This window comes from Erigeron canadensis, chromosome 5 (genome assembly GCF_010389155.1).
Source record: "Erigeron canadensis isolate Cc75 chromosome 5, C_canadensis_v1, whole genome shotgun sequence".
Classification (NCBI taxonomy): Eukaryota; Viridiplantae; Streptophyta; class Magnoliopsida; order Asterales; family Asteraceae; genus Erigeron; species Erigeron canadensis.
The window spans coordinates 37260679-37331569 of record NC_057765.1 but is presented as its reverse complement, the minus strand read 5'-3'; the positions used below and the strand labels follow the sequence as shown (position 1 = coordinate 37331569).

Here is a 70891-nt window from a genome sequence, read left to right as displayed (position 1 = left end):
TTTTTTTTTTTAACGACAAAATATATTAAATCAAATTAAGGAAAACCTTAGTATTTGGTTCTTACTATTATCTACAGGCTTTAACTTATGTATTAAAGTTGGATTTTACATCTTTATTTTTTCTTTATTTTTTAAGTTATTTCACTCCTATAGTTAAGTGTTTTATTAAAAACAAGATAGATTAGACAAACTGGATGGAGTCATCTTTGGTTTTACCCTTGGTCACATATTCGACTCTTTATAGTAACGCGCTCTGAGGTTTTTTTTTTTTAAATCATCTGTAACGGCTCATAGTATACATCTCGTAGTTTGAAGTATGTGTAAGATTTCATCATTGTATGGTGAGTTGTCCCCTAATGCCAAATACCAATTGACTGTTTATAAAAATTATATATGATGTAATTTATGCATAGCAACTTGTAAAATACAAGTTGCTTTTTAATATACATAGATAATGAGCTAGAGGTTTTTCTCAAAATATATTCTTTATATATTTGATCATTATCATAAAAATTGGTGTATCATAATAAAATTAATCTATGAAAATTCAAAAATATTAACTAGAATGGTACCCACGCGTTATGACATATAAAACTGACATCACAAATCTTTTTCCCGAATGGAGCATGTTTAAATCACAATGCTATACATATACTAACAAGAGATGGCTTGTCTGTTCAAGGGGTGAGTTATTGTGTGTTAAGGGGGTAAGAAATATGAAGGGTATACGTTTAATTTTGCCATGTATAACTTTCAATATTTAGAAAAGAAAGATGTTACTCTTTTTGTAAAGGAGTATAGATATCAATTTATATATATATATATATATATTTATATATATATATATATATATATATATAGTGTAACACTCCGGTGAGAACAGTCTTAAAATAAGAACGGTGAGAACATTTAAAAAACATGATTTTGATGCATTAAAAGTCCATAAAACTAACATAGTGCATAACTGATTATCATTATTTAAGTATTTAACAACACATTGATACGTCAAAATCGGAGAAATCACGTTTTTTGGTGGATGCATCATTTTGAAGAATATGCATCCAAGATGGATGCACAAAACAAAAAACATGATTTTCTTAATTTTGACAGGCCAATGTGTTGTTATACACTTAAATAATGATAATGCATTATGTTAGTTTTATGAACTTTTAATGCATCAAAATGATGCACGAAAAATTTCATGATTCATAAAAGGCTTCATATCTTTACGAGAACAAGCGCGTTGCGGCGGTGAGATGATGAGGGTGATAGGTCATAAAGTGTGATAAGTCATAAGAGGTGATATGTCATAGAGTGTTATAGTCAAATGCCTTAGCCGTACGGGCCCCGCCCTCATATTAAAAAACTCATCGAAAGTATATCGAATGACATTTCTAATGAAAGAACATGAAATTTTAAGAACGCCAATATAATTTTCATAATTTATCGATGTACGGTTTTTGAAATAAAAGATTTTGAAAGAGTTAGAGAAATAAAATGATTTATGGAGAAGAGAAAAAAAAATGATTGGTTGAGATTTAAAGAGAGAGAAAGAGTATTATATTTATTTTAAGTAAACGAGCATGGTACCCGCGCAATGCGGCGGCAATGGCGACGGCGGTATAATGGGGTTGGTGACGCATGGTGATGACATCGACAATTGGTGTCGAGTGATGTAAGTTGATATTAAGATAATAGAACTATTTTATAAGATAAGAACTTATAATGTAAATTAGCAAGATAAGGGTTTAGGATGTAAATTAATTCATTAAGGGCAAATTTGGTAATTTATAAAAATCCTTCCATAGTGGGGTGTTTATTAAGGATATTTTGGTAATTTCGCATGTGACATTTTGGTAACATTTTCCATTTTGACAGGGGTGTATAATCTTTAATAAGGAGTATAGATATAGAATAGATGAGAGAGACATTTTGACGAAGTACTTAAAATCAATATTGAAAATTTAAGTTAAATGTTGAAAACTTAGAGGCTTTATGCTTTATAATATAATACGAGAGTAAGTACCCGCGCGTTGCGGCAGTGAGATGATGTGGGTGTTAGGTCATATAGTGTGATAAGTCATAAAAGGTGATAGGTTATAAAGTGTTTGCCTTAGCTGTACGGGCTCTGCCCTTAGATTTAAAAATTCGTCGAAAGTATATCGAATGACATCTCTTATGAAAGAGCATGAAATTTTAAGAACACCCGTATAATTTTTATGATTTATCAACGTGCGATTTTTGAGATAAAAGATTTTGAATGAATTGGAGAAATAAATGATTTATGAAGGAGAAAGAAAAAAAATGATTGATTGAAATTTGAGGAGAGAGAAAGGATAATTTAGTTATTTTAGGTTAATATATAATATATAGAGGGGACATTTTAGAAAAATAAATGTTGAAACTTAAATTTAGAGAGAAACTTTTTGCTTTATAATATAGTATAGATATAAATAAATATAAATAATGATATATCTAAAGTTGAAAACTGTTCGATTGATAATTGTAGATTCATCCAGTCACTACTTCTTTATACCGACTCTAAGAATGACTTAATTCAAGTGGCTATCTTTCTCTAATCTTTGTCTTAAAAGAAGTTAACCGCAGGGGTTCATTTCGGGAGTTGTGGAATGGTTGCAACAAAATGACAAGTATCAAAGATGTTACCTATAGCTACAGATGACCATATTTTTCAGGTGGTTTTGCAAACACTATCGATCTACTAATTATTTGCATTTCGCGATTATCAAAATATCCTCGGTAAACACCCTCTCAAATCTCAATAACCGAAAGTGGCAGAATGGAAGCCACAACAATAAACCCAAACCTATGTTATCAATTTCGGTAAAATTTCGGTTTTCGGTGGTGGGACATAATTTCGGTATTGAACTTCGGTTTATATATCGTTTCCGAAATTTTCAGTGGTTTTGACCGAAAGTTGACCGAAATACCATCGAAATTACCGAAATTTGACCGAAATTTCTGAAATTTCAGTGAATTTTGTTTCAACACTTCCAGGTTTTATCTTTTACTCTTATTTATGTATATATATATATATATATATATAAATACATATATAATATTAGAATTACCGAAATACCACCGAAAAAAACGATATTTCGTATACCAATCCGTGACCGAAACACCGAAATTTATGTCCTTAACTACTTAGACCCAAACTACCAAGGTAGGCAAAAAAATTGGTCTATTGTTATAGAACCATCATTTAAGCAAGTTTGTTTTAAACATTTTATCAAGCATGTTATGGGCACTTTGCAAATAGCCAACCAAAAATTTATTAGCAAGTATCAACATTTATATTAAATTTAATTTCTAAAAGTTTTGAAAGATGCTCAATATTGAAAGCCGATTCCGACTAGAATTTCTTTTTTAAAGACCCCCTAAGTTATTAAAATGAATTAATTATCTTTTGTTTTCCGAACTGAAAATACATTAGAAACCGTCAAACTATAGCAAAGACGCTTATAGCTAGTTAGCTACAAAAAATTAACAAAAAATATATATTATAGAATTTACAAATTACAAAGGTCTAAACTCAATGCCTTGAATAACAATTCCGAAAAAGTTCATGCTTTTATATTTTTCTTCCTCTACCGAAAATCTAAAATTTCCGTACATTAAAGCTTCGTTAAATTGAATTTCCATCCAACCATCTTTCCTCTGCTTTGAATGGCCTTTACTTTTGCAGGCATCCAATGTCTTGCAAGGTTCTATTTTACCATCATCCATGGTTCCCCCAATAATCGGGGGATGACAACGAGTATTTAAACAGAGCGACCATGGAACCACATGAGTTCTAAAGTCATCAGTAATTCCTATTACCATCGGACCCTCAAGCGTAGAGTAGCTATCAGATAGTTTGTAAATGAGGTGACATGAATATGCCGTTTGAGGTAAAGACATTTGTGCAGGGGATTTAAGATGAATGCTAAATGAATAACTGATAAGAGACTTGGTCACCACTTTGAATCTGCAAATTAGTAGGAGATGCTTATAGTGTGAAATGCCAAAACAAATTATCGACATAGTGTCATATATATACCAACTAACATATAATGTTTTGCTCGATCATGTGATGTTTTTACAATTTCAACTTCAATTGCATCTCTGTAGCTAGGTCATGGATTCAAATACAGGTATTGACGTTTAATTACTAACTTGAGGGAAATCAACTACTGGCCGGCAACTAACAATTGAAGTTGAAGCTTATTTGCTTACTTGAGTTTGGCATATGTTTGATAAGCCTTGTTACTAGACTTATGAGCCTATTTTGCAATTACAAGTCGAAGTAAAGCCCATAAGTTTCAAAGTAACTCCCAAAAAACAAACTAATCAAAAATATAATCCAAATACAAATAAGCCAGAATAAGCTAATAAAACACTGAAAGACTTTTCAATAAATTTTTGCTAGTCGATCAACCATGATAGTATACACTTTTGCACTTTGTTATTAACTTGACCATTTGAACATAATATGGTACCAATTAAGCAAACAGCAATTAGACATGAAAATTAAAAAACATATACTGTAATAGATAAAGGAGAGGGATAACCTTGATTCTGATTCTGGTATAGAATTGCATGTCCATTCTTCTCGGTCCAAAAAAGAACTTGCAGGTATCATAAAACGTTGTTTCATATTTTTGCTGATAGAAAACCACTGTTCATTGATACACATTTGAGCTGTTAGAACTACTAAATAGCTACCATTTTAACACTTAAGTCATAACACGTACCACACGGACCAAGACACAAAGATGGCCTTTGAAGCTTTGACTACAATAATAAATGGTCTAAATAGCATAATTGGAGAAATATTAATAGGAATATGAATACCTTTTCATCGTCGACGAGGAAACCTTTGCGAAAAAGAAAGTAAAGTTCCTCTTTGGTTGTCCATTGTGCCTCATTATTATCCTTTAACAACTTGATTAAATCTGTAAAATCAGTCTCCCAGTTTGATTCCAAATCGATGTCAACCTTTTCTTTGTCAGTGTGTTTTTGATATGTTTCCTATAATAGTGATATCACATATAAAATATGTATCATTAGTACAGTTTCTTACACTAAAACGCGTGTATCAAGTGATTTTTCGAAAAATCTAAATACGAGTATTATTTAACTTACATATTCCAAAGGCCGAAATTCAATGCCTTCAAAAACAAACTCGTCGCTAAAGGTAATATGGTCTCGCGGGGAGAACTCGATGCTAAAGTTTTGTTGCCCCACATAGCTAGTAAATTGGTATAGCTTAGTCATCACCCATCTATGTCCAGTGACTAAGGCAATGCATGATGTCGAATAATTTGTATCCACATCCAGTTTGTATTCGAACGGTACATAACACGGGGAAGCATAATCACCATTATGCTCGAAGACTATGTAAATGATGTATGTGACGTTTGGGGATAGAAATTGAGTGTCAACTTCTACTCTGAAAGGATTGCTATATACGTTCGATAAGTAATATGAAAATCCACACCTGTAAAAAGTGTAAAACACACTAATAGTTTTTATTATGAAAACAAACATCTATTACATTCTTATATTAATAGTCAGTTGACAATCATTTGCAGGGAACACTGGACTCAGAAAGTCGAAGAACCCATCATTTGCAGGGAACACTAGACTCAGAAAGTCGAAGAACCCAGTTGAGCTCGTTTCATTTGCCCATCTTTTACATATTAATTAGGAGGTCTTTACATTTAATAGTGATACTAGATTCAAGTCTACTCATTTAAGAAATTTAACAAAACTATTAATTAGGAATTACCAACCTTCGGGAGCCAGCTATCTTTTTTATATCCTTACTGCTTACAAGTTTGTCCCCGAAGAAGCATTTTTGTGCAGCTACCACTTTGATGAACTGCCCATTCATATTTATAGATATCCACTGTTGAATTAAATAGTACTCGTGTCAGGTTATCAACATATATATGTGTCATGTTCATTTTTGGAAGGAATGAAATCTATCAAATAAATTGAAATCATAAGAGATGATATTTGACATAATGTTTTTAATGGAATGAAGATTCCATCAAATGAACGGAATAAGATTCTTTTATCTTTAAACAACCAGACATATCAAGAAATGAAATTCAATTCCAATTTCATCAGATTTGATCAACTTCTGTGAACCAAACGCGACCTTATCGTCTCATCCATGAAAAACCACATAAGGGATGATGATAAAAATTCATGACTAACTTTTTGTCATATACAACAATTGTATATAATTAACATGATTGTCCATATTGTATATGGCAAAAATCGCAAAATATATATGTACTCTTTACTCAACCTGTATAACCCGTTCATCTAGTTGAGATCATGTGGATATAACTTTTGGCTTCTTGATTCTGGCCGGGTGGCCTACAGAAGTCATAACAAAACTAGCTTGAAAAAAAGAAGCAACTTAATTGGTATATATATTAATAATTACCGTGTTACCATCGTCGATTAAGAATCCTTCCAAGAGAAGCTTCAGAATTTGGCTTTGGGATACATACGATAAAAGAGGCAACGCAAGGTTTACAACTCGCCTTAACTCTGTAAAATCTACTTTTTCTCCTAGGATTTCAAGAATTTCCTGTAAAACGGATTTTGTGTATGTCAATATCATTGTGTTCGTATGCAATAAGATAAACAGACTTGCAGCAGCATATTATAGTAAATAAGAAGAAATATGACTTGTTGTTCAAGTGCAAATTCGAGTTCTTTCACGATCTCAGTCATCATTGGTCGCTCTTCACGAGATTTTTTCACACATCGATAGGCAATGGCTGAAAACGAATTCAAAGAACCCGGATCCATTTGTTCTTTAAGTCCAAGAAAAATAATCTCGTCTAAACAATTCTCAACATAACGGCTTCTCCATTTATGCACTAAAATCTCCTTAAGTGCACCATTACTATACTCGAAGCATAATCTTCCACACAAAACTTCAAACAGCACGACTCCAAAAGAGTACACATCAGATTCTTTTGATAGGAAACCCAACTCCCAATATAGTGGATCACAGTACCCAGGCGTACCGACCGCGTTGGTGATAAGATATGTTTGTGGCTGGTTAGCAGGGCCAGCTTTTGATAGGCCAAAATCAGCAATTTTCGCCGTCCATTTCTCATCTAGAAGGATATTTGCGCTTTTGATGTCTCGATGAATTACTCTTTGATGTGTCTTCGTTGGATTATGCAGATACTGTAGTCCGCGTGCAGCCCCAACACATATTTTTAAACGTTGAGCCCATGTGAGACTAGCATTACTTAGATGGTGATCCAAGCTACCACGAGTAGCGTACTCGTACACAAGGATCATCTCATGACCCTCGATGCAAAAGTGCATGAGAGATATTAGATTTTCATGTTTGTAGTTTGATAGCATCATTATCTCTTTCCAAAACTCGATGTTACCTTGCCCCATTCTCCGATCTAACTTCTTAAAGGCAACCGCAATTCGGCCATCCGAATGCGATAGTTCCCCTTTGTACACTTTTCCAAATCCACCAACCCCAATTACATTGGTAGGATCAAAATTGTTGGTTGCCAGTGCTATATCTTTTATATCAATTTTTAAGTGATCGTAATCTTTCATGAAGGCCATTTTTTTATACTATAATCTAAGGATTACTATAATTTAGGAGATTGAAAATAATGAAAGAATTGAATAGCTTGAATCGTGTTTAAATTTAAATCAAAGTCGTCGCTTTGATTTTTGTCTTTTCAGCTGACCAATGGATAAGATATTTGCATGTGGCTCAAATTAGTTTTTAAAAAGTTTCATTAGATTAGTTGGTACCCACTTGTAGTACAGGCTAAGTTGGGCGACTTCTAATAGTCAATTCCAGTTTTAAGTTATTTTTAATCCGTCAATTTTCAGTGATCTTTAATTCCATATCTTCTAATTTGTTTTCTGTAACACCTCAACAAGGCGGAATCATGAGGGTTACGTACTAAGCATAGCACGACATGGAAATTAAGTAGAGACAAGTCTAGATGCATTTAATAGGATTGGAAATCCATGCAATCATTCAATTACAATCTCGAGATCATACAAAAATGCATAAGGAGCATGACCATCAAACGTTTACAAAAAATAGCACAAAAGATGGCATATGATCCTAAGCATAACCCATAATCGGGAACTATAAATCACGGATCCATGATATAGTCCAAGTCCAATCCTAGCATGCAAACAATCAATCATCACCCATCACGTCTTTGATTCACCTGTTCACCTGAAAAGTGTACTAAAACGGGTCAACATAAAGTTGGTGAGTTCGTAGGTTTAAATAATGAGAATTTAGTGTGTCGGGATATCCACCGTTAACGATATACAAGGATTAGGATACCTAATCACGTCCAAGGAACCCTAAAAGGTTTCACGTTATCACAAGTCAACACAAATTAAAATCAACGTCCAATAATCGTCCATATACATGTAATATGGTCCACATTTAGGTTAAACAACCCATATCCATGGTAATGTTCATACCGGGTGTGGATTCGTCAATCCACCGTCCACGTCCACGTCCACGTCCACGAATATATGAATAACATAACGTCTTATATAATATAAACCAATGACTATTATCACACATATACGTCCATTAACACATATACGCCCCGTTCCATATTATAACAAGGTATATCATCCGACAACATTTAAACGACCAAGTACACTTTCCACCCCAAATAATGTAAACATAGGGGCTACGAAACTCACCTTTGCTTTATATCGTCAAGTTATAATTAAGTGTAAGTACTCGTCGAGTTACTATGTCACGAACGTTCAAAGTCCACGACCTATCATTACATTTATATCACATGTGTTATTAATATGTAAGTATATAAATTTGTATGTAATTAGATGTAATTTAAACTAATTAAAAAGAAATCAATCTTTTAATTTTGGACTTCCAGCCGTCCCCACCTAGCCCCTTGTATTTGGCATTACAAATATTAATATATATATATATATATATATATAAGAGTGTTTCAGTTTGATATCTTATATACAATATATATACATATATCAGTTTAGTCACCACTTCCACAAGTCAGCCTCAAAGATCGATTACCACTCCTTAACACAAAACGGGTTAATATGAAGTTCAGGTGGAAGCCCACTTGATTCAAGAACTGAAGGAGAAAGACTAGGACGATTCTGGAAAAAAAAAAAAAATTCATAAACCGAGCCACCGTAAGGTACGGTGGCTGTTGGCGTCCAGTACGGTAGGCAGACACATAGGGGACGTAAGCTACGGTAGAAATGGGCGTAAGGTACGGCCAGTTAGTCCTAACCGGCGTAAGGTACGGTGCACCCAGGCGTAGCTTACGGTCATCTGGAAAACAAGCTTTCGGGGTCTGCAAGGGCGTAAACAGAGAAGGACAGGCGTAAGGTGAAAATTGGGTTTCCAGAGAGGCGTAACCTACGCTGCAAAGGGCGTAGGCTACGCTGGTGCAGGGGAGAAACACCATTTCTGGGCAGAATTTTGAAGAACAAGATGGGTAAAGAGGTTTGACCAGAAAGTCAAAGTTGACTCCAATGTGTAGAACCCAAATTCCAGTCCTTGGATCCGATTTGAGGACAAATTAAGCACGTTCTAAGCTCTGTAAATCTGAGTTAATGTTTACAATTCAAATCCCATAACCAAAATGATTCAGAATCATCATAGTTCAAAATTTTTGGATTTTGACCTAATTTTTATTAATAAAACCCTAATCTGGTTTAAATGGACTTTAAGTCCGAATTTTTAATCAAGGGATGTTTATGATAAACTAGATACAAGTTTCCAAACATAACCCATGCCAATAATTTGACTCGAAACATCAATCAACTGAAATGACCCGTTTTTGACCCATTTAGTATAATAAAACCTAGTTCGACTTTTACTCCGAATTAACTTGATTCTGGACCTAACTAAGTTTATATTTAGTATAAAACGTTGTTATAATTCTGAAACAATGAGTTTAAGACAAGTTAAACTTACCAATTCTCCAAACGAAGCTTGAACCCGAAATTGAGCTGAAAATCAATTATTTCTTGCACTTGAAGATTTGGTCTTTTGGTATGATGATTACTTGATGATAATGATGAAGTATTCAATGCAAACTTAGTTTGAACTACATTTAATGATCATAGAATTTAGTGAGGTAGAGGGTGTAAGAATTTGTCTTGCATTTAATGAGAGAAAGAGAGATGAAAGCAAAAATGGATGGATAAGAGTGGAGGGAGGGGGATTGGGTGATGGATAGGGTTGGGTCATGGATGATGATCCATGAGTCACGGGTCGACCCCTGGATCACCCGATTACATTTCCAATCAAAATAAACGTCAACTAACGTCCTAAACTGTATTGATACATCCACGTAGTTTGAACTAGCAATCACACACGTTTTTAATACATAAATAAATAAATGAACTATTTAAATCAGTTAGCGTAGTCATTCATTTAGTACGTTTGGGTCAACGAGTCGAGAATCAATTAAGCCACAAAGTCATGGAACTAAATCAAGATTATCAACGTTTAATATACGTTAATACGAGTCAAAAATCACAAATGTTACATCATTCTCCCGTTAAAGGAATTTCGTCCCGAAATTCTAATTCTAACTAGACTCGGTAAATAAATGAGGATACTTGGCTTTCATAGAATCTTCACGTTCCCAAGTAAATTCGGGTCCACGTCTAGCTCGCCATCTCACTTTAACGAGTGTATATCGAGTGTTCTTAAGCTTTCTAGTTTCCCGGTCTAAGATTTCTATCGGCTCCTCTACAAATTTCAACGTTTTATCGACCCGGATTTCTTCTAGAGGCACGTGAAGTGTTGGGTCGGCCAAACACTTCCTAAGATTACAAATATGGAAAACATTATGAACTCCACTCAAGTTTTGAGGAAGTTCCAATCGATAAGCTACCGGGCCAATTCGTTCGATAATTTTAAATGGGCCGATATATCTCGGGCCCAACTTGCCACGTTTCACAAAATGAACTACGCCTTTCCACGGGGACACTTTCAACAAAACATTATCACCGACTTCAAACTCGAGTGGTCGTCGCCTAACGTTAGCATACTTCATTTGTCTTTCACGGGCCACTCTCAATTTCTCTTTAATTTGCGAGATCGCTTTTGTCGTTTCAACAACAATCTCGGGCCCAATGAGTTGGCTTTCACCAACCTCCGCCCAAGCTACCGGTGATCTACAATCTCTCCCATACAACGCTTTAAAGGGCGCCATACCAATGCTAGCATGATAGCTATTATTGTAGGAGAATTCAACTAACGGTAAGTGTGCATCCCAATTGCCACCAAAATCGATGACACAAGCTCGTAACATATCTTCAAGTGTTTGAATCGTTCTTTCAGTTTGACCATCGGTTTGAGGGTGGAACGCCGTACTCATGTTGAGTTGAGTACCCAATGATTCTTGGAACGCCTTCCAAAACTTTGAAGTATATCGGGCATCCCGATCGGATATGATGGAAATCGGCACTCCATGTTTGGACACTACCTCTTTGATGTACAAGCGTGCCATGGTGTCAAATTTATTGCCTTCCCGGATGGCTAAGAAGTGAGCCGACTTAGTCAACCGGTCGACTATCACCCAAATAGTGTCCCGACCACGACTCGTTCTAGGTAACTTCGTAATGAAGTCCATGGCAATTTCTTCCCATTTCCACTTCGGTGTCGCCGGTTGGACTAGCAAACCGGGCGGTTTCTTGTGGTCGGCTTTCACTTGTAAGCAAGTGAGGCATTCACTAACATATCTGGCAATGTCTTTCTTCATTCCCGGCCACCAATACAAGTCTCTCAAACCAAAGTACATCTTGTCGGAGCCCGGATGGACCGAGTAGGCCGACTTATGAGCTTCATTCATCAATTTTAACCGCCACCCACCAAGAACGGGTATCCATAACCGTTCAACAAAGTATAACCCGTCATCATCTTTCCTGTCAAATTGTTCTTCTAAACCGTGTAATGCTTCATTGATGAAGTTTTCCGGCCTAGTTGCCAATCTTTGTGCTTCAATGATGGAGTCGCGAACACTCCTTATCACGGTGAGGCTTATGGCTCTAAATCGTCTTGGCTTTATACGCTCTTTTCGGCTCAAGGCATCGGCTACAACATTCGCCTTACCCGGGTGATACCGGACAACGCAATCATAGTCGCTGAAAAGTTCAAGCCATCTTCTTTGCCTCATATTTAATTCACTTTGATCAAAAATATGTTGGAGGCTTTTGTGATCGGTATAGATCACACTTTTGGTGCCATACAAGTAGTGCCTCCAACATTTCAAAGCAAACACTACTGCTCCTAACTCCAAATCATGGGTCGGGTAATTCTTCTCATGCACTTTCAATTGCCTAGATGCATAAGCAATCACCTTACCCCGTTGCATTAACCCAATCCTTGCCCGGATGCATCACAATAAACAACAAAATCATCGGCTCCGTCGGGCAAGCTTAGAATAGGTGCATCACACAACTTGTCCTTCAACAATTGGAATGCTTGTTCTTGTTTGTCACCCCAATCAAATCTTCTTTCACGTTGAGTCAATAAGGTTAAAGGTTGAGCAATCTTGGAAAAATTTTCAATGAATCGTCTATAATAACCTGCCAAACCAAGAAATTGGCGAATTTCGGTTGGTGTCTCGGGTCGTCTCCAATTTTTCACCCCTTCAATCTTAGTTGGGTCCACATGGATTCCTTCTTTGCTTACCACGTGACCAAGGAAGCGGACCTCTTCAAGCCAAAATTCACATTTGGAGAACTTGGCACTTTCGGAGTAGCTCCAATACTAGCTTCAAATGCTCGGCGTGATCTTCCTTAGATTTGGAATAAATGAGGATGTCATCAATAAAGACAATGACAAATTGGTCCAAGTAGGGCGAACACACCCGGTTCATTAAGTCCATGAACACCGCCGGTGCATTTGTCAACCCAAAAGGCATAACCGTGAATTCAAAGTGTCCATAACGTGTACGAAAGGCCGTCTTGGGAATATCATCTTCATGGACACGTAATTGGTGGTAACCCGACCGCAAATCAATCTTTGAAAAGAATCGAGCACCTTGGAGTCGGTCAAATAAATCATCAATCCTTGGGAGAGGATAACGATTCTTCACCGTGAGTTTGTTTAGTTCACGATAATCGATGCACATACGGAAAGAACCGTCTTTCTTTCTGACAAATAGGACCGGTGCACCCCACGGTGAATGACTAGGGCGGATGAAACCCTTTTCTTGAAGTTCTTTGAGTTGGGCGGCCAACTCTTGCATTTCGGTGAGGGCTAAGCGGTAAGGTGCTTTGGCTACGAGAGAAGCATTTGGAATGAGATCAATACGGAAATCAAGTTCACGAGATGGAGGCAAACCCGGTAAGTCATCCGGGAATACATCCATGAATCTATTAACCACGGGCACGGCTTTCAATTCGATTTTTGTGACATTAACATTATAAATTTTTCCTTCCCATGGTTCGGTTGTCTCACCTTGAACTACTAACTCAACCCCATCATCTAATGGAATTCTCACCACTCGACTACCACAATCTATGACCGCGTTTATTGCCGACATCCAATCCATTCCCACGATCACATCAAAGCTACCGATATCGAAAGGAATCAAGTCTATCAAGAATGGGTGGTCACATAACTCTAAGGTACAATCACGAACAACTTGGTCAATTTTTGTTAACCCACCATTTACCATTTCAAGTTCAAAATAATATGATAAAGGACTAGGGCTAGCATCAATCAATGGAATGAAGCCATTGGAGATAAGACTAAAATCGGCACCCGAGTCAAATAATACGGTGGCATATTGATTGTTGAGAAGAAAAGTACCTGCCACGACGTTTGGATCAACACGAGCCTCGGCCGCATTCACGGCAAAATCTCTTCCACGGGGGGCAAGTTGTCGTTGTTGAGCTTGTTGTTGTTGTTGTTGGCCTTGGTTTCCACGGTTTTGATTAGGACCGGCAATTTGGAGTGGATTAGGATGCACGGTCACTTGAACTTGTTGGCCAATAAGATTTGGGCACCGGTTTCGGTAGTGGTCTTGGCTACCACATTCATAGCAAGTACCCGGGGACATCGGGGGACGTCTCATGTTAAGAGGAGCAACATTCAATGGAGCAACATGACGGTCATTAGGACAAAATTTGAAAGTGTGACCCGGTTGGTTGCAATAGAAGCAAACATCACATCTCATGGCGGGTTGATGGTGACGATTACACCTAGGGCATAAAGGATTAGCCCCGGCATAACCACCTTTCGGAGGCCCCACCGCCGGTACAACCGCCGCAAAGACCTTCCCACCACGACTATGGCGTTTATGATCACGCCTCTCATCTCTCTTGGGGCTGCTTGACTCGGCCACATCTTTCCTTTTGTTGTCATTCTTGCTTAATTTACCACCCCTAATAAGCTCCAAAGTCACACTAGCGGCACGGGTGGTTGCCTCCTTGTATGTGGAGGGCATGGTAGGGTGAGAAACAAGCATTCTCACTTCGTGAGGCAATCCCGCCACATACTTCTCAACCTTCACTTCTTGCGGTCTCACATAATGGGGAATGAGCCTAGAGAGTTGGCCAAAACGGCGAGTGTAACCCTCATAGTCTCCTCCTTTCATGGCAAGTTTAGAGAATTCTACTTGCAAGTTCCGCATTTCATGAGCCGGGCAATATTTAGCGATTATCATATTTTTAAACTCTCCCCATTGAAGATTGGTAGCCACATCAATCCCCACTTCTTCAACCTCCTCGTTCCACCATTCAAGAGCACCACTCTTCAACATACCGGTGGCATAAGTAATTCGTTGGTGGTAAGCACAACCACTTCGGACGATGATTGCTTCAATCGCCTCCAACCACTCTAGACACCCCGTAGCACCACCATCCCCATGAAATTCCGGAGCCCCACATTGCTTGAAGTCTTTAAACAAACATCCTTGTTGATAAGCGTCATGGCCCCCTTGTTGAACAAAGCCTTCTCCATTTGCATTCACATCCTCTTCTTCATTTTCATTCTCAACATTCTCCTCTTCAACTTCTGGCTCTTCTTGAGGACCTCTAGCATCCATGGCCGTTTGAATTCGGGTCACTAGATCCGGCATGACGTCATTTAAGGCTTGAGTGATAACCTCGGTTGATATTCGAGGGTTTGCACCACCCCGACCACCTCGGCCACCACGACCTCCTCGACCTCCTCTACCACCACGTCCTCCTACATTTGCTTCTTGTTCATCTTGATGTCGGGGATTTCTCACGACTCTCTTTGGTCTAACCATTATTTCCTGAACACACGTGTTAGATTCAACAAGTTAGTTCTCACAATTCACACACGAGTTAACCAAAGTTTATCATCACGAAACAAGCATTTCATATCTAGGGTTTTCCCTAGACCGTCTAACATGCATATCTCTACGGGGATTTTATCATGGCAACAATCTAAGGCTTCATCGATCATACAATCCACAATCAACCATGCAATCACGAATCATTCAAGATAATATAAAATGGGTCAAGTCACGACAAGGCGGGTAAAGCATAGTCCGAATCTTGACATCAACATTCAATACATTAAAGGTGTATGTATACAGGGTGTACCAGCGGCTAACCCTCCACACCGTTAACATATCGAATGGTCGTCAGGGTTTGGTTCCGTTATGCTCTCTAAGTATCGGTCGGGTATGTATACAGGGTGTACCAGCGGCTAACCATCCACCTAACCAATACTCATTAAGCATATCGGGTTTCCTACTATACTTCATCCACGATGTGCAATCCACGAGACCATTACTTTACATGACATAGGATAACCATAAATTTGTTGATCAAGCGCCTCTAGGGTTACCGAATGTCATACTCCGTTAATACCCTCATTTCACTTTGTTAGGGTTAAACAATAAACTATAAAAATATACGTTAACGTTCGTTCGGCAAGTCACGGTGTATCCCGACACTAACACATACGTCAATCAAGTCATCACATAACAATCAAGTCATAAGAAACCTACGAACTCCGTTTAAACAAGTTTTATGCATCATACAATTCACATTGCGTACAAAATTTCCTATCATGCATGCTAATTATGAAATAAGGGTGCAATGGCTATAGGCTAGGTCAATCCACCTAACTCTCTACAACCATGCCTCTGATACCATTCTGTAACACCCCAACAAGGCGGAATCATGAGGGTTACGTACTAAGCACAGCACGACATGGAAATTAAGTAGAGACAAGTCTAGATGCATTTAATAGGATTGGAAATCCATGCAATCATTCAATTACAATCTCGAGATCATACAAAAATGCATAAGGAGCATGACCATCAAACGTTTACAAAAGATAGCACAAAAGATGGCATATGATCCTAAGCATAACCCATAATCGGGAACTATAAATCACGGATCCATGATATAGTCCAAGTCCAATCCTAGCATGCAAACAATCAATCATCATCCATCACGTCTTTGATTCACCTGTTCACCTGAAAAGTGTACTAAAACGGGTCAACATAAAGTTGGTGAGTTCGTAGGTTTAAATAATGAGAATTTAGTGTGTCGGGATATCCACCGTTAACGATATACGAGGATTAGGATACCTAATCACGTCCAAGGAACCCTAAAAGGTTTCACGTTATCACAAGTCAACACAAATTAAAATCAACGTCCAATAATCGTCCATATACATGTAATATGGTCCACATTTAGGTTAAACAACCCATATCCACGGTAATGTTCATACCGGGTGTGGATTCGTCAATCCACCGTCCACGTCCACGTCCACGTCCACGTCCACGAATATATGAATAACATAACGTCTTATATAATATAAACCAATGACTATTATCACACATATACGTCCATTAACACATATACGCCCCGTTCCATATTATAACAAGGTATATCATCCGACAACATTTAAACGACCAAGTACACTTTCCACCCCAAATAATGTAAACATAGGGGCTACGAAACTCACCTTTGCTTTATATCGTCAAGTTATAATTAAGTGTAAGTACTCGTCGAGTTACTATGTCACGAACGTTCAAAGTCCACGACCTATCATTACATTTATATCACATGTGTTATTAATATGTAAGTATATAAATTTGTATGTAATTAGATGTAATTTAAACTAATTAAAAAGAAATCAATCTTTTAATTTTGGACTTCCAGCCGTCCCCACCTAGCCCCTTGTATTTGGCATTACAAATATTAATATATATATATATATATATATATATAAGAGTGTTTCAGTTTGATATCTTATATACAATATATATACATATATCAGTTTAGTCACCACTTCCACAAGTCAGCCTCAAAGATCGATTACCACTCCTTAACACAAAACGGGTTAATATGAAGTTCAGGTGGAAGCCCACTTGATTCAAGAACCGAAGGAGAAAGACTAGGACGATTCTGGAAAAAAAAAAAAAATTCATAAACCGAGCCACCGTAAGGTACGGTGGCTGTTGGCGTCCAGTACGGTAGGCAGACACATAGGGGACGTAAGCTACGGTAGAAATGGGCGTAAGGTACGGCCAGTTAGTCCTAACCGGCGTAAGGTACGGTGCACCCAGGCGTAGCTTACGGTCATCTGGAAAACAAGCTTTCGGGGTCTGCAAGGGCGTAAACAGAGAAGGACAGGCGTAAGGTGAAAATTGGGTTTCCAGAGAGGCGTAACCTACGCTGCAAAGGGCGTAGGCTACGCTGGTGCAGGGGAGAAACACCATTTCTGGGCAGAATTTTGAAGAACAAGATGGGTAAAGAGGTTTGACCAGAAAGTCAAAGTTGACTCCAATGTGTAGAACCCAAATTCCAGTCCTTGGATCCGATTTGAGGACAAATTAAGCACGTTCTAAGCTCTGTAAATCTGAGTTAATGTTTACAATTCAAATCCCATAACCAAAATGATTCAGAATCATCATAGTTCAAAATTTTGGATTTTGACCTAATTTTTATTAATAAAACCCTAATCTGGTTTAAATGGACTTTAAGTCCGAATTTTTAATCAAGGGATGTTTATGATAAACTAGATACAAGTTTCCAAACATAACCCATGCCAATAATTTGACTCGAAACATCAATCAACTGAAATGACCCGTTTTTGACCCATTTAGTATAATAAAACCTAGTTCGACTTTTACTCCGAATTAACTTGATTCTGGACCTAACTAAGTTTATATTTAGTATAAAACGTTGTTATAATTCTGAAACAATGAGTTTAATACAAGTTAAACTTACCAATTCTCCAAACGAAGCTTGAACCCGAAATTGAGCTGAAAATCAATTATTTCTTGCACTTGAAGATTTGGTCTTTTGGTATGATGATTACTTGATGATAATGATGAAGTATTCAATGCAAACTTAGTTTGAACTACATTTAATGATCATAGAATTTAGTGAGGTAGAGGGTGTAAGAATTTGTCTTGCATTTAATGAGAGAAAGAGAGATGAAAGCAAAAATAGATGGATAAGAGTGGAGGGAAGGGGATTGGGTGATGGATAGGGTTGGGTCATGGATGATGATCCATGAGTCACGGGTCGACCCCTGGATCACCCGATTACATTTCCAATCAAAATAAACGTCAACTAACGTCCTAAACTGTATTGATACATCCACGTAGTTTGAACTAGCAATCACACACGTTTTTAATACATAAATAAATAAATGAACTATTTAAATCAGTTAGCGTAGTCATTCATTTAGTACGTTTGGGTCAACGAGTCGAGAATCAATTAAGCCACAAAGTCATGGAACTAAATCAAGATTATCAACGTTTAATATACGTTAATACGAGTCAAAAATCACAAATGTTACATTTTCTGATTTCAATTTCTTCTTTGAATACTTAAATTCTATGTATTTTGTGACCGGAAGGCCATTTGTACACAGATTAGTATATTTTTGTACATAATACAATTGGGCAAATGCACACGCGTTGCCCAGTTGTATTATAACTTTATAGGTATCGTATTTTATATACATGAAGTAAAAAAGTTAGACCATATAAAAGAGCTTGCAGTGTTGAAGTTGTTTAATTTATAGGTTTAACCCAAATGGTTAAACACTAACATGAGATAAGCAGGGCCGACCCAATTATGATGGTGGGCTAGGCAGTTTCTTGAGGCCTCCACTTATATTGAGCCTCCAATTTTGGTTTTTTAATTGTTGCGGACTTGGTTGTGGCTATTACTAACGTTTTAGGCTTTACAAGTTTTATTTTGGATTGCGTGATTTAAGGTTTAGTGTTTATTATAAGTTTATAATGAGTGTAAATGGCCATTTTTTAAATCATTTTTAGTATTTCTTATATCATTAGTTATGATTTTCTAACAAGTGCCATGGACCGTGGTGTTTGAAAATATTACGGTAACTTTTTAAAATTATAAAATGTGTACGACTTATTCATTTAGTATTGTAATTTGTTGAGGTTTTATTAGTAAGTTCTTTGATGTTGATTATAATCTGTTGAGTTAAGTATTGTAAAGTTTTTTTTTCTAAATACATGATGTTTAAGGTTGGTTGTCTTTCTAGAGTAAAATGAACCATGCATAAATTGTATATAGTACAGATTGATAGATAATTAGATTTTCACAATCTTGCTTTAAGCATTTGGATATTTTGAGTTTTTTTATTCTAAAATGAATCATCAGAATGCTAAATTATTACATCTTTAAAACTTAATGTGTTTTCTGATTTGCCCATGAAATATAGCTAGAACTATATACTTTATATAAATATTTTAAATGTTTTTCAAACATACAAAATTAGATTAAGAAAAATACTTTTAATTAGTTTTTTACTTTATTCTTGCTGGTCCAAGTCCGATAAAGAGGGTTTTGTTACATTCTTTAAAAAAAGGCCCCAAAATTTATCTCGCTTAGAGCCCAAAAACGTTAAGCCGGCTTTGGAGATAAGTAGTCCTAAGATGGTGTGCATGTGTTACAAGGAGTTTATAAAGTTTGAATAAGTTTTGGGTATGAATATAGTCAAAAGTCTGTAGATAATTTTTTACTACAATACTTAATATTTTTGAAATGGGTCAGGTAAAGTGGCAATTTGGGTACTTATAGTCATGTTGCTGTCTTTGAACATATAGATAGAAAGAGTGCCTAATTTGTGAGATGAGTAATAATATTTGTATAAAACTAAAGGGAGAAGCTAAAGTTAACACTCAAGAATAATTAACAGAAATGAACTAACATATGATTCGAAAGTCAAAATCAAGGAGTAACACTCGTATGAGTTAATTGTTGGGGGATACATTAAAAGGGACATTTTTTGGAACAGAAGTTGAAAAAGACATTTACAAGGCTCTAAATTCAATTCCTTCAATAACAATGCCAAAAAAATTTGTGTTTTCATATCTTTCTTCCTGTAGAGATAATCTATACAAAGTATTTGAGGTAGGGATCGTAACTTCTGCAAATTGAATTTCCATCCAACCATCCTTCCTTTGCTTTGAATGGCCATCCATATTGCAGGTCTCTAAGGGGTCGAAAGATTTGCAATCATCCTTGGTTCCAATCATTGGGGGATGACAATGACTATTTAAACAGATTGACGACCGAAACAAACAATCATCACTGCCACCGGTAATTCCTATTACCATGGGACCCTCAAATGAAGTGTAGTGATTAGGTAGTTTGTATATGAGGTGACATGAATATGTTGTCTGAGGTGACAAAAAATCAAATGTTTCCTGGAGGTGGATATCGAACCAGCAACCAATTAGAGACTTGGTCACCACTTTGAACCTGCAAAAAGCAATTTATATCAGGTAATACATTATTATACTAATGCTCCACGGTGTAGTGAAGAATGATAGTTATAAAAAAAAACAGAGTATCGCAACATATGCTACAACAACGAGATAGCGTTTGGTGTATATTTTGGATAAAATGACTCCTAGAATTGTTCCACTGATAAAGTGTTGCAAAAGGTTGTTTGAGACAGACAACCTACATAATTGGGAACCAAAATTTTTGGGTATAATTAATACATTTTCATCGGTTTTTAAATGGCAACACTCACACATACACTGCCTACACTTTAGTTCCAAGTAAAACTTGATTGAACATTCTCAGTAATGTTATAATAGAAAAGAGGGATAACCTTGATTCTGATTCTGCTACAGAATTGCACGCCCATTCGCTTTTGCTCAAAAATGTACTAGCAGGTACCATAAGACGTTTCTTCATGAATTTGCAAATAGAAATCCACTGGTAAACATTTTCGTTAGAAGTACCAAGTTGGTATCAATTTCAAGAGTTCAATATGTGAAATGGCATTTGGAATCTCAAACATATGTGAAATGGCATTTGTTAGAAGTACCAAATTGTTTTTTTTTTACACACTTTTGTAAAACTTGCGGATCAACCATAGTTTTTGTAAAACTTGTATCGCTGATTTGAAACCCCATAAAATGAAGGCCCCAGGTTTGGGTAACCCGGGTATTGACCTTGGTTCGTGTACATGTTTGTGTTAGTGACTTAGTTCTTGCATATTTGATGAATTTAAGTGATGACTAGTCAACACCCAGGTTCCCAAACCGGCCCTTCCACTTACGCTACATGTACTGGTTTGAGAAGGAGGTGGGGGTTACCATTGAAACTAACAATTCAATACCTGGGTTTCCCGACCCAGGTCTTCTAAATGAACCAGGTTTTCTAACAATACATGTACTAGTTTCAAAAAGTTGGGTGTTGATTGACGAGTTTTACAAAAAATGGTGCAAAAAACTAGTTTTTCGAAAGAAAAAAAAAACTGACTTATCAAAATGGATATATAAAAAGTGATACACTTACCAGCAAGGGAACCGATTTCTGATTGAGAAATGGATCGTACAGCTGAGAATGTAGACGATTAAAGCGTGAGTGATAACTGGCTAAAGTTGGTTGGGTTGAGCAGTGGCTCGACGGTGGTAACCTCTGAAACTGGAATTTGGCAGTTAGCGGCTTGTTAACTGATATACGTGATGTAGAATACAGACTATATATATATATTGTAATGAAAAGAAAAAGAATACCTCTTCAGGTTCAATGGTGAAGAATCCTTTGCGAAGAAGAGAGTAAAGTTCCATCTCGGTTTTCCATTGTATAACATCTTTTGACAACTTGAGCAAATCTGCAAATTTAGTTGCTAATTTTGTTTCCAAATGCATATTCTCCTTGAAACTTTTAACTTGTTTTGTACAAATTTTCTGTAAAATAGATTTCATTAGTGGTATAATTTGTTTGATGCATCATCAAACAAAATTCTAAGTTTAACGTCTAACTTACATGTTCCACAGGCTGAAATTCAATGCCTTCAAAAGCATACTCGTGATAGTGAATAAATTGGTGCCTTGGGAAGAACAGAATACTAAATGTTTGTTGCTTAGAGTGGCTTGTAAACTGGTATAGCTTGGTCATCATCCATTCACTATTCTGCTTTCTGTATGCAATGCATGACGTAGAATAGTGTGTCTCGTTATCCAATTTGTACCCGAAGGGTGTATAACGTGGAGCACGCCCATGGCCACAGTATTTGAAAACAATGTAGATATCGTATGTGACCTGTGGTACCAAAAATCGAGTGTCCACCTCCACTCTGAAATGATTGTTATACACATTCCACAAGTAATATGGAAACTTGCTCCTGTCACAGTCAAACATATGGAAACGGGTAAAGAAAGAAGGTTTATCCTATTTGGGTCATACGAGGTGGCAAGCTATTTGTTGACTTTGATGTAGTGGCCTAATCAAGTATATTAGAATAGAGTAACTCACCTTACAGTTTTTGAATGCCTTGTAGGTTTAGTACCTGCTACCTTCATTTCATGTTTTTCTCCAAAGAAACATTTTGCCGCGGATACCACTTTAGTAATTTCTCCATTTACGTTCATTGATACCCACTGTTTATCAATCATATTCACTTTATTAGTAACAGAACTGTTAGAGCGTGTCCGAAGAGGAAGATAACAGTAAGCTCACATGTATAGACCTTAAATTCTAAAGAGATTTTTGAAGATAATGATATATATGTTTACTGCTTACATGTCCTTATAATTAATACTTAGGAGTTTGTTCATCTTTAATTATGTTAATACCTCTGTATATATGGATGATAGATGGTTTGGATTATCATTAATGAAAATATTCCAAGATATCTTATTCGGATTCTACGGTGTTTTTTAATTTTTAGACTTCGGACATGCTAATTATTGTGACATTGATGCCTCTACCACTCCTTCAAATCCTCACAAGGTTTTTAAAATTTTCTTTAAGGTGTTGTCATGTGAAAGATTAAACAAAACAATATACCAAGAGTTAATAAGCATGTATGATATATAGGAAATACGAGCAACAAATTACCACTTCTTGATCATCAACAAAGAAACCTTTGTAGAGAAACCTGAGAAGTTGCTTATGGCGTCCATATATTTGAGGAGGTATTGGAAGATTTGCAATCCTGATCTTTTCTGTGGCCAAATCAACTCTCACTGCAAGATCTTCAAAATTCTCTAATCTTTGTTCAAGTTTGTCAAATATCTCCTGTATAAGTGTACATGTATATTGTAAACTTGTCTTTTGTAGGGAGACTCCAATTGATAAAATTATGAAACTAGATTTAGCTATACTAGAAGAAACATACATAGGAAAATTTTAATAAAATTAATAAGAGAGGAATATGATACAGACTTGTTGTTGAAGTGCAAACTCAAGTTCTTTCACAATCTCATCCATTGTTGGACGTTCTTCACGAGCTTTCTTCACACATCGATAGGCGATGGCAGAAAATGAGTTCAATGAATGGGGTTCCATTTGTTCTCTTAGACCAGGTGGGATGATCTCTTCTAGGCTTTTATCATCATAACAACGTCTCCACTTAGGCACTAAAATGTTAGTTAGCTCACCTTTACGATACTCACAGCATAATCTCCCGCACAAAACTTCAAACAAGACCACTCCAAAAGAGTACACATCAGACTCTTTTGATAAGAAGCCTGTCTCCCAATACACTGGATCACAATACCCAGGGGTGCCAACTGCATTCGAGAATACATATGTTTGCGGTTGGTTAGCAGGGGCAGCTTTTGATAGGCCAAAATCAGAAACTTTAGCCGTCCATTTCTCATCCAGGAGGATGTTTCCACTTTTAATATCTCGATGTATGAGTCTTTGTTGTTTCTCTTTTGGATCATGTAGAAAATGTAGCCCACGTGCAGCCCCAACACATATCTTCAAGCGTTGGGTCCATGTGAGACTAACATCACTTAGATAGTGATCCAAGCTGCCACGAGTAGCATACTCGTACACAAGGATCATATCATTACCCTCAACGCAAAAGCGTAGGAGGGATATCAAATGTTCATGTTTGTATTTTGAAAGCATCATTATCTCCTTCCAAAATTCAGTATTCCCTTGCCCCAGTCTACGATCTAACTTCTTAAATGCGACATTGATCTGTCCCTCCGGGAGAGAGATCACTCCTTTGTAAACATGCCCGAATCCACCTCCTCCGATCACCCTAGTAGAATCAAAGTCATTGGTGGCCGATACTATATCTTTCATTTCAATTTTAAGGTGATCATAATCTTTCATGAAAGACATTTTGTGAATCAAAGGAGAAAATAATAAGCAGCAAACAAGTGATAGTGAGTAGCTTGAATATAGTCGAAAAAACTACTTTAATTTGTAACGTTTCTCTTTAAATAGGAAACACGTACACATATGATTAAGATTATTAATTTACATATGATTAAGATTATTAATTTACATATGATTAAGATTATTTTAAGATGAGTATATTATATAACATTTGACTATCTTTTCTTTCTACATCATGACGATTTTAAATTATACATTATAATGGGTATGCTGGTCAAATATGAATTATCTACTACTATTAACTATACCATATCAGGTGAATCTATGATAGATTAATGTGTGTGACCTCTTATATCTTCATTAATTAAAAAGTGAAAAATGGGTCGTTGCTTTTTAGTGGACGTCATACATATGTAAAATATACTCGTATATGAAAGTATATATGAAACTACTAAATCAAATGAAGAATATTGACTACAAATAAAAGACCACTATTGCAGTCAGCCTTAGAATCAGTCAACTTATAGCTGTTGACTATACGTGCTCAAATTATTTTTGTCAATTCGAAGAAAGATGAAAAACAAAAGTATTTATACTGATATGATGTTTGTGATCATGGTAAGAGTAACTCTTATGCCCTCAAAATTTAGTTAACTAAAATGCTCTCAAAATAACGTTGGATCCCTTCAACAAAACTATATTTCCATACTTTTATTTTTGTCACCAATCTCTAACCAACATCGTATAGAATCCATCAATATACGTAGGCTTCCTACCAAAATCAAAAGTATATCTAATAATTTGAAAAATCAATGCATGTTATTTTAACCATTGTTACAATTTTTTTTAACGGTAATTTTGGGCTCAGCGGCATGCCTCTTCATATACCCAACCCCAATTTCAAAGGAAACCCGGCTATATTGGGAAACCTCTGTCGCTCCACCATATACAAATCCATCTATCGATGGTTGGTAACCATTGTTTATACGTGTGACTTTTTGTTATTTTAATAAAACTACAAGTACAGTAATAGGGTAACTATTATTGTATATTTATTTTAGAAAAGTCTTAAACTAAGGTCAAAAAAGGTAAATACACAGTTATTCTAGGGACGACTCTTGTAACTTACAAATTGGTGAATGTGCTATAATAACACACCCCACTCACCACTCCATTGAGATCTGAATCTCTCAGGTCAGCCACCATGATTTCTGAACCCTACATCGGCAACCATTGGTAAGAATTCACTTTTTTTTTTCCAGGTTTTATATAGTACTTGATCATTAGCTTTCTAAATCGTGTTTTCTGTTAACTGTGAATTAATATGTAACACATATATATAGTGGATAATCTGTGGGTGTAATCTGTATAATAATCCCCAAGTTATATGTTTAGTTGCTAGATTTTGTTTACTTTATGCCTTCTAAGTATTTGGATTTGGAGTGGATTGCATAAATTGAGTATTATAGTTTTTTCATACATCATTATATTGTTTGTGAGATTGGTGTATGGGAAAAACCAATACTCTGCTATAAGCATCTCACAAAAAATCACATGTTTGAATATAAAATCTCTCCCCCTGAAAATCATGGTGGAAGTATGCTACTAGAAGCATACTAGTTAACCCCTTGATGTATTGGGATAAATATACAAACTTGTGCTTATATAACTTTTGACACCTTATTGGCGGCCCAAATAAGATATTGAGCTGATGTTATTATTTTGTATGCCAATTGCAGACAAATTAATGGTGAATTTATCAGCGGTTATATGAGCAATGTGAAAAATGCTAAGTATATTGGCTAGGCGTGATGATAGTCATGGCAAAGGAGAGCGTCGGCATCATTGGTGATGTTGCTTCTGCATTTGGACATTGTGAAGTGGCTCGATGATGGTTGTGACTAACGATCATCTTTTACCAGCATGAGGTTCAAGGAATAATTTGAAAAGCCAAAAGATTTTGGATGTTTTAATTCTCGTCCAACAGGATGTTTGAGCTTTTTATATCACGGTGCAAAAGTCATGTTTTGAAAGATTTGTGCAAGTATTCAACAAGTAGTGCCAATGCATATGTTAAGACGTCGAATCCATGTGAAATGGGTGCATGCTAATATATGAGTTTTGTATTCATTTCACGTGCATTCGATGCCTCAATATATGCATAGGCACTAGTTTGTACAATCATTGGGAATGTGTGGACGGCTTTGTTTCATGTGCAATATCAAGGCATATCTTGAGACGTTGTTTCCATGTGAGATTGGTGTTACTACAAGGTTAGTTGCTTCACCAATTTCACATGGATTCATGTCTCAAAATATGCATTGGTATTGCACATGGGACAACCTTTTTAGTTCTTCACAAACATGATCTTTTACACCGTGATTTGTAGAGCTCCAACATTTTGTTGGATTGGAATTGAAAAGCCTGGATGGTTTGGATTTTCAATCCCACAAGTACTAGACAAAGAATTGCATTCTTGTACAACTTAATTCTTTTTCTGTGAGGTTTTAAGCTATTCAAACACTCTACCCATTTTTCTTTAAAGTTGAGCACTTTGTAGAAGTTTTGATCATTATGTTTAATTGTTTCAATATTTTTTATGCATAATACTAGTTTTAATTTAGTGATATGGTTTTGTTTTTCCAAATCAAACGACATAGATTAATAGGGTCATGTTTTATTAATCATGTAATCGATTATGTTAGACTGTGTTAGACTTGATCTATTGTAATATTATATCAAATGAATTTATGTTGTATCTTCATTTTAATTATCTTAAAATCTAATTCACAACTAGGTATCAACCAAGTTATGCCGTTGCATAGACATTTAGAAAGATCAATTATATTCAGCTATGTTATGTTAATGATCAATGTTTAGTTTCCAATCTTCTCTAGTGATCTGGATGGATATACATAACAATTGCAACAAGAAGGCCATACCACAAAGTCTCCTAATTATAGCAGTGGTTGATCCATCATGTGAAATGCTTAAAGATGATGCATTAATACAGTCTACTTACATTTTTGGACTAGAACAATTTGGCAAAGTAAATGTTTCCCAAAGGCAACAATTTTCATATGGTACAAATCTGCACATATTGAAAAAGAATATGTGTGTGTATGTAACTTGTCTTCAGCTACTATTGTAGGAAAGAAACTTTGTTTTCGTTCATTGTATGTAAGTTTGTCTCAAAACTGAACGAATTGTGTAAGAAATCGGCCGGATACTAACGTGGCACCATCAAACATCTGATACGTGGCCCAATGAGAGACCACCACATCAGCATTTAGCAGATTATTTACACGATCCGTTCAGTTTATCAAGTTAGTTACATACAATAAACCAAAACAAAGTTTCCTTCCTACAATAGTAGCTGAAAACAAGTTACATATGTACACAGATTCTTTTCCCATATATAAATTCAACACACGTAGCTCCCACTATGAATACACCGCGGTCATAACTCCTGACCCGATTAATATATGCTTCAAGTCTTCAAGATGTGTAAAATACAAAAAGAAAAAGGACACCGAATGATATTCCTACGCCACAACCCCAAACTCGTCAACGCCGAGCGGGGTAGTAACACCAACGATGATGCATTGCCTAAGGTTTTTTTTTTTTTTTTTTTTTTAATTTACTTAAGCAAGTTGACTTTTTCCTTTTATTTAGTTAAACAAATAACAAAGACTACCAATATGTCTCAAATTCAAACCTCAACACAAATAAATGTTATAGGATGAATAAGAAAAGGAAATCATCAAAAGCAATCACAAATACCTTTACTAGAGCACTTATGCCAGTGAAAATTGACTACAAAGTGTGAGGTATGAATGGGTTAGCACAGGGGAATCAAGATAAAAGTGGTTTTCAATATATTTTTCTATTGATGATTAATATTTGAATTATACAGTTATGTACTATATAATAAAATTTGTATATTTGTTATAAATGTCTAATTTTTGTTGTATCAATATCACCATTCATATGAAAACACATCTATCTATACTATCTATATGAGATTAAGATTCTCTAAAGTTAAAGTTGGATCAACTTTAACCAATAGATAAAATCTCATGGCCAAGATTTAAACATCACATTTGAATACCAACCATTGGATTTAAAGATTTAAACATCACATTTGAATACCAACCATTGGATTTAATCCAATGACTAAAGTTAATCTAACTTTACCTATAAAGTTGAATATAACTTTAGAGGATCATAATCCATCTATATTATAAAGTAATTAGTCTTTGTTTAATATTTTAAGTTTTAACATGTATCGAAACCAAATTACATCAATAACCTACCCTCAGCCGCCGCACCGCCGCCACCACCACCACCAATGTCTACTGCTGTCGTTAGTGCCGCTCGCCACCACCACCCTTCACCGCTGCCACCGTTGCCGCCATTACATCACCACCGGCGCCGTAACGCGCAGGTACCGTTTCATGTAAAACGAAAAATGATGGGAAATGTTTAAAATTTAATTTGATTCGAAACGGACATTGACCGGACCCGAAGGGTAGCCAAACAAAACTCGGTTACACTACACTTTTGCTATTCACTTCCCTTCACTCCATTCCAGATCTAATCTATTCATGTCAACCAACACCATCAATCTGTAAGCTCTTATTTCCATCGATATAATAATTTCTCTATCATATTCCCATCTTATTTATTTTTATTCCTTTTTTTCTCAGATCGAATTTTGTTAGCTTTTTTATTCAATTGTTAATTATTCTTCGTGTGTTTTTTTTTACTGTTTACAAGATTAGGGAGGGTTTGTATCAATTTGCTAGAGTAATTTCTAACTTTACTGTTTGAGTTACACAAATTTGTAATGCTTTTAGGTTACGTTCGAAAAGTTTAAACATTTACATAAAAGTTTGATAATAGACTAAATTTCAGATACATTTTGAAATTATTATTTCAAAACTAAAGCTCAGTAAGAGCTCGAGCTGAACTCAATGAAAGCTCGACTTAAAACGTTCAAGACTGAAATAAGCACAAGTAGCTTGATAAAAGCTCGAATCTTTTTACAGTTTGTGATATGATATAATGTTAAGATTTTATGCAATGATCGGCGTCCTTAATACGTGTATGATTTTTATGATTATGTTGTCAAGTTTCTTGATTTCGTGCTGTTTCTTGAGACCCATTATAGCAACTCGCTATTTCCCAAATTAAATATCCACTTTGAGAAAAAAGGCACAATTTGTAATAATTTATAATCATACAATTAATAGCTAGTTTATGGAAAAGCGTATTAAGGTTAGAATGGTAAAATTAATATATTGATTTGGGACAATCCATAATAGAAATGTGGATATATAATTGAAGACGAAGCAAGCATATTGTTTATATTTTAAATTATGAGTAAAGTTTTTTCAGTTGCAGGTAGATGGTTTGATAATTTTGCTAGTTGGGAGAATGGATGGAGAGGATGGTCAAGTTCCTAGCAACAAGGATCGTTCAAGAACATACTTTACTCCAACAATGGAGCGCTACTTTGTAGACCTTATGTTGGAGCATATGCAAAAAGGCAATAGGGATGGGCATACATTTAACAAACAAGCTTGGAATGATATGCTTGCCGTCTTCAATGCAAAATTTGGATCACCATACGATAAGGATGTGCTGAAAGGTCATTATGCAACTTTGTGGAAGAAATATAATGACGTCAAGAGTATTCTTGGCCAAGGTGGATTTTCTTGGGATGAAGCCCGAAGTATGGTGGTTGCAGATAAAAATATTTGGGATTCTTATCTTGAGGTGCAGAACTATATTTTCATATTATAAACAAAACAATTTAGCTGTAGTTTTATATAATATTCTCACTATGGTGGATGTTTACAGGCTCATCCGGATGCATGGCGATACAAGACAAAGGAAGTACAGAACTTCAGTGATTTATGTTTGATATATGGGCATACAACTGCGGATGGTCGATATAGTCGTTCAAGTCATGATATGGATATTGATAATGAAGTCAATGGAGTGAGTGTAGGTGTGTTTTTACTTTTTATCGTCAAGATTTGGGAATTTATTTGTAAAATATTTTAGAGGGGGCAATTTTAACTCATTGGCTTAGGAATGGGTCGAGTCAGGCTGTATATTATCCTTGACTAGTCAAATGGGTAAACTGGAACTAAACGGGACATGGGAGTTCCATTCAGGTAAATATGTCAAATGGGTCGAATGTTCCTCAAAAGTGCATTTTGATGCATAAACCTTTTGAACCATTTTATCGCAGAAGTAATGTTGTTATAGATGTAATATTGCTTTTCTAACTGAATTCTTGTGCATAAAAGCTTTCTTAAAGTTTTTGTTATCGACCCAATTCGACCTCTTATGACCATAGTTACAAAAGCAAACTTTAAATATTTCTACTGTTTAGGTGATAGGCTTGGAAGACCAAGTCCTCCCAACACTGAGCGTTTAACAACGGAATGGACATTAGCCATGGATCAGTTTTTCATCGAGTTGCTATTAGGTCAGCTAGAAAAAGGCAATAAACTTGATGATTACAATTCAACTACCAGAGCAGTATGGGCTGAGATGCTCAATCTATTCAATTTAAAGTTCGGTCCCCATCATACGAAAAGGGTCTTAAGACATTGTTATAAGAAATTGTTCAAGTGTTATATCGATATAATGGGTTTGCTCAAACGAGATGATTTTTCCTGGGATGCAAAGGAGCAAAAGGTAGTTGGTAAAGATGATGCTTGGGATACTTACCTAAGGGTATTTATTTGATGATTTGGAGTTTTGTATTATCACTTCCCCCCTTTATATGTAATGTGTTCTGGTCATCCATAATTGCAGGCACACCCGCATGCACGTCTTTACAGAGAGAAGTCCATGCCAAATTATAAAGACTTAGAATCGATATTTGGAACTATCATTGAGGGATCTGGAATTAGTGACTTGGATATGAACCTTGATGAGGAGCTAGCAGGATCAAAGACTGGTGTGTTTTTTTGTGCAACTTCAGTTTATTTTGATTCTTGTATCAGTTTATGTCAATTAATATCCGCATCCGCAAGGAGCAGAATGGTGGTTTATGATGTCTAGTGAATGTGGTATAGAAAATCGTAGTTAATTGGCATCTCCAGAGTAATTATACATGATGCATCAATAGAATTATATGGTCTCATACTTCAATCCAACATTATGTAGGTAGTGAACGCTCCAGAACTCATTGGACGCTGCCAATGGATAGTTATTTGATTCACTTAATGCTGGACCAGGTTCATAGAGTAAACAGAATCGGACAGTCATTTGTCACTCAGGCTTGGATTGACATGGTTGCGTCGTTCAATGCCAAATTTAGCTCCAACTATGACAGAGACATCGTGAAAAATCGATACAAACACTTTAAGAGGCTGTACAATGATATCAGTACCCTTTTAGGAGAGACTGGCTTTTCATGGGACAATGCACGAGAAATGGTGGTAGCCGAAGATCACATTTGGAATGATTACATAAAGGTGGATATTTTATCTTGCTTTTTCTTTGTCTCTTACTATTGTGGAGTTTTCTTCCTTCTCTCATGTAGAATGTATGCAGGCACATCGTGATGCAAGATGTTACAGAGCTAAAGCTGTGCCTAATTACCATAAACTGTGTACTGTTTTTTGTCTAAGTACTTCTGAGGGTCGATATCGTCATCTGGCACATAAAGCTTCCGTCCCAAGCATAGGTATGTATATTTGCTCTGAATCTTATGATAGTTTCTGTTCTTATAAAGAGATATTATTTTATTTCGGAGGTCGAAAGTGTATTATTTTTTTCAAGTTAAAGAATTTAGACTTATGTCAGAAGTATATTGTTTTTTACAATACTAGGTAGGTGTCTTAAGTCTTAATTGCTATTCATATACCCTTGTCCCGGATGGCACTTGAACACTTGACAGCTTGCTGATTTGGTACTACATGTCCTGTTTTATGTTAATTTTCTTAAGTTCTTCTTTATGTTGTAGGTGAAGGTAACAACAGTTGGTTATCTTCAGAAGCAAAAGAAAACAGCAATTGGACACCCCAAATGGATGAATGCTTTATTCAATTACTGCTGGAGCAGCACAGATGGAATAAGTTTGTTCATAGTTTTGACGACCCGATTTGGCCAGTCATTACATCATCATTTAATGCTAGATGTAAATTACACTATGACGATCAGGCTCTCCAAGATCGATACTCATTCTTCATGAAACAGTTTAGTGATGTTGAATACGTTCTTAATCAAAGTGGTTTTAGCTGGAATGACACTCACCAGATGGTTGTAGCTAATGAGGAGGCATGGGATGCTTATAGCAAGGTGTTAAAAATTTTCATTCAAGTTATCAATACTAGGTTTACAATGCATGTTCAACTGCTTAGTTAGCTAATATGTGATATGAACAGGAACATGCTTTTACAACTTTCAAGGGTGTAGTCTTGAGGCACCATAAAGATTTGTCTTTGATTTTTGGAGGCTTCTGTTCTGAGAAGTTAGTAACAAAAACAGTTATGCCAATGGGTATAGACACGGTTGCGAATTCTCAAATCCCACTTAAAGAAACTGAGGGACTTAACAAGAGAAAGCGGGTAAAAAAGTCGCCATTAACTTTACGACGTAGGGGCAGAGTGCGAAGAAACCAAAGTGATTATATCAAAGAAGTTTTCACAAATATGACAAGTTTGGTTTCCAAGTTGCTAACGGCCAAGATTGACAACAACGTTATTGCAATAGGTAAAGCAATTGATGCACTTAAAGCTATACCGGACATAGATGACGATCTTTTGTTAGACGCCTGTGATATCCTTGAAGATGAGGAAAAAGCGAAGACTTTTTTGGCATTGGACGCTTCACTACGGAAGAAGTGGTTGCTGAGGAACCTCGGACGCTAATAGTGGTACGTTCATATATGAGAACCTTCTTGCTTTAATAGTTTTCAGGAATAATTTTGGTGTTAAACCTTGCCAACTGGAACAGTTTCCAACTTTTGATGATAATTTTTTTTGGCAGATGGAAGAGTTGGGCCATTTCAATATTTTTGTGTGGAGGACCTGGAGGACATATAAAGGTGAATTTTCATTGGCCGGTGATGGAAGGGACTGGATTGTAGTTTGCACAAACTCTTTGGGGCTTCTATGGCAATGGTACACAAGATCATTGGTTTATACCTGAAAGTGGGGTTTTGTCTAAATAACTTTTTTTATGTAGTTCACTTTAAAATTTTGATTAAAAGGAAGGTGTTTCATAGTAACCATCCAATAGGATATCGGGGCCTTAATATTACCATGAGACTCGTTGTTTTATCTTCAAAGGATTGTGAAGGTAATCCAATCCACTGACAACCTCGTTGTATATCTTAAGGCATTAGTTTCATGTGATACTTGTGGATACAATGATTTGCACTTTACAAGTATCACATGTGCATTAATGACTAAAGATACCCATCGGTGTTGTCAATGGATTGGCTTACCTTGACAATCCTTGGAAGACAAAACATGGAGTCTTGTATCATGACTCATGAGTTAGTGACATTAAGAGCTCCAACATCCTATTGGATGAGAAGCGGGAAGCTAGGGATGTGAGTTAGGATGTGGTTAGATATGCCTACTTGTAAACCTGGATCTGCTCATCATTTTAGTCAAAGAATCTTGTAGTTTAAATCTTGTATATTAAATACAGTATATTAAATCTTGTAGTTTATGATTCAATCTATCATTGTTGATTATTTCATATATTTATCATTGCCATACCACACAATCTAATGAACCAACATTGTGTTTTTCCACTTTGTACTTGTTGCTAGCACATAATGCAAGTAAAAGACTGGTCAGCGGTGTTTTGTATTGGATTTTTATATAACCTTACAGTGACCAATCAACCAGGCTAGTTTGACCATATGTACAAATATTTTAAAAAAGTTGTGGATGCGTATAGACTATGGATGATATGAAATCTGCCATACTAAGAAAATGCTAGATGAAGTAGTTTTGATCGTTGATTATTCCATATAATGACATTTTTAAAAAGTCATTGCATTGTGTGTCTGATAATTGAAAGCAAGAAAGTCTTTCATTTATTAGAATTGCAGTTTGCAAAGATGAATCACAAATACTGCAAAAATCTTTTAGAGCCAAAGGATTTTAGTTGGATCCTAAAAAGTATATATGTAAACTCGAAGCCAGGGACCAAGAGTACGCAAAACGCACCAGGTACAAAGAGGATTAAATTTATTCAAAAGAGATAAGATCTTACAAGTTACAATCAATCACCAGTTTTGATCTGGAAAGATATTCCTTTTGGTTCAAAATCCAGCAGTTTCAGACTTTCAGTGTATCCAGCATATTTAACAATCTAAACAAGTGCCATTGATTGAATCGCGTCTTAAAGAATTCTGTCATTATTAACAACTCTAGCATGCATTATGCATATGCGTACATGTAATGGTTTAATCTTTGTATGCTTAGTCTAATGTATACTGGATAAACTCCGGCCTCCGGGTAGTCTAGTGATAGGTGGAGGCTTAAGTTCCTTCGATATGAGGTCTCTAGTTTAAAATTGCATAGGTTTCAAAAGCCCATTTGGAGGCATGTCCACCTTTAAAGAAGGAGATTTGTCCCATTTATGTGCAGGATCCTTTTGTATTAATCTCGTGGATTGGTGACCTACGAAATATGAAACCAATACGATGATTTACCAAAAAAAATGATTTCTACATAAACCCCTGATGTTTGTCAGGGGTCGTTTGGATAAATCACTATGTGTATTATTAGTTTGTTTATGATGTGAAAGGAGAATCATCTTGACCTTCTAAATTGATTTAAAGTATTTCTATTTTCTCTAGGTTGATACCAATTTCCAAACTGTAGCTTTTATTATAAACTAAATAGTTTCAATAGTGACCGCAAAATTAAACGTGAATATAAATAAAGAAAAATAGTATAATTCACGTGTCAATAGTTAAATTGATTAAACATGTTTAAGCATGTAATTAGGTACCCATCTTACATACTAACACATTGTAAATGCATACACAAGAAAAAACCAAACTTCTTCTTTTGTTTCCCTTATATTTTCATTTAATATACTACGTAAACTTGTCATCTCTTTCTTACAAACTATATATTTTTAAACCATGTCAACCCACTACTAGCCATGAGCATCGAGTCATTCCACATCATGAATTTTTTAGCTACATAACATTACAAAATACTTGAGAATTGTAAATTGATAACTAATACTTTGCTTGGAACATTTTAATCATCTATAATTAAAGGTTTCTACAGTTGTCGTGTTATCAATCGGTAAGATTTTAAGATCAAACTTTTGATTGGAGGTTCCGATGGGTTTTCATGGTTGATAAGATCACGGTCGGTTATATCTCTACAGATGGTTAATTACTCTTAACGTGGTTATAAACATATTATGGCTCAAATGACGATTTTTTCCTTTTAATGTTGAAGTGTCACATTTCTAATTTTCTTGATTATTGCATTTTTAAAAGTCGAAGTATCTTTTGAACTATCATTTTGTGTTAGAATTACCAATTCAACATTATGTGTTATCGTAACCTCGAAGATTGTGATAAATTTAAAGAAATTTATTCAGTTATTGAATATATTTTAAATGTGTTATCGTGGTAGATCATAACTTCTTGCTAGTTTACATTTACATACTACAATTATTGAATTTGGTTTTCATAAGTTTCTAAAAGACAAATACAAATGGTAAAATTAAAAGAGTTAGATCAACGTATAAAAATTCTAATATTATAGATATACAACTGTAAAATGATACCAGTAAAACATAATTTTTTTATATGATTAAAACATTACGTGTTCCAAACTTATGTCCAATCTAACAAAAAATAAAACCCCAAAACCTAATTACATCTAATCCAACAACAAACATGCCTAATTATTACTATTAACTTTTGGTATCCAAAAGACCAAAACAAACACCAGACCCGGCCCATTTGGCCTCATTATCCGGACTAGGGTTGGTTAACACTTCTCCCAATCGCCCCCCTTTTTGTTCCAAGATCAATTCTTTTTCTTGTTCACAAACACCCCCCTAATAATTTCCATCCCATCCCATGTAAGTACCAGTCCCACTTTTTATATATATTCTTTTTACCATTTATTTGATTCTTTATTTTCATTTATCTGCATGAAAAATGATCAAATTTTGTACCTTTCTTTTATAAATTGTTGGGAATTATATCTTTCCATTCATTTGATGCAAACTTAGTGTAAAGTTTTGATCTTTAGCAAAATTCAATCTGTACGCATATGATATTATATATCCAGGTTGTGTTTGATTATTAAAAGTTAAAAAAAGTAGTCTCATTTACTGTATAGTGTTAAATTTAGAGGTTATTTAAGGTGTATGTGATTTGTTGGTCCATGGTTTGTGGTCAAGTCGGGTGCTTTGTGTTCTTGGTCCCTTGTTTTATGCTTCATTGGGCCAAAGTTTGGCGCTTTATGTTAGTAGTTGCGTTTGTTACCGGTCAACGTCGTAAATTACTTAAGAATTTTTGTCGGGTAACCGGTACTATTTGGTTCGCGAAAATTTTGATGATCTGCGGCCATATAAGCTGCCAATGAATTAAAATGTGGAATAATAAGAGGTCGGGTACCAGGTGCATTCGGACATACAAGAGTAGCCAACTAGGTAGATATATTATATAATAGTAGTGAACTGAATGTTCATTATATCATTAGGAAAATTTGGAAGTCTGATACATAGAATTGTAAATAGGGATAGTAGTATACATTTTGGTTTGATTTGGCATTATCAAATTTTATATATTTTTTATCGTAGTTAAGCTAGTGGTACTTGCAAGGTTTTATTTTGGAAGCTTTTAAAATTTCCGTACAAGATGTGTAAGACGGACTTGCCGATGATAGGGAATATTAAGATTTTATTCGATGTTATATGCCATGTTTTTTCAAATTTAAAAGTACCCACATCATTCGTGAAAATTTTTTACTGCGTAACTTATGAGGTTGTAAATTTGTGTTAAGTTTTATTGCTTTTATGAAGTCTTAAATTTGTGGTTTTTATGACCAATTTTTTTCCTTTAGTTCAAATGATGAGTTTAATCATTTGCAGATACATGGTTTGATCATATTGTTAGTTGGGACAATGGAAAGTCAAGTTGTGAACAACAATGAGCGTACAAGAACTTATTGGACTCCGACAATGGAGCGCTACTTTGTAGACCTTATGTTGGAGCATCTGCAAAAAGGCAACAGGATAGGGTATACATTTAACAAACAAGCTTGGAGTGATATGCTTGCTGTATTTAATGCAAATTTTGGATCTCAATATGATAAGGATGTACTGAAAAGTCGTTATACAAATTTGTGGAAACATTTTAAGGATGTCAATATTTTGATTGGCCAAGATGGATTTTCTTGGGATGAAGCAAGAACTATGGTAGTTGCAGATGATTCTGTTTGGGATGCCTATCTCAAGGTGCTTAACTATATTTTGAAATACAAAAACTTTTTTTCAATAGTATTAAATCATATGTTTCATATAGTCTGTGGTGAATATTTACAGGCTCATCCGGATGCAAGACTTTACAAGACGAAACCAGTGCAGAACTTCAGTGCCTTATGTATGATATTTGGGTATACAACTGCCGATGGACGATATAGTCGTTCTAGTCATGATATGGATGTTGATGATGAAGTCAATGGAGTGAGTTTAGGTATGCTTTCTCTTATATCTCTGTGATTCTAGAACTGGCGATCTCGACCCATGTATCTTTGAATGGGTCTACTTGGTTAGATTTTTTAATTAGCCATTTAAATGGGTATAGACCGTATAGTAGAAAAATTAACTAAAAAGGATATGGGTCAATCAGTCCTATCAGATCAAACTTGTCGAACGTTGACCAAAGTGTTTTTCGATGCATAAGATCTGCTAACCATTATATATTTAAAAGATATTTTCTTTTATAGAAATCAAATCGACATACTAAGTATGCATAAAAGTATTGGGTTCAAAGTTTTCTAGTCGAGACAACCTAACCAGTTTCGACGGTAAGTGTGTGTGCAGGCGGACAAAGTTCATATATATCTGTTTTTCAGGTGATGGACCAGGAAGCACAACACCTTCCACTACCGAGCATTCAAGGACGGAGTGGACATTAGCCATGGATCAGTTTTTCACCGAGTTGCTATTAGGTCAACTAAAAAAAGGCAATAAACTTGATAGTAATAGTTCAACTACCAGAGAAGTATGGACTGAGATGCTCAATGTATTTAATGAAAAGTTTGGCCCCCACCATACGAAAAGGGTCTTAAGACATCGGTACAAGAAACTATTCAAGTATTATACTGACATAAAGGTTTTGCTCAAACAAGATGGTTTTTCGTGGGATCTGAAGGAGCAAAAGGTAGTTGCTAAGGATGATGTTTGGGATGCTTACATAAAGGTAGCTCTTTGATGATTCGACATGTTCTATCATCCTTTCATTTCTCCCTTTTGCTTTTATCTGTAACGCAGCGATTGTTGCAGGCATACTCACAAGCACGATCATATAGAGCAAAATCTATGCCAAATTTTAAAGATTTGGAATCCATATTTGAAAGTGCTATCTTTAATGGATCTCGAAGTAATAATTTGGTGGAAGATGTAGGAGCTAAGACTGGTGCGTGAATTTTTTGACAGTGAATATATATTTGAACTGCACAAAGCAACAGAAATTAAATTAGTTGTTTCTGTGAGAGTGAGATTACTTGCATTGTCTTGTGAGTTGCAATGTTGTACTGGATTTAGCTGTATCTAATTATCACAATTAAAAAGATCATCTTATGTTTCGTAGGCAGCCATCGTTCCAGAACACATTGGACCCCACCAATGGACCGTTATCTGATTGATCTATTGCTAGGCCAGGTGAATAGAGGAAACAGAATTGGGCAGACATTTGTGGCTCAGGCTTGGATTGACATGGTCAATTCATTCAATGCCAATTTTAGTTCCCACCATGACAAAGATGTCTTGAAGAATCGATACAAACAATTGAAGAAACAGTATAATGACATACATACCCTTTTGGGGGCAAAAGGATTTTCTTGGGATGATGCACGAGAGATGGTGGCAGCTGAGGATCATGTTTGGGATTCATACATTGAGGTGAACATATTATCTTGCTACTTTTGTGTCTAAACTTGTATTCCCTTTTCCTTCAATTGAGTTTTACAACTTTTCTAATGTAATCTGTATGCAGGCCCACCCTGATGCAAGATCATACAGAATTAAAACTGTGCCGAGTTACCATAAGCTGTGTGTTGTTTATGGTCAAAATAGTTCCGAGGGACAATATAGTCATTTGGCACGCACTGTTTCTGTCTCAAGTACAGGTATGTATGTGTTGCTTGAAAAGTTGTGAGACATTTTGTTTGTAAGAAGATATACTCTATTTTCTTTGGTAATTTTTTCTCTTAAGTTTGAGAAGAATACAGACTTTTATTACAATCTTAACATTGTAGTACTCATAATATTTGTTGATTATTCTTGATTATTTTTTTTTTATACATGTATTAATCTGCTTGTAGGTGAAAGTAACACTAGTTCATCTTCGGAAGCACAAGATAATTGGACATCTGAAATGGATGAATGCTTTATAGAACTAATGTTGGAGCAGCACAAAGGGAAGATTGTTCATGGTTTTGATGATCAGGTTTGGACGATGATTACGTCATCATTTAATGAAAGATGTAAAGTACAATATGACAACCAGGCTCTACAAGATCGATATGCATATTTCATGAAACAGTTCAACGAAGTCAAATTTCTTATTAATCAAAATGGCTTTTCTTGGGATGACACTTGCCAAATGGTTGTAGCTAATGATGAGGAATGGGAGGCTATGAGCAAGGTGAGAACCTCTACTCGACTACTCCATTAATAGTTATATATAATATTCGGTTACGCCAACACTAAAACTGTGCAGTTAGCTAAAAAATTTGTTGATCAACAGGAACACCCCTATGCAACTTTGTATAAGGGTACAGTCTTGAGACACCATACAAAACTCTCAGTTATTTTCGGAGGCTTCTCTGCAAAAACCTTAACGACAAATTCAGATACTTCGGTTGACATGGAGACAGACACAATTGATAAAAATCTTCAAATCTTGCCTAAAGAACCCAAGACAGTCAACAGGAAAAAGCGGGTAAAAAAGTCACAATTAGCTTCAGTATGTAGAGGCAAAGTGCAAAAAAACCAAAGTGATGATTTAAAAGAAGCTTTTACAGATATGGCAAATGTGGTTTCAAAGTTAGTAAGTGTAGAGACAGATAAAAATTATAGTGGTGCAATAGAAAAAGCTGTTGATGCACTTCAAGCGATACCAGACATAGATGATGATCTTTTGCTGGATGGTTGTGATATTCTTGAAGATGAGAAAAAAGCACAGACCTTTTTGGCATTGGATGTTTCATTACGAAAGAAGTGGTTGCTGAGAAAGCTTAGACACTAGTATTGGTACATTCCGAGTTTCCTTTTAGCATTTAATGGAGTTATTATTAATGTCTCTTAGTCATGGGTTAAAATTAGGATATTATTTTTTTGAGTTGAAATCAGAAGGTTTGGTTTTTGCATTCATTCACCATGATTACGGTTTTTAAGATTTAAGAATCATTTTTATTGTTAAACTCTGCAACCATAATTGTTTAGACCTCTTGATTTCGCATTTGATAAGGAAATCATTGCAGATAGATTGGGAACATCTACTAATCTTAGCTTGGTGGATACGATTCATTTGCTGCTGGAGAAGGGATTGGAACGTATTTTGCACATAAAATCTTTTCGGCTTCTACATCAATGGGAGCAGGATCTTAGGTTATATACACTTTTCAAGTGAGTTTTTGATTACACCTATTATAGGAAACTTGATTAAGACTTAGTAGGATGTAGTTTCTATTCATCATGTGATGTAATGATGGAATTGTTAATGTTATGATATACGACTCCGTGTTCTGTTTCCAAAGGATTGTGAAGATATTTCAGTCCGGTGACAACACCAATGTATATCTTAAGGCATTAGTCCCATGTGAGACTTGTGCATACAAGGATTTGCACTTCACAAGTTTCACATGTGCGTTAATGGCTAAAGATATCCATTGGTGTTGTCGTCGGGTTGAATTACCTTCACAATCCTTTGGAAACACAAGATGGTGGCAAAGAGAGCCTTTAGTATCTCATTGCACAGTTGTTGAGTGGGAAGCTAAGGTTCCCAAATGCCTTTTTGTAAACATATGTATTCTCATATATAGTCCGACATAGAGGTATAACCAGTGTTTCCCATGAACTATTAAGTTTGGACACCGTAGGTGCTTTCCCCTACAAACGTTTTTAACTCCTCGTGTATATTCTATACATATATAACTACCGATTCCTTGATTTCCGTGCTCCCATCTTTTTCAGCAATTATAGTCCATGTCATTAAATTTGTTGCAACAATGGTCCTATCAGCTAACGGCTTTTTTCAATATAGTCTCTGTTGTTAGTCATTAAGTTCTATTAAGGTGTTTAAAGGAAGTTACAAAATATGCTGCAAATCAGGGTTTTTTTCAACAATGGGTTAGCTCTTAAAGTTCTTATATTTATTTTTTAAAATGAGTTATATGGTACTATGTCATATATAATATTATAATTTTAGTGTGCTTTCATTAATTTTTTTTTCACGTTGTCACATTTTTTACTATTCGTTTTTTTCCCTTCAATTATTCATATAATTCATCATTTAATAATAAATATAACTTATGTTTGTACACGACAATACATTTTCAGACACACGTTTAAATACGAAACGAACGAATGTATCTCCCGCGTATATAAATTTTTCAAAGTAACTTACACATGTTTTAAGTACAATTTTTTATATGTAGATCACCCATCACCGATCACCTTCTATGACCTATCACCCCCCTCCCCCAAGCTTTGGTTTATGAATATCATTAAGGGCGAAGCCCGCTTCGAATCATAATTTTTATTCAACTTACACATGTGTAAGTTGTATTTACACATGTGTAAGTTTCGCTGAAGATGTCGCCGGAGATGATTAGTGGTGATTAGATCTGATGAAAATGGACGGTCTAGATCGAGTCTCTAACAGTGCCTAAAATAAGGAGTCTTTAATCTAACACACCCCTATATATATATATGTGTGTGTGTGTATATATAAAATAAAGAAATCATTTTCTTTTAACTGGAAATCATACTGATCATAAAAGTTGATATTGTAATATATTGTGGTACATTAGTGTATATATTATGTTCAATGAATTTTTGTGTAACTGTTTTATTTATGATCCAATTGGTAATAATTTATTTATTTATTTTATATATTTTTTTATAATAATGGGTCCCTATAAATTAACATAATGTTAAATTATTAAAGAAAACTTATTAATTGTAATCATCTAAACATATTTACAAAAACTTAATTTTTCTTCAGTTAGAAATATTTTTTTTTATTCCTAGCGGTTAAAATTTTAGGATGAATCTAGTCTTTAGTAATTATATATTTAGGCTAGATTGTATCTTTATACTTAGCGTCTAGTTAGTCGTTTAGATATGTTTTTGAGGCTGTAGCTAGCTAGCGCATCTTTAATTATTCATTTGTTCCAATGTTTCTTGGATAGTAAACATTTGTCCGTGTCCATTTGTTTTCGTATTTTTTATATTAAAGATTCTTAAAATCTCCCATCACCTTCCCTCCCTTGATGTTCATGCATTATATTTAATTTGTTCCCAATATGGATGTGTATGCATATTCTTTTACCAACTTGCAACACTGGATTCTTTGATTCACTCATTTCAAGTGAATTTCGTAGAATTTTGTAATTTCATGACTCCTAAGGTTGGCGTTTAAATGGAGGGTTTTTCAAATTTGGGATTAAACCTTTCAAGAAATAATTGTTCAAACTTGCCTTGTTATTGTTATCGGAAATAAAAATACCCATAATCGATAATAAAGTTGTCATAATTGATGAGTGTCTCACCTGAGCTGCCCCAATTGAGTGGTGGCAACAGAAGCCCCTTTTAAATTGATGTGATAAATGGTTTTAAATAGACAAATTAATTGAAGTAAAAAATGGGCAATATTACTTAATTATCACTTGATGATTATTCGTGTTAGTAAATAACCAGAACGGTCCTCGCGTAATGTGGCGCTGTGATGGTCACGGCGGTGATGGAAACATGAGGAGGTAGCAGAGATTGGTGGTGACGGCGGCGTGTGTTTTCAACTTTTCATTATTAAGGAAAACAATGTGTGAGGTGGAGGTTTTGACATCAAAATAGTGTGTTTCAACTTTTCATTGCATTTCATGATAAGGATATCTTTAATGGGGTGCCTTTGGGCGCTTTTAGGTGTTTTTGGATATCCTTTGCTGTTGAAGTTTGTCTAAAACTAAAGATTTTTTGAATCCTTACATAAGGGCGTGCCCTTACTTGTTCTTACTTAATATATTATTGTTTTTAGTTTGAGGTAAAAGGATATGTAAGGATGTTTGTATGGTTGGAGATAAAATTATACGATTTGAAAGATTTATAAGGATGTATGAGGATTTGTAAGGATATGATGTGCCAGCTAAATGCGTCCTTAGCATTGGAGATAGCCTAATAATAGTGACACTGAGATTCCAAAAATATACGATAAAAAGTTCCTTTCCTTATTTTCCATATAGTTTTTTGATTTTTTACCCGTTAAGTGATTAAAATGATAAAGTGGTCAAATAGATAAATAATGTCTGTATAAATTAAGTTATTACAGTTGTTTTTTGTTTATTAAATATAAAATAAACATTTTTAATGAAATGGACTAAATATATTTGAGTAACTAAACTTTTTTTATTAAGACCTTAACGAACAGTCAAACATTACTTAATATTCCGTAAGTATTCAAAATGTTATTAAGTTCATTAATGACATCAAGCCGACAAAATACCGAGGGACCTTTTGGTTAATTAACATTATCCGTTGGCCGTTTTAAAATGCACAAGTAGTATTGATACCAAAACTATTGATAGATCTATTGTATCGCGGTGTTATAAAAATTTGTCTTGTTATAGATTTATTGTATCGTAGTTTCTAGTTGTTTTTCTCTTTTATTATAGTCTGTTGACCACGCAGTACTGATGACAATGTCTATTTTAATACTGACATATATGTGATCACCAGTTTCATTTTAGTGTGACAAGATATGTTTTTGATGAGCCAATATATAATAATGATAAAAAGAGTGATTCTCTTTGTCTTTGGCTTGTGGGTGATGGTAGTCTTGCTCATGGCAATCAAGGGTGTAAATGGAGACACAATAGTTCCATTTTCATTTTCTTTTTTGTCAAAAAGGCCTAGTAACGTTGTGAATATTGGAGCATTGTTCACAGTGGATTCAGTTATCGGACGTTCCGTGAAGCCTGCTATCGAGGCCGCCATTGATGATGTCAACTCTAATCATACCATCCTTAATGAAACTCGACTCAACCTTATTTTGTATGATACCAATTGCAGTGCATTTCTTGGCAACATCGAAGGTACTTACCTTAATCCTTTAGATTATGTGATACTTATTATTGCTTCTAAACTTAGGGATACATTACATTGTTACATTTTGTGCCTGTTTCATCTTCCCAAGTTCCTATACATATTTTTCACATTTTCATGTTCTTGTTTGGTCCTAGCATCGTTGTAAGTGCCTCCAGGATTGATCTGTTATTATAGTAAATTTAGAATTGTTATATATGACAAAGATTTGATGACTTGGTTATTAAATAACTTACAGGTGTAACACGTACTTACGTTATAAATTGAGTTAACAGTGTCTTATACTCCTTTTGTCTCAATTTAATACTTTTTAAGTCTTTTTTTCTCAACTTTGACCGTAAATGTTTTTGTTTGTGTTATACAATACTTGATGTAAAATATATGGATGGATTGAGTTTTAGATGTATTTTTCATTTAATAACTTTCATTAAGAATTATATTACACTAACAAAAATACTTACGGTCAAAGTTAGAGAAGAAAGACTTAGCAAGTCAAATTTGGACATTTAAATTGGGATGGAGGGAGTATTTCCCTTCGTAGAAAATGTTACCTTGCTGTAATTATCATGTATCTATACTATATATGCAGATTGTTGATCGAATTTTTTTCTTTGATTTGCCGTTCCTTATTGATGTAGCTCTGCAGTTGATGGAGAATGACGTGGTGGGTATAATCGGGCCACAATCCTCCATTATTGCCCGCTTAATTTCCCATGTTGTAAGTGAACTTCACATACCACTCCTTTCCTTTGGAGCGACGGATCCAACACTTTCAAGTCTTCAATACCCTTACTTTGTCCACACCACACTAACCGACTACTACCAAATGTCTGCTATAGCCGACTTAGTTTCATATTTTGATTGGAAAGAAGTCACTGCCATATTTGTGGACGATGATTATGGTAGAAATGGGATTATGGCCTTGGATGACGCCCTTGACAAGAAACGAGCCAAGATTTCTTACAAAGCTTCATATACCCCCGGTGCATCTCATAGTGACATTACTGAGCTACTAACTGGAATCAACTTGATGGAGTCTCGGGTTTATGTTGTTCATGTATATCCTGACTCGGGTCTTGATATTTTTACTGTGGCAAAGACGCTTGGGATGATGACAAGTGGTTATGTTTGGATTACTACAGATTGGCTTATGGCGGTATTGGATTCATCAGAGTTTCCAGATCCTAAAACGATGGATTTAATACAAGGGGTTGTTTCGTTACGCCAACATACATCAAGTTCTGATTTTAAGAAATCTTTTACAAATAAATGGAAGAGTATAAAAGGCAAAAACACATCAAGCTTTAACGCATATGCTCTGTCCGCTTATGATTCCATTTGGTTACTTGCACATGCTCTAGATAAATTCTTGAAATCCGGAGGAGGTCTCTCATTTTCTAATGATTCAAAACTACGACAAAGTAATGGAAGCAAGCTTAAGTTTTCGGCTCTTAGGATTTTTAATGAAGGAGAGCAGCTTCTCCAAACAATCCTTGCCACGGAGTTCATGGGATTGACTGGCAAGGTGAAATTTGACCAGCAGAAGAATTTGATGCATCCGGCTTATGATGTTTTGAACATAGGTGGGACGGGTATACGGACTTTTGGATATTGGTCAAACTATTCGGGTCTCTCAACTTCTGCTCCTGAATCATTGTATGCAAAACAAGCAAAAAGCTCTGCAGATGATCAGCATAGGCTTTATAGCGTAGTTTGGCCTGGTGGAATGAGTAAAGTTCCACGGGGTTGGGTTTTTCCAAACCATGGAAAGCCTTTGAGAGTTGCTGTCCCATATGGCTATAGCTACAAAGAAGTGGTGACAAAAGATGAGTCTCCTAAAGGGGCAAAAGGATATTGCATCGATGTCTTTGAAGCTGCTGTAAATTTACTTCCTTACCCCGTCACTCCAGAGTACATATTATATGGTGACGGTCAAAAGAACCCGAGCTACACTGATCTTGTGAGAGATGTCGCTGACGATGTGAGTAATTTCTTGGTTGCAAGTCTAACCGGAGACCCTTCCAATTTCAGCCAACCAATCTTAGATGAATGTTAGAATTTGATATGAAATCTTTAGTTTTTTAACAGACAGAACCTTTTACAGTCTGATGGTCTACTATATTGTATATTTTCAGAAGTACGATGCAGCTGTAGGAGATATTACTATCATTACAAACCGAACGAAGGTAGTTGACTTTACACAGCCCTACATTACGTCAGGGCTTGTCATAGTTGTTCCTCTCAACAAATCAAAGCCCAAGCCGTGGGTATTTCTGAGGCCGTTCAGCCTTGAATTGTGGTTGGTTAGTGGTGGATGCTTTCTGTTAGTTGGATTCGTGGTATGGATTCTTGAGCATCGGTTGAATGATGAATTCCGTGGACCACCCAGGAGACAAATCATCACAGTTTTGTGGTTAGTATATCGCCTGGTTGCATTTACACGAACTATTCATGTTTAGTAGCCACTGTATCTGATATACAGGCGTCGATCCTTTTTTTCTTTAAATTTCAGGTTTAGCTTCTCAACGCTGTTCTTTTCACACCGTAAGTAAATTCTCAACTCATCCCCAAAAAGTTATAGAAGAAAACTTTACAATGTGATTTCTACATATATATGCAGGAGAGAACACTGTGAGTACATTGGGACGGTTTGTACTGATCCTCTGGCTGTTTGTAGTATTGATTATTAATTCAAGCTACACAGCCAGTTTGTCATCAATCCTCACGGTAGAACAACTGACTACGAGCATCGAAGGGATAGATAGTTTGATTTCAAGTAACGAGCCGATTGGAGTTCAAGAAGGAACATTTTCTTATAACTATTTGATTCAAGAGCTGAAGATCCCGAAGTCTAGGATCATCCAATTAAAAGATGAAGTGGAATACTTAAACGCACTTCATTTAGGTCCAAAAGGCGGTGGTGTCGCTGCCATTGTTGATGAACTTCCTTACGTTGAGCTCTTCATGCGTTACTCAAAGTGTGAGTTCAAGATTGTTGGTCAAGAGTTTACCAAAAGCGGTTGGGGTTTCGTAAGTTTCACTTTATGTCCTTCTGAAATTTACTCACCCATATAACCAAAAAGACAGAGTCATTTGAAATTAAGATCTATAACTACCTTAAAGTGTTCCAAAGATTCGGATTTTCTTGCAACACCATTGTTTTCTTTCTTTAAACTCACAGTACTTTTCAATTAGTTCAATGTGTTAATTGTATCCCTTTAAGAAGTTTCAAAGATTCATATCAATGCTCAAGTTAGTTTACAGTTAATAGGTTTGACTTGAATATATATTGCAATTGCATCACAGGCATTCAAGAGAGACTCGCCTTTAGCAGTTGATCTATCAACAGCGATACTAAAACTCTCGGAAAATGGAGATCTACAACTAATTCATGACAAATGGCTCTCTACCACTTCGTGCTTGTCTCAAAGTACGAAAGTCGAAGGGAGAAGCCTCTCGTTAAACAACTTTTGGGGTCTATTCCTTGTCTGCGGTGTTGCTTGCTTCATATGTATCTGCATTTACTTCTGCAGAATGTTGTGCGAGTACCGCCAGTACAATGCTCATGAAAAAGATGCTCGGGAGATTATGCAAGCGGACTCCACAACATACAGCAGTAGATGGTCCTTTTGTGGCATAAACTTCAGAAATTTGATTGAATTTTATGATAAGAAAGAGGAAGAGATGAGACAGATACTCGAAAGAAACAATCGTCGAGTTACAAGGGACCCAGAAGAATAGATTCACCCTTCTAAAATTGCTGGTGTACGTTTACCTGTTGAATGATGTGACTTAATTCCAATATATAGGGACAGGTCTAGCTTTTGTGTTATTTTTTATTTAATTTTGGTATTTTCAGCTTGTCTTTTCGAATGGACAAATTTCTTATAACACCTAAATTACTCCTAGATAATCCTAATACGCCTGTGTCAGGTATTGATCCCTAGACTTACACCCTAAGAGGAAAGAGCCCTTACCAAGTGGCCTAACTCCACATTGGCTTTTATTTTCAGTTAAAAGCGCACTAGTTTAGCATGATTTTTCAGAAACACAAGGAGTTTTACATGCTGGCAAGAAAGATCCCCGGCCCATTCCCCAATATCTCATAGCATGAGAAGTGACCGTGTTGGAGGCTAAGGTTCGATGGCTCCAAATTGTAAGCTAGTATATTCTCATATATAGTTATAGGGGCGTAATTAACCACATATTGTTTCCCATGAACCATTTGTAAGTGGCTAGGTAACTGGTTCAGTCAGGATCCTTGTTGATGCAACATGAATGGATCCAGTATATGCATTGTGGCATTCAAATCTCTTTTGAAATATCATTATTGATTATGGGTACTAGTGGTGTAGTACTGTGGTATAGTTGACTTTATTACTTCTTGTAAGCCTCTTTTGTTCTATAGCCGTTGTAGTGAAAAACATGACATGTAAGAGCATAGGGTATGGAACCAAAATGCCGACCCCGAAAGCTTACATGGTAATCGGTGCCTAACAAGTTTCCATTCTTGCCTTGTTCTGCGCCGAGCACCATATGAAGATCCGTGGTTTCTTTGCCATTGTTCGGCATCTAGCTTTTCTTTAAAGTGATGACCCCATCTATTGATAAAATAACTTATTTAATATAGAACAGCTAAACTTATTTGTCTATTTGCATGTTAGATATTCATTATTTATTTATCTATTCAATGAAGATATCTACTTGCATTTTTTTAGTTAGTCTCATTCGCTCTCTATTAGTTCATACAATTTATTTCTTTTCGTATGAATTGCAATGAAATTATCACATGCAGACTTTTATTTATTAATACTAAATATAGACCTTTATTTATTTCTATATATACATGTCAGTAATCAGTATATATGAATCTATATAACATTTAATCGTATATGTATGCAATGAAGTAACTATATTAATAACTTTACAAAAAAAGGGTAAGTTTATTAAAAACTTTACACAATTATAACCATTCGACTATACATTTCTATCAATTAAAATACTTTCACCTCTATTAATAAGTCACCTTATATACTTTCACATACATTTTCACCTATAATCATCGTCGAAAAATGTCATCGTCTAATTCGTTAGAAAGTGACTCAGATATCTATATAATCTATCAAAAAGCTATCAATTTAGTCATTCATTCATCGGATGATGAAGCGGAAAGCTCAATGGAACCAAGAAGAAGAAGGAGGCGTCTTATTAGAGATCGAAGCGGAGCCAATGAACGACTAATGCATGACTACTTTATCGACGCCTTGTTTCATCATCATCGTCAAGTCATTCGAATAAAGAAGAAAAAGTCGACATGTTGAACGAGACAATGAACCGTATTGCTAGTCTTCGTCAAGAACAAAACGACTTCAAGATTTTAGGGAAGAAACTAGAAGGCTATTCGGGTGAACAACTCAAGATCATGCAAGTCCTCCAAAAGCGAGCGATGGAGGATAACATGTAATATGTGACCGGAGATGAAGACAACAATGACGAGGAGTAATTTTAAGTAGTACTTCAATGTTTATCTAGGTTTATTGTTAGAGAAAATAACCTCAATACCCAATTTTTTAAAAAAATATATCAATATACCCAAGTTTTTTAGGATTTTTACAAAATACCCAACAAAATCGCAATAAATTTCAAAAATTGCAATGAGATTCATAAAATCGCAATAAAATTCTGAAAATCGCAACGAGATTATATTAAATCGCAATGGCATTTCTAAAATCGCATAAAGATTTAACAAAATCGCATAAAGATTTTATAAATCTCATAAAGATTTTGTACACATAAAGTTCTCTATGAGATTCTAAGTTCTTTATGCGATTCTGAAATCTTTATGCGATTTTTCAATGTTCTTTATGAGATTTTTAAAGTTCTTTATGCGATTTTCAATGTTCTTTATGCGATTTTTATCATTTTTATGCGATTTTCATAATCTTATTGCGGTTTTAACAATCTCATTGCGATTTTTGTGGGTATTTTGTTAAAATCTAAAAAAACTTGGGTAAATTAATAAATTTTTTTAAAAATTAGGTATTGAGGTTATTTTCTCTTATTATTAATGTTATGTAACTTCAGGTTTACTATTAATGTATCTTAGGATTATTGTTAATGTATTTTTAGTTTATTGTTAATGTATTTTAGTTTTTATATTAATGCCTTATTTCTATTATTAGTAATATCTTTTTATTAATACACTAGTGAATAAAACATAGTTAAAAAATAATATATGTGATATATTAAATAAATTATGAAAAAGTGGTGTTCTGCGTCCTGTATGGTTCTGCATCCATAACTGTCTAAAACTGATGAAATGATGAAAACTGATGTGGCGCTGAGATAGCAGTCTGGATGGTTATGCATCCGGTATCCATACCTGATGCTCTAAGAATTGCATTTTCCTCAAAATTACTTGTTATTTGTGGCAGTCTACATGTGACTTTGTACTTGGTGCCCTCACCTTTTTCTGCTTTTTTTTTCTATTATAAAAAGATTTTCATTGAGTGACTCAAAAAGTTAAAGACAAACAGGTATTTGTCTAACTTGCATGTTCTCTCTAACTTGTTCATTTTGCAAATATTGAGTAACTCAAGAGTGAACCAAATCTTAACTCTTCCAAAATGGGTGTTGAAGACATATATACATCACCAATTTTAATCTTATTAGCAAATACCCTGTTCAGGTTACTTATGGAAAGTCAATAATTTAGCTAGCCTAATTGGTATTTTTGTGGCTGTTTCTCCAACTTTATTTTTTTTTCCAGTAAGGTCTGAACCCGATTCTCCTCTAAATAATTAGACATATTTTCGGACTGACACAGCAAGTTGCTTTGGGATTAGTCTATTTGCAAAGCGGGTGGAATCATCCAAACTCGGAAGAGGGCAAGGAAAAAAAAAAAAGTACTTCGCAAATTATTTAATGAAAATGTGAATTATATTAAAATTCAAATATGTACACATTTACAAATAAATGCATTCTCGGACAGCCCCAAGAATCATCAAACAAATTCGACAGCTACATTCTAATCTATACAAAGAAACAAACAGGAAAATACAAACTAAAATCCCATCAGTGATTCAAGACTGAAACCACATTGACCAATTCACAAAACAAACAACATCCTATATACAAGAAACAACATCTCCCTCTTTTGCTCCAACAATAACTATCCTGCAAAGCAGACCCCGTATCTATGCACAATATATCCAGTCAATTTCAGAAAACAGATCAACACCAACTCAAACAATTGAAAAACCCAATTCACCCAGAAAGACTCAACCAGATTAGTGTTAGAAAGGGACCAATAAGTGTCATCTTTCACCACTCTCTATTCCCAATCGCACACACTAATCCAGCTAATATACACTTCACAAAACCACAATACAAAATGACCGTACCACTAGATGGCAAACAAACTATTCTTTTTCCAGCAAAGGTCCCATTTATCAGCCATAATCATCATATTTCTGGATTTCTTTACTTTTAAAGCCAACATCTTTAACCTGACATTATACTTAATGCTCTTGCATAGTTCATCCCCATTTCTTTCTCTCTTCTTGAACAATCTATAATTCCTTTCTTGCCAAATATAGTAAACAGATGCAGCAAAAACCAGCTTACACACAACCATTCCTATATTATTCTGCACTTTCTTTTCTGCAATTTCCTGAACAGAATTATCCATTCTATAACTCACATTCTGCAGATTAGTCATTTTCCTCATGCAATCCCAAATTTCCATAGTGTAAGGACACTGAAAAAATAGATGCTCATGACTATCAGGACCTGCCTGACAAAAAGTGCAAAAAAGAGTACCATTAGACTGTCATTTTTCCATTCTATCTTGTGTCATCAATCTACCCTGCATAGCTAACCATAAAATGAAAGCATGCCTAGGCACCATCTGGTTAAACCACACCACTTTACACCATCCAACAGTTGGATTATCAATCCTGAGATCCTCCTAGGCCTGCTTTGTACTAAAATTCATTTTAAACTATTTCACCATTTTAAACGAGCAGCTAAAGAAACTAGTAAATAATTAGACATATTTCTGGATGAAACAAGTAATATAATTTATATTAATATTAATTAATCGTCTCGTGTAAGCTATGGGGCTAGATCAATGGATTAAAATTCTGTTTCTTTCTTTTCCGCCCACACTTTATTCTTTAATTATTTGACATACTTACATCATTATTATCTAGTATAGTAGTTGAGTTCTCCAGTCATTTAATATTTGTTATGTAATATTAAAACAAATAACTTAATGTTAAATAATTTGGAGGTTAATGCATAACACTTTATCCTTTATATGACAGACTCACGTCATTATCTAGTATAGTCGTTTAATTATAAAAATTTACTGATGATAAGCTATTGATCTAGATGTATATAAGGGGGGGATCGGGGGTGGGAGACTTTGTCTCTCTAGGTAGTCCCGGGTTTAAACCTGGTGATGGGTGCATAACTTTTAATTTGTTGGATTGACCTAATGAAATTTGTCGTTTAACTTTTTTTTTTTTTAATTTAATGTCAAATTAAATTGGATGCTTATGCAGAACCCTTTAGTCTTTTAGTGACAGAAAAACAATTTTATGCAAATCGTGCCTTGTTTATTATTAACTAGTTTTTTTTTTTTAAAGTAAAATATATGTTTCGAATCTTCCTTCTCATTCTGTTTTCCTTGATATATTTACCATGTGGCCATGTGGGAATATCAGAAACATAGGCATATGTTTATGCCAACTTGTTCCATTGGACTCTTGCTTTCAAAAGACATTGATTTATTTCTTATATTTAGGTTAGATTTTAGTACTTTAGTTAGTCATAGCTTTAAATAGTATACTTGTAATTAAGGAGGAAGAACTCATAAATTGAAAGCCAATTTTCAATTCACTGACATTTACCTTTGCCCAAACCAGCTATTGCTCAATTGTTCTTGGCTTTTCGAAAGTTGCATTGGAAGAGATCGTTGAGCGTGCATGGCTTCTTGCTGGCCACTGGATTGCTGCTAACTACTGCTACTTGGCTTCATCCTTGTTTGGTTGGTCTTACTATAAATAGATGTAATCGGAATGTGGCTAAGAATGATTAACATAGTAAGTAATGTATAACATTATTTATTTTTCGTAATATGTTTCCTTCACTCTGATCATAAAATTAATAGTTAGAAGCAAAAGATCTACTTTAATTTTTTTTTCTCTTAAGATGAAACATTCTTGTGATGATCGAGAGATGTTATGTATATTGTAAAATAAACGTAATAGTGTCTCAATTTACATTACAGATTTACAGCAAGGGGTGAATAATTAAGTATATATTTACCCTGCTTAATGTCCAAAAATCAAATTTTCGTTATGAAATTGATAAACAGTTTTCTCCTCGGTCCCAAAATAAATGTTCACGACTTTGACCGGACTTGATCAAAACTTATCTTCAAATGGTAATGGTACCACGGCTCTATTTTGGCACTTCGATTGTTTTGGTCTCAGTGTTTACTCACATCAAAGTTATGATAACTTGTATAATCATGATTTTCGGTTTACATCCACTGTGACAGATATTAGCTTTCACAAAGATTGATGTGTCAATAATGAGAAGGGTGATTTTCTTGCTTTTTGTCATGTGGATGGTTGTCTTGCCAATCGTAGTCAAGGGTAAATCAGGACATAGAACAGACCCATCTTCAAGGCCTAGTGTTGTGAATGTTGGGGCATTATTCACAGTGAATTCAGTTATTGGGCGTACTGCAAAGCCTGCTATCGCAGCTGCCATTGATGATGTTAACTCTAGTCCAACTACACTTCCAGGAACTCGATTGAACCTTATTTCATATGATACTAATTGCAGTGCCTTTCTTGGTACCATTGAAGGTACCCTACTTTCTCTAGATATTAGACATGCAAGCATTTGTTAATATTGTACTTAATTCTAGGTCCTATATGTAATAATTTTTGTTAATGTGTGTCTAAGCTCTCTCATGGATAACAAAAAGATAAACAATGACACATTGATTTACATTGTTCACTCAGTAGATATATAGGCAACATGTACACAAGAGATTTCCCATTTTAAATGTCTTAGTTTGACCTTGTGAGTCTTTTTTTCTTTTCAATTTTGACCGTACATTTATTTGTTTGTGTCATATAACACTTGATATAAAATATATGAATGGATTGGGTTTTAAATGTACATATTAATTGATATAATCTTCATCAAATACTATATAATATAAACAAAATTATTTAAGGTCAAAGTTATATGAAAAAGATTTTAAAAGTCAAACTATGACATATAAAATAGGATGGAGGGAGTATATAATAGAGAATACATTATCTAAGTATCGTGTCTTACATTGATTGCTTCTTTACTCATATAGCTTTGCAGTTGATGGAGAATGATCTGGTGGCTGTGATAGGGCCACAATCCTCTGTTATAGCACACTCAATTGCCCATGTTGCAAATGAACTTCAAGTACCACTCCTTTCATTTGGTGCAACAGACCCGACACTTTCAGCTCTTCAATACCCTTACTTTGTCCGCACCACACAAAATGACTATTACCAAATGTCTGCCATAGCTGACTTGGTTGCATATTTTGATTGGAAAGAAGTCATCACTGTATTTGTTGACGACGATTATGGCAGAAATGGGATTTTGGTCTTGGGTGAAGCCCTTTCCATGAAAGGGGCAAAGATTTTTTACAAAGCATCCATCACTCCAGGTGCATCTCAAACTGAAATTACTGCAGTACTTACTAGAATCAACTTGATGGAGTGTCGGGTTTATGTGGTTCATGTAAATCCTGACTCGGGTCTTGAAATTTTTAATGTGGCAAAGAAGCTTGATATGATGGGAACTGGTTATGTTTGGGTTACAACAGACTGGCTACTGGCGGTTTTGGATTCATTGGAAGTCCCAGATGCTACAACGATGGATAACGTACAAGGGGTTATCTCGTTGCGACAACATTCAGCAAATTCTGATATCAAGAAATCTTTTACAACCAGATGGAAGAGTATTAAAGATAAACAGACATCAAGCTTTAACTCATATGCACTTCATGCTTATGATTCTGTATGGCTACTAGCACATGCTCTAGATAAATTTTTTAAATCTGGAGCAAGTATCACATTTTCTAACATTTTTAAACTCGATAATAGTAGTGCAAGTAAGATCCAGCTTTCAGCCCTTAAGAATTTTAATGAAGGAGGTCAGCTTCTGAAAACAGTTCTAGCCACAACATTCATGGGTTTGACAGGCGAGGTGAAGTTTGATAATCAAAGAAACTTGATACATCCGGCTTATGATGTGGTGAACATAGGTGGAACCGGTTTAAGGACTATTGGGTATTGGTCAAGCTATTCAGGTGTTTCAGTTGCTGTACCTGAATCATTATACGCAAAGAGTTTGAATAAGTCTAGTGGTGATCAAAGTCTTTATAGTGTAATTTGGCCTGGTGGAATGAGTAACAAGCCTCGGGGGTGGGTCTTTCCTAACAATCAAAAGCCTTTGAGAGTTGGCGTTCCGTATGGCTATTACAAGGATCTTGTGACAAAAGACAAGTCTCCTCAAGGAGTAAGAGGATACTGCATTGATATCTTTGAAGCTGCGATTAATTTACTTCATTACCCCGTCGCTCCAGAATACATTTTATATGGCGATGGTCAAACAAGCCCGAGCTATAACAATCTTGTCAGAGCTGTGGCTGAAAATGTAAGTACTAATCGTTTGAAAGAACATCTAACTGAACTGAACCACATTTATCCTCTTTGTGTACGTGTAAAATTGATCAATCCTTTACTTTTGGTTAGCTTGCTTTACAAATTATCTTGATCTGTCTATTATCAGAAGTTTGATGCTGCAGTAGGAGATATTATGATCACTGCAGAACGAAAGAAGATAGTTGACTTTACACGGCCTTATTTGGAATCTGGACTTGTCATAATTGCTCCGGTCAACAAATCAAAACCTAATCCATGGGCCTTTTTCAGGCCATTCACCATTCAAATGTGGCTAGTCTCTGGTGTTTTCTTTCTTTTGATTGGAGTCATTGTTTGGGTGCTCGAGCATCGCAAAAACGATGAATTTCGTGGACCACCGAGGCAACAAGTCGTCACATTTTTGTGGTTAGTATCTTGTCTGATAGCATGCATTTTACTAATTATTTCAAACTTGTTCCTACAAATCCTTCTAATGGACTAACGACAAATGTTTATATGATTTTTCGACAAAGTCCAATTAAGAGTATTAGGAGGAATAAGTGTATTACTCATTGTATTCCTGGTTATATGCTATTGTATCTGATATGGATCATTTTTGCTTGAAATTTTCAGGTTTAGCTTCTCAACATTGTTTTTCTCACACCGTGAGTATTAATACATCTCGAGTCAACCACATAGATCTTTAGGACAAAAATTTTAAGTGTGATTTCTACATATGCAGGAGAGACAACTGTGAGCACGCTGGGTCGATTCATAATGATCTTATGGCTATTTGTAGTGTTTATCATAAATTCAAGCTACACAGCTAGCTTGACATCAATACTCACCGTACAAAAACTGAGTGCGAGCATTGAAGGGATAGATAGCTTGATCTCAAGCAATGAACTTATCGGAGTTCCAGATGGAACTTTTGCTTATAACTATTTGACTCAAGAACTCAATATCGACGAATCTAGGATCAAAATATTGAAAGAAGAGGCAGAGTACTTAAATGTGCTTCGTTTAGGTCCAGAAGGCGGTGGTGTGGCTGCTATTGTTGATGAACTTCCTTACGTTGACCTCTTCATGCGTTATACTAATTGCGAGTTCAGAATTGTGGGTCAAGAGCTCACTAAAGGCGGTTGGGGTTTTGTAAGTTTGGTTTTATAAGCTCACTAAATATGGTTTCAAAGATTTTGTATAGATATTAGTATGCCTGACTTAAATATTCAAATTGCATCGCAGGTGTTTCAAAAGGATTCTCCTCTAGTAGCCGATCTGTCCACAGCGATCCTCCAACTCTCAGAAAATGGAGACATACAACGAATCCACGACAAATGGCTCTCTTCGACTGTATGCTCAACTCAAAATAATGAAGTCGAGGGAAAAGACCTGTCTCTAGATAACTTCCGGGGCTTATTTCTCATCTGTGGTGTTGCATGCTTGATTTCTATCATCATTTTCTTTAGTAAGAGAGTATATGAATATCGTCGGTACAGTTCTGATGAAGAAAAGGCCCGTGCAATTATTGAACAGGACTTGAGGACACCTGATCACAGTAGACGGTCCTTTTGTGGTATCGACTTCAAGAAATTGATTGAATTTTTCGATCGGAGAGAGGAAGAGATCACGCATTCTCTTCCACGGAAGAAGAGTCGAGTCACCACGGACTCTGAAGCATAGCGGAGTTGGAAAGATTACTACAAAAAAGAGGTGAAATGTTTTACAAATTAATTATATTTGTAGAAAAAAAGTTGTACGTACGTGGTGATAAATGGCACTCGATCTATGTTAGAAATACTTAAATTTCATAATCAAGTTTATGGATGAAACAAACTGGCATTTGGATTTTGATTACCCAATTAAGAGACTTACCCAACTGACTCTTACTAACGAACGAGCCCAACTTTGACTTTAACTTTGACTTTGACTTTGACTAACACTCGACTTAAAGTCTTTAACTAATACGGGTACAGAGCAACAATTTTAGTTTTCCCGCCTAACTGGTCACGTGCACAGCATATGCAATTTATGTGCTCCTCACGTGATCTATCCTTATTTGTTTAGTACGACTGTACGAGTATCATATATATTAAATTATTAACCATTAATATGTTAGGTATGTTTTAAAAACTTATTGGATGTGAGAGTAATTAGTTTTTAAAAGAGATCATTAATATTTTAAGGTATGTTTTAAAAACTTATCGGTTGTGAGAATAACCCATACCCTCAACCCTTTTCAATGTAGTTTTAAAAAAAAATCATTACTAGCTAATTTAAGGTATGTTTTAAAAACTTATTGGATTGGATGTAAGAGTAACCCCTCAACCTTTTTCAATGTCGTTCTTAAAAAAATTCATTAATATTTTAAGGTATGTTTTAAAAACTTAGACCGGATAAAATACCGTATTTAAGGCGTTTTCTCGGATTTGTCCTCGTGATTATAATTTCTTGGCTTCGGCCTCTTAGAGTGTTCTATGTCGGATTCATTTTAATCATCTTCATATGAGCTTAGCTAATTAGCTCCAAATTAAGTCCAAAATGAATCGTACTTTATCAAGAATAGGTGTTCATGATGTTATTTTTTTGGGACGGCAATATGTATTACGTACTATTGAATATATAGAAGTACCGAGAAGCTAGGGAAAGTACAAGTAATACAAAAACATAGAACATGGTTCAAAAGTAAAGTGATCCAGGAAGGATTCTAATTTACGTCTTTGTATTGTGACCTAATCGATCACAGTTAGCCAAAGGTAGCTCGTATCATGATGTTAATTAACGAGTTGATTATATACACATTTGACTTGTTAATTTATATGCATGGCCTACTGAAGATAACATTTAGTTTTTGGCCGACCACATGGCTAACATTAATATATTAATTGAGTCAGAATCTATCGCCCCTCATGTTCAAGTCCCCAAGACTAGTTAAACGATGGCAATTAGCAAATTAAATAAATAATGATAGTCTTTTTGAATCTTTTCTAGATTGTTAATATTAAAGTTGACAAGTAAAACCATTAATTTAATTATTTTATCAAGTACTGTTTGCGTTTCATAGGCATATGAGGCTCTTTCGTCATCGGTCACCTAGATTGTTGCACATCATTTGGTGATTGTTATAAAAAATTGCCACCTTTAAAGTAATATATATATACCGATCGAATCTAAAAAACAAAGCCAATAAACCATATGTAACATATGTTGTTTTTTATTGGCACAAAGATTAATTACTAAGGGAGCCAATGCTTTCACGGACAAATTTTATGCGTACACGGAAATTTAATATGAATGGACTATTATGCCCTTAAATTCTTCTTATCTTGCTTTTAAGTCCATCCGAATACTAGCGCCAATTATCATCTCCCATATCTAATCTACACACTATATCTGACTCCGGCGACTAATCCTATCCCAATCATAAATGGAAAGCAAAAAATCTTACCGATCAATTTAAAGGTAGACTTTCATTCATGGTGATAGTGAGAATGTTCTTGGCAGACATCAGCTTGAGAACCATGCATTCAAATCAAATATTTTTATTTGAATATATAGCTCAAATACCTATTTATCGAATGAACTTCACAATCTCAGTTTCTCATTATGTTAATTCCCATTTCATTTATTTCCAAAAGTTTGAAAAAGTTAAAGATCTATAAATCTATATCTAGATCTATATATAAAAAAGAAAAGATTAAGAGAAAATTGAAATTAGCTATAGAACATGAACTCGTTGTTTCCTTCCTTCAATTCGATTTGGGGATGCAATTTCTTTTCCAACCCCGGGGAAAGAGATAAGACATTATTATGATGAGTGAAATTGAAAACGTAAAAGGAACAGATAAGACGGCAAGATGGTGGAACAGATAAGACGGCGAGATGGTTTTGGGGTGTTTTGACCTTTCAAGATGTAATAGAATAATAAGTGAAATAAATGTAGGGACATAATAGTCTTTTTACAGCTGATTTCCTTGTACGCATAACAATTACCCGTGTAAGAATCAGCTGCCAATTACTAAAGCTAAAATAGCTAATTAGCTTGTAGTGTTCAAACAGAGTCATAAGTTTTGATTAACTCGTATAACCTATGGGACCATGCGAAGAAAAAAAGATGTTTAATTCTACAAATAGCATGTGTATATAGAACTTTATTTAAACAAATAAATAAAATTAAAACAAAACAAGAACAAACAAAAAAAAATTTGTAATCAGGAGTTAAAGTAAGTCGTGTTGATTTTTTTCTCCGTCGACTCTTCTCTTCTAGACACACACGTCATTATCAAGTCGTTGATTTTGTGTTCTCGATATTATAAAAGAAATCTAGTAGCTAAATTCAGGTCTTTATATCATTTGAGCATATATTTTTATTTTATAACGAAAACTGTTTGACACATAGCACCATCCAAAGTTAGTGTTAAGGGTTAACTTAAATCAGGATAGTCAGTTATCTTAATCTAGCCCGTTATATATATTCAATGGAGAGTATGCTTCTAAAAAGAAACCCCATAAGACCTCCTCGAATGAGGTTAATAAGGATCGAACTCTCACCTCCTGAATAAAACAATGTCTCACCGGCCGGTTAACACCTGGATCATTGTGGAAAAATATAATTAATTAATACTTGGATGTTGAATTGTTGATGCAAAACTATATATCTTTGTCTCTATCTCTACTACATTATAAAATATTTGTTTCTTTTAATTTTTTCAATAAAGTAGTTGAAAATCCTAAAATGCCATTTTCGTTGTTTAAACATTTTCATTTAAAATATCTATAAATTATAATATTCTTAATAAAATTATTTACAATATATATTTTTCAACTTTTAAAATAACTATAATAGTCCCTTTAATATATATATCAATCACTTTAGTATTAATACTCATACTGGAATCGCCGCGGCCAACACCACCAGTTTGTCTAGTGTTAAACATTATTTATTACTCCGTATTACTGAAAACCAATGTTTAGTGTAAGTCGTGCCTCTTTATTCTCAATTGATTGTTTTTTAAGTTTTTAACCTATGCATCGAATCTTCCCTCTCTTTTCCTCCCCTTCAATTCTCTCAATGTATATACATTTACTGGTTTACCATGTGGCCATGTGTTTATATATTATCATATACATATATTATTTATGCTTATGCTTATACCAAGTTGCTACATTGGACTCTTACTTTCATAGACAATGAATTTACTTGATTATCATATATATCTCATGGTTAATTAGGCAATAATTACTATTTAGTTGGTCCTTAAGTAAACAAAGCAGTACTCATAATATCCAAAACCAATGCTTACAAATTCACTACTTATGCTCAAGTTGGTTGCTGCTCGAATATAAGCCCACGTGATTCTGCATTGTTCGATCATCCTTGGCTTCTGACTGAGGTACATTTTGTATTGTGAGTGTATTGCTGCTTTCTGGCTAGCTTGATTTCTTCTTTAGGTATGACTGGAGTCTGCATACTGTATAACGAAAATGGTAAATTACTTTATTTTGCTTTGTATTGTGTTATGCATTTTGAAGGTGATTAATTTAGTATATATGATATCAAATAATGTGTAGCAATAAAATTTGTTTTGACAAGTGATATTTGGATGTGCTTTTGTTGTTTAAACCAAAAACTTACAATATCTTATGGACTATAACTATTCAAGTGTATCACAAATTCGGATAATAATCAAAATATTAAAATAGTAGATAAATGTCCAAAACTAATTTTCAGACCACAAAATAGCCGAAATAGAGAAGCAAATCTAGTTAAACATTAAAATAGGGGCAAAAATCATCAATGAGAAGTAGCTGTTTCAAAAAACATATCCAAGGACCCATGTAGATTTAATTCACATTATCTTTTTGTTTTTACTAGACTTTGATTTATATATTTTTAGTAATTGTAATAAGTGTTGTTTCCAGTTTGTTTATTACTGCAATTGTTAGCCATTAATTTGACCGTAAGTTTTGATCAGTATCAATTGTAGAACCAGATAGGTTTTACGGAGAATATTGATGTGTGTCAATAATGAGAAGGGTGATTTTCTTGGTGTTTTTGATGTTGGTGCCCGTGTCAGTTAGATCTTCATCACCATTATCTTCAAAGCCTAGTTCTGTGAACATTGGGGCTTTATTCACAGTGAATTCGATTATTGGGCGTTCTGTGAAGCCTGCTATTTTAGCTGCTATCAATGATGTTAACTCTAGTCCAGATATTCTTCAAGAAACTAGACTGGACCTTATTTCGTATGATACCAATTGCAGTGGCTTTCTTGGCACCATTGAAGGTACTTTGTTGCCTCTAATTTTAGAAGATATGATACATTTGCTACTTGTGTGCACAAACAGCTACTACATTCATTATTACAGTAGTACTTAATAAAAATTCTTGTTTACTTACTGATACAGCTTTGCAGTTGATGGAAAATGATGTGGTTGCTGTTATTGGACCACAATCCTCTGTCGTCGCACACTTAATTTCTCTCATTGCAAATAATCTTCAGGTACCACTCCTCTCGTTTGCTGCAACAGACCCAACACTTTCTCTTCAATATCCTTATTTTGTCCGCACCACACAAAACGACTACCACCAAATGTCTGCCATTAGTGACTTGGTTTTCTATTTCGATTGGAAAGGAGTCATTACCATATCTGTTGACGACGATTATGGTAGAAATGGGATTTTGGCCTTAAGTGAAGCCCTTTACAAGAAACGAGCAAAGATTTATCACAAAGCTTCAATCACTCCAGGTGCATCTCAAAGTGAGATCACTGACCTACTAACAAGAATCAACTTGATGGAGTGTCGGATTTATGTCATTCACGCAAGTCCTGACTCTGGTCTTGATATTTTCACCGTGGCAAAGAAACTCGGGATGATAACTAGTGGTTATGTTTGGATTACCACGGATTGGCTTCTGGCGGTTTTGGACTCAATGGATGCCCCGGATGCTATGTTGATGGATAACATACAAGGGGTTATCTCTTTTCGACCACACACTGCAGATTCTGATCTTAAAAGAACTTTTTCAAATAAATGGAAGAGTATGAAAGACAAACAAACACCAAGCTTTAACGCATATGCTCTGTATGCTTATGATTCTGTATGGTTACTTGCACATGCTCTCGATACATTCTTGAAATCCAGTGGAAGTATCACATTCACTAATGTTTCTAAACACGAAAACATGAGTGGAAGTAAAATTCACCTTTCAGCCCTTAGAATATTTAATGAAGGAGAGAAGCTGCTCAAAACAATTCTGGCCACAAATTTCACGGGTTTGACAGGTGAGGTAAAGTTTGACCATCACAAGAACTTGATACATCCGGCTTATGATATCGTAAACATAGTTGGAACTGGTTTACGAACTATTGGGTATTGGTCAAATTATAGAGGTCTCTCAATAACTGTTCCTGAATCATTGTATGGAAAGACGTCAAAAAACTTTACTAGCGATCAACATCTTTATAGTGTCATTTGGCCTAGTGGAATGAGTAAAAAGCCTCGGGGATGGGTCTTTCCCAATAATCAAAAGCCTTTGAGAGTTGCTGTGCCGTATGGCAATAGTTACAAAGAACTTGCAACAAAAGACAAGTCTCCTCAAGGGGTAAGAGGATATTGCATTGACGTCTTTGAAGCTGCTCTTAACTTACTTCCTTACCCCGTCACTCCAGAGTATATTTTATACGGTGATGGTCAAATAAACCCAAGCTATAACAATCTTGTTAGAGATGTTGCAGAAAATGTAAGTACTTGATCAAATGTTTGAAAGATCGTTTCCTTTCTTATTTTAGTTTAATTTCTAAGGATCATCTTACAGTTTGAATTTGTTAAGTCTAGATATAAATTATAAATGTTAACATCTTTATTTGAAATTCATATTTTGAGAGAATGGTGTTCTTACTAATTCAATTCTCTGTTTTAGCTGCTAATAGAGAAATATAATTCGATGTTAGATTTGTCAAAAGAGCATATAAATTTTTAAGGTCCTAACTAAACTTACTCATGACCTTAAAAGTCTAGAAAACATCTATAATTTACTATTAGCAGTAATAGTAGCCATCCAGCCAGGGTTCGGTCCTTGTACACTTGAAAAAATAGCTTAGGGTTCAGTCAATGTTCATTTTTTGTGAAAATTTTTTTTTTTTTTTGGTGTGTTTGCCTAACAGTTATCTTCATCTTTTGTAATCTCAGAAGTATGATGCTGCAGTTGGTGATTTTATTATCACTGCAGAAAGAAAGAAGTTAGTTGATTTTACCCGGTCTTACATGGAATCTGCACTTGTCATAGTTGCTCCTGTCAACAAATCAAAACCCAATACATGGGCCTTTCTTAGGCCGTTCACCATTGAAATGTGGCTGGTCTCCTTTGGTTTCTTTCTTTTCGTTGGATTCGTTGTCTGGATTCTCGAGCATCGATTAAATGATGAATTTCGTGGACCACCCAGACGACAAATTATCACAGTTTTATGGTTAGTATCAAGTATCTTGTCTGGTTGCGTGCACTTGACTAATTTTTAACGACTACTACCAGTTCGTTATAAACTTTTCATTTTCATAGTCAAGATTCAAAAGTGCATATGATGATAACTTTTTGTAGCCTGTGAAATGACTGTCAACCAGGAGAATCAGTAAGAAGGAGGAAATAATACTCGTTGACTTGTTCCTAATTATAAATGTCATTGTATCCAATATTGACTATTTTGCTTGTAACTTTTCAGGTTTAGCTTCTCCACGATGTTTTTTTCGCACCGTAAGAATCAGTCTTGATTGACTTACATACATACATCTTCAGAGTTCAGAACGACAAAATTTAAAATGGGCTTTTACATATGCAGGGGAGAAGACTGTGAGCACTTTCGGACGATTTGTATTGCTCTTGTGGTTGTTTGTAGTTTTTATAATAACTTCTAGTTATACAGCTAGCTTAACATCAATCCTCACGGTACAACAACTAACTGCAAGCATTGAAGGGATAGATGGCTTGATATCAACCAATGACCCGATTGGAGTTCAAGATGGAACTTTTGCTTACAAATTTTTACTTGAAGAGCTCAATATCGCCAAGTCTAGGATCAAGCTATTGAATGATGAGGTGGAGTATTTAAATGCACTTCGCTTAGGTCCACAAGGCGGTGGTGTAGCAGCCGTCATTGATGAACTTCCTTATGTTGAGCTCTTCATGCGTTACACCAATTGTGAGTTCAGGATCGTCGGTCAAGAATTTACTAAAAGTGGTTGGGGCTTCGTAAGTTACCTTTTCTACTTGACTTATCCCTGTATGCATATCAATGCAAACTCAACAAGTATAACACTCAAAGTATATAAGCTAGCTTACCAAGAATGCAAAAACAAAAGAATGCAAAAAGATTAGAACGTTGACTTCAAAAGTCAAATTTATGTTCAATCAGAAAATTAGAATGTTCGACTTCAAAAGTCAAATTGTCTTGCAGGTATTCAAAAAAGATTCTCCTCTAGTAGACGATCTATCTACAGCGATCCTCCAGCTTTCAGAAAACGGAGACCTACAACGAATCCACGACAAATGGCTCTCTTCGACTGCTTGCTTGACTCAAACTACCGAAGTTGAAGGAAAAAATCTGTCGCTAGAAAACTTCTGGGGTCTATTTCTCATATGTGGTGTCGCATGCTTTCTTTCTATGATCATTTTCTTTGGTATGAGATTATGTGAGTACCGCCAGTTCTACAATGCTGATGAAGAACAAACCCGTGAGATAGTAGAATGGGACTCAAGAACACGCGACAGCAGATGGTCCTGCTGTTCAACTAACTTCAAGAAAATGATTCATTTCTTTGATACAAAAGAGGAAGACATCAGTCATACGCTTTCTCGTAACAAGAGTGAACCTACAATGGACCTGGAAACATAGCTAGTGGAGTCGTGATACGCATACTACCAACGAAGAAGGAGAACAGATCGATTAAACTTTATACTAGTACTATTTAAAATATTACGTTTAGTTAGAAAAGTTGTAGTTGAAGATATGTGGCACTCTAGGTCAGAAGTTAACGCGAAAATTAGTTTCTTACAAACATATTTGACTTTTGATAACATGATCGAAATGAGTATTGTATCATTTGCAAATGCTTAATGTACACTTTTTTGGCTTGGGCCAAATAAGCATACAAAATACAAACTACTGGAGATCCCATAAAATTTGGGCCCTATCTCCTAACTCTCCTCCATTGTGCATCTTTTTTGTTTAAGAACCCCACGAGTCACGTCCATTAGAAAAGGCTTGTTCCAAATTTTAGAAAGGATAAATTACAAATTTCGTCCATATGTTAGGTCTACAATTACAGGTTTCATCTTTAATTTCACAAAATTACGTTATCTATTTTTAAATTGACAAAATTACGTTATCTATCTTTGACTTTGGGTCTCATGTCCACACTTTTGGTCTAAAAGTATTGACTTTTTGACTAAAAGTGATAACTTTTTGAACAAAATGGTTGACTTTTGAACCAAAAGTGTGGAAAAAGCAAAATCCAACTTCAGGAATGCAAAGCGTAATTTCGTAAACTTATGGATAAAACCTGCAATTTTGGACCGACGAGCATAGGACAAAATTTGTAATTTATCTTTTTAGAAAAGATTGTATATGGAAACAACTGTATGCACAATTTGGGGATGTAAGTGAAACAGCGGCCATGCGTACATAAAGTCTCGAGGTTCTTACGATAAACTAAATCGTTAAGTACAGTTAGTTAATAAAAAAATATATATAGTTTGTAATACTCTTGACTTTTGACCAAATAAAGAATATGATTTGAATTATATATTAACTCAACAACATGAAAGAGCTAGTCCTGAATAACTAGAAACCTGGTCAGCACGGCACGTACATTATTAAATTAATTGACGATGATTATATAATATAAGTAAGAAATACTCGTATATGTGTACGTAATAAACGGGTTGAGTTTATATTGCTGGATAAAACCAACAAACCTTATATCTAAATTCTGAATTACTCGTATAAAGAAAACCAAGACAAAGGTGATGCCCGAACTTTATTTGTTAACCAAAAGATTTTCAGTTTACAACACTACTTAAAAAAAAAAAAATAGAGACATGTTGTTTGGCTTATAAAGACTAGTTATACAACTTGTCTCTATGACTAGTGGTCTTTTACACAGAGACCGGTTGTCAACAGGTCTTTATATTAAGCATAGAGACCAGTTACTTATATACAAACCGGTCTCTATTCTAATTTATTTTATAAAAGAAAAAAATTAATATTTCAACCCATCCTCAATTAACCCAATTCAAAAGTAGCAAAACAGTTTCAGATCTGAACCAAATTTATTAAATCAAAATTATATAACTTATGAACACTTAGCAAAATATACAATATATGTAAACAAAAATAAGATATTAGAACTCTAGAACTTCGATCATTTACAATAGGTAAAATTGCTTGCATATATTCATCTTTGTTGCACATACACAAATAATAACAACTGAAATGCTTAAAAATTTTATGAGATACACATACAACACTACACATACATAAAGCCTACCAACCTTGGTGCAAAGTTGAAAAAGCTTATGATATTAGTTATAAGGTTTGGAGATCTTGAAATTCGAAGTAATCTGCAACAAGAAAATTGAAAAAAACTTCCATTAATTTGACCAATACATACAATTAAAGTTATGATAATAAGGATCAATACCTCTTTTTTGCTCATACACTGACGGGGTGGTGAGGCTGTGGATAACTAGTACCATGATCTTACATCTTAGATCTTGCCCAAAACTTCAACAACTAGTACAAGATCCTAGATGAAAATCCAAGATCCACGATAGAGGGGATGAAAACCAAAAAGAACCTCTGGTCTACCGGGAAAAAAATACGACAGCAAGAGGTAGGGGAGATGGTGGTGGGTGGGAGTTAATTGGAGAGAGATGTTGAAGGAAAAAAATTCTAAAGTATTCAATCAGCAGAATGAAAATACTTAAGAATGAAAATGTTATATAGAATTGAAATACTATAGAGACCAGATAGGTAGAAACGAACTGGTCTTTAAAGTTTTTGAAGTTTAGAGACCGTTGTATTTGCAATCAACAGCTTTCTATTCTTTACTTAACAGGTCTTTATACCCGGTACATATACAAATCGGTTGCTTAGGCTTAGAGACCATATTTTTATAAAACAACCAGTCTCTATCCATTTTACTGGTATTTATTGCCTCTAATTTGTAGTAGTGCAATGAGATGTACTCAAATAACAAAAAATTCTTTTTGAGCTTCAACTATCGACTCATTTTCTCAAATACCAATAAATTCAATTTGTGAACTTTTTGGGGCATTTTCCTTCACACTACATGGCAGATTCTGAAAACCGTATTAAAGTATGCAATATCATTTTTAAGTATATAGTGTGCACTTTATGTAATTAATTTTTTTTAAATCGAAGAATTAACACCAGTATATATTTTTGGAGGGTGGGTAGATACATACCCTCATTGTTAAGTAAGTCTGTCCCCGACTACATCCCGTGAACTTGAAATCACATTAATATGCCATGTAAGTCCTCAAAAGCTAATGTAAACAAAGATAAAACTAGTATATAAATATAAAATGACATGGATACCACATGTAAAATTTGTATAAAATATGCGATATCAATCATTTATTTTATACTTGTTGCGATGGTTAATATAAGATATTTAATCCCGTTTTTCTCTCATGTTTTTATTTTTGTTGAATCAGATCTACTTTAATTGCTATTTTCAAAAGTACATTAATTATCTTTTTCCTGAACTTGATAGTCTATTTTCAAATATTCAAAACAAAAGTGAGAGTTTATTACTATTCTCTGAACTTAACCCTAGAGATAAATCAAGAGTTTCAAGATAAGTATTAATTCAATCTTCATGAAATTAATGTTCATAGTGCTTGAACTTTGTTTTGGTTTCGTAGATATGTTTGTCCTATCAAGAAATTCAACGGTAAGTTAAATAAAGACACAATTAAGACCTCTAAGTTCATATGCATGTACTCGTGTGTTTTCATGGCTCAAACAATATATTGACTTGCTTGATAACCATCAACAATTTTACTACACTCCAAACCAAAGGATTTTTATACAAACTCCCTACCCACCCCTCCAATCACTCCATTCCAACACTTTATGACAATCTCTACACTCATGATGAATATAAGGTCATGTTCATCTATTATATCATGGGTGAGTGACAACAAACAAAATTAAACAAATAGTCATAATCTCATAGATCACACCCTAATTAAGTGTTTTATCAAGCACTTAAAAATTCATAAGGTTTAAGATTATTTGCATGATCATGGGGTGGTTATCTGGATCAAACATATCATTAAGCAAAGACTTATGGATAGGAGGAGCAATATTGTTGGTCATTCTTCTCACCATCATCTTGAGGAAATTGGCAATTTATGTAGATTCCCAAGCACAAGCAAGATCTTTGGCTAAGGCACAAAGTAATCATAAGAACATAGAGCTATCTTCATTATCTACTACCAAGAGTATTAGGACTTATGCACTTGAGGAAATCAAGATGGCAACAAGGGAGTTCCGAATACGGATAGGTGTTGGAGCCACGTCTTATGTTTATCTCGCGGAACTTGGTGATGGGCAATTTGGAGCGGTCAAGAGGGTGATGGAAGAGCGAGGAGGATGCCAAAAGATGTTTCTTGATGAAGTCTCCATCTTGCTTAGGATTTCTCATCCTAATTTGGTTGCATTGTTGGGATTTTGCTTAGACAAAGGTAAGTCTAACCATATAATTTTGGTTATATTATATGTTCTTGTTTAATTATATATTTAGTTTATTAACTAGCCTAGCTATAAGGTTATAGCAAACAATCTTTTTATTAATCATATTTTGAACTTTATTAATGTTATAATTCCTTAATTAGCATGTCTACCTACAATGATTACTTTCTCCAATCCCAAATGTAGCTCATAAAATTTAGTCT

At 35.1% G+C, this 70891-nt stretch overlaps 8 protein-coding genes and 3 long non-coding RNA genes across 14 annotated transcripts in view; 7 read left to right on the top strand and 4 right to left on the bottom strand.

Moving 5' to 3' along the window:
- Positions 1 to 3514: 3514 nt before the first annotated feature.
- Positions 3515 to 7679, bottom strand: LOC122599740. Its single transcript, XM_043772300.1, has 7 exons — positions 6712 to 7679; positions 6464 to 6610; positions 5799 to 5914; positions 5149 to 5503; positions 4858 to 5034; positions 4575 to 4681; positions 3515 to 3991 (listed from the first exon to the last, which is right to left on the bottom strand). The coding sequence occupies exons 1-7, from the start codon at positions 7621 to 7623 to the stop codon at positions 3541 to 3543; spliced, it is 2265 nt and encodes a 754-aa protein (XP_043628235.1). The 5' UTR covers positions 7624 to 7679; the 3' UTR covers positions 3515 to 3540.
- A 550-nt stretch (positions 7680 to 8229) lies between these two features.
- LOC122602427 lies at positions 8230 to 10220 on the bottom strand. The gene is made up of 3 exons (XR_006324255.1): positions 10013 to 10220; positions 8746 to 8825; positions 8230 to 8257 (listed from the first exon to the last, which is right to left on the bottom strand). It is a non-coding gene; the product is annotated as an uncharacterized LOC122602427 (long non-coding RNA).
- Positions 10221 to 12779: 2559 nt separating this feature from the next.
- On the bottom strand, positions 12780 to 15311 carry LOC122601729. The gene has a single exon (XM_043774468.1). It carries the CDS (start codon positions 15309 to 15311, stop codon positions 12780 to 12782), a length of 2532 nt encoding a protein of 843 aa, XP_043630403.1.
- Positions 15312 to 16470: 1159 nt separating this feature from the next.
- LOC122602399 lies at positions 16471 to 18484 on the bottom strand. The gene is made up of 3 exons (XR_006324246.1): positions 18277 to 18484; positions 17009 to 17088; positions 16471 to 16514 (listed from the first exon to the last, which is right to left on the bottom strand). It is a non-coding gene; the product is annotated as an uncharacterized LOC122602399 (long non-coding RNA).
- A 7309-nt stretch (positions 18485 to 25793) lies between these two features.
- LOC122600748 lies at positions 25794 to 27231 on the top strand. Its single transcript, XR_006324090.1, has 2 exons — positions 25794 to 25863; positions 26367 to 27231. It is a non-coding gene; the product is annotated as an uncharacterized LOC122600748 (long non-coding RNA).
- Positions 27232 to 29210: 1979 nt separating this feature from the next.
- LOC122598980 lies at positions 29211 to 34340 on the top strand. Of its 3 annotated transcripts, none has more exons than XM_043771431.1 (10): positions 29211 to 29257; positions 30034 to 30408; positions 30493 to 30643; positions 31034 to 31380; positions 31462 to 31606; positions 31816 to 32126; positions 32206 to 32338; positions 32618 to 32952; positions 33039 to 33529; positions 33643 to 34340. In XM_043771431.1, the coding sequence occupies exons 2-9, from the start codon at positions 30067 to 30069 to the stop codon at positions 33522 to 33524; spliced, it is 2250 nt and encodes a 749-aa protein (XP_043627366.1). In that variant the 5' UTR covers positions 29211 to 29257; positions 30034 to 30066; the 3' UTR covers positions 33525 to 33529; positions 33643 to 34340. The 3 variants fall into 3 exon arrangements, with proteins under 3 accessions (XP_043627366.1, XP_043627368.1, XP_043627365.1); XM_043771433.1 differs by having other exon boundaries at positions 30028 to 30408; positions 31034 to 31341; XM_043771430.1 differs by having other exon boundaries at positions 30028 to 30408.
- A 2221-nt stretch (positions 34341 to 36561) lies between these two features.
- LOC122598981 (L10-interacting MYB domain-containing protein-like) lies at positions 36562 to 42004 on the top strand. 2 transcript variants are annotated; one of them, XM_043771435.1, is made up of 10 exons: positions 36562 to 36726; positions 37744 to 38109; positions 38197 to 38347; positions 38730 to 39076; positions 39160 to 39292; positions 39467 to 39777; positions 39872 to 40004; positions 40200 to 40522; positions 40625 to 41130; positions 41365 to 42004. In XM_043771435.1, exons 2-9 carry the CDS (start codon positions 37777 to 37779, stop codon positions 41123 to 41125), a joined length of 2232 nt encoding a protein of 743 aa, XP_043627370.1. In that variant the 5' UTR covers positions 36562 to 36726; positions 37744 to 37776; the 3' UTR covers positions 41126 to 41130; positions 41365 to 42004. The 2 variants fall into 2 exon arrangements, with proteins under 2 accessions (XP_043627370.1, XP_043627369.1); XM_043771434.1 differs by having other exon boundaries at positions 36566 to 36726; positions 41361 to 42004.
- A 2824-nt stretch (positions 42005 to 44828) lies between these two features.
- Positions 44829 to 49023, top strand: LOC122602014 (glutamate receptor 3.5-like). Its single transcript, XM_043774751.1, has 6 exons — positions 44829 to 45188; positions 45837 to 47179; positions 47334 to 47611; positions 47711 to 47742; positions 47819 to 48228; positions 48505 to 49023. The coding sequence occupies exons 1-6, from the start codon at positions 44855 to 44857 to the stop codon at positions 48937 to 48939; spliced, it is 2832 nt and encodes a 943-aa protein (XP_043630686.1). The 5' UTR covers positions 44829 to 44854; the 3' UTR covers positions 48940 to 49023.
- A 5776-nt stretch (positions 49024 to 54799) lies between these two features.
- Positions 54800 to 58771, top strand: LOC122602081 (glutamate receptor 3.4-like). The gene is made up of 6 exons (XM_043774814.1): positions 54800 to 55079; positions 55586 to 56922; positions 57058 to 57335; positions 57543 to 57574; positions 57652 to 58070; positions 58155 to 58771. The coding sequence occupies exons 1-6, from the start codon at positions 54800 to 54802 to the stop codon at positions 58590 to 58592; spliced, it is 2784 nt and encodes a 927-aa protein (XP_043630749.1). The 3' UTR covers positions 58593 to 58771.
- A 4546-nt stretch (positions 58772 to 63317) lies between these two features.
- On the top strand, positions 63318 to 66910 carry LOC122601971 (glutamate receptor 3.5-like). The gene is made up of 4 exons (XM_043774704.1): positions 63318 to 64654; positions 65104 to 65392; positions 65712 to 66157; positions 66321 to 66910. Exons 1-4 carry the CDS (start codon positions 63329 to 63331, stop codon positions 66798 to 66800), a joined length of 2541 nt encoding a protein of 846 aa, XP_043630639.1. The 5' UTR covers positions 63318 to 63328; the 3' UTR covers positions 66801 to 66910.
- Positions 66911 to 70239: 3329 nt separating this feature from the next.
- Positions 70240 to 70891, top strand: part of LOC122601728 (leucine-rich repeat receptor protein kinase HPCA1-like) — a 2384-nt gene continuing 1732 nt past the window's right edge. Inside the window, exon 1 of the mRNA XM_043774467.1 lies at positions 70240 to 70681. Coding sequence (XP_043630402.1) covers positions 70240 to 70681 — 442 coding nt within the window. The remainder of the gene's footprint in view (positions 70682 to 70891) is intronic.

Excerpts from the sequence above, each read along its gene's own strand:
- LOC122599740 (XM_043772300.1), bottom strand. The coding sequence starts at position 7,623 with ATGGCCTTCATGAAAGATTACGATCACTTAAAAATTGATATAAAAGAT. Across the intron at positions 6,611-6,711 it reads AATTTGCACTTGAACAACAA|GAAATTCTTGAAATCCTAGG; the intron begins GTCATATTTCTT and ends TCCGTTTTACAG. Across the intron at positions 3,992-4,574 it reads ATACCAGAATCAGAATCAAG|ATTCAAAGTGGTGACCAAGT; the intron begins GTTATCCCTCTC and ends ACTAATTTGCAG.
- LOC122601729 (XM_043774468.1), bottom strand. The coding sequence starts at position 15,311 with ATGGTTAGACCAAAGAGAGTCGTGAGAAATCCCCGACATCAAGATGAA.
- LOC122598980 (XM_043771431.1), top strand. The coding sequence starts at position 30,067 with ATGGATGGAGAGGATGGTCAAGTTCCTAGCAACAAGGATCGTTCAAGA. Across the intron at positions 30,409-30,492 it reads TTTGGGATTCTTATCTTGAG|GCTCATCCGGATGCATGGCG; the intron begins GTGCAGAACTAT and ends GGATGTTTACAG. Across the intron at positions 32,127-32,205 it reads TTTGGAATGATTACATAAAG|GCACATCGTGATGCAAGATG; the intron begins GTGGATATTTTA and ends GAATGTATGCAG.
- LOC122598981 (XM_043771435.1), top strand. The coding sequence starts at position 37,777 with ATGGAAAGTCAAGTTGTGAACAACAATGAGCGTACAAGAACTTATTGG. Across the intron at positions 39,293-39,466 it reads AGATGTAGGAGCTAAGACTG|GCAGCCATCGTTCCAGAACA; the intron begins GTGCGTGAATTT and ends TATGTTTCGTAG. Across the intron at positions 39,778-39,871 it reads TTTGGGATTCATACATTGAG|GCCCACCCTGATGCAAGATC; the intron begins GTGAACATATTA and ends ATCTGTATGCAG.
- LOC122602014 (XM_043774751.1), top strand. The coding sequence starts at position 44,855 with ATGTTTTTGATGAGCCAATATATAATAATGATAAAAAGAGTGATTCTC. Across the intron at positions 45,189-45,836 it reads ATTTCTTGGCAACATCGAAG|CTCTGCAGTTGATGGAGAAT; the intron begins GTACTTACCTTA and ends TTATTGATGTAG. Across the intron at positions 48,229-48,504 it reads CCAAAAGCGGTTGGGGTTTC|GCATTCAAGAGAGACTCGCC; the intron begins GTAAGTTTCACT and ends ATTGCATCACAG.
- LOC122602081 (XM_043774814.1), top strand. The coding sequence starts at position 54,800 with ATGAGAAGGGTGATTTTCTTGCTTTTTGTCATGTGGATGGTTGTCTTG. Across the intron at positions 55,080-55,585 it reads CTTTCTTGGTACCATTGAAG|CTTTGCAGTTGATGGAGAAT; the intron begins GTACCCTACTTT and ends TTACTCATATAG. Across the intron at positions 58,071-58,154 it reads GTTGGGGTTTTGTAAGTTTG|GTGTTTCAAAAGGATTCTCC; the intron begins GTTTTATAAGCT and ends ATTGCATCGCAG.
- LOC122601971 (XM_043774704.1), top strand. The coding sequence starts at position 63,329 with ATGGAAAATGATGTGGTTGCTGTTATTGGACCACAATCCTCTGTCGTC. Across the intron at positions 64,655-65,103 it reads TTAGAGATGTTGCAGAAAAT|AAGTATGATGCTGCAGTTGG; the intron begins GTAAGTACTTGA and ends TTGTAATCTCAG. Across the intron at positions 65,393-65,711 it reads AGTTTTATGGTTAGTATCAA|AACGACAAAATTTAAAATGG; the intron begins GTATCTTGTCTG and ends TTCAGAGTTCAG.